The sequence below is a fragment of the Phyllobates terribilis genome, unplaced genomic scaffold (genome assembly GCF_046119375.1).
Source record: "Phyllobates terribilis strain yellow unplaced genomic scaffold, ASM4611937v1 Scaffold_8__6_contigs__length_399053987, whole genome shotgun sequence".
NCBI classification, from domain to species: domain Eukaryota; kingdom Metazoa; phylum Chordata; class Amphibia; order Anura; family Dendrobatidae; genus Phyllobates; species Phyllobates terribilis.
Window position 1 is genome coordinate 192,425,939 of NW_027362768.1, and position 72,089 is coordinate 192,498,027.

Below are 72,089 nucleotides of genomic sequence, written 5' to 3' on the forward strand. Positions count from 1 at the left end.
CTGGTTTGACCGCCCTGAGCCACGGAACCGGGTCGCCGCCACGAAGACTACAACCACCAGCATCCACCAAAAAGGGTCCGGCTCCGGGTGTCCCAAGGCCCAGGGGGCGCGTCAGAACATTTTCATCACCTTTCACAATCACCAATGGGACAAGGCAGGGATGTTCTCTGTCCCCTCTCTTATACATCCTAGTGACGGAGCACCTGCTCTCATCAATTCGCCATAACCCCAATATTAGGTGGATTGAGGTGGGAGGCACCGAGTACAAGTGCTCTCTATTTGCTGATGATGTCCTAGTATATATCACTCAATCACATATATCCATCCATGCTGTTATGGCTGAAATAGATTACTTTGTTACATGGTCAAATTTTAAAATCAATGCAGCGAAGTCTGAGGCCCTCGATGTCTCCCTCCCCAAATCCATATAGGATTCCATCCAGTCCAACTTTCCCTTTGCCTGGCCCTCACAGGGTATCAAATACTTAGGAATTCCTATTCATAGAGACCTCTCCCATCTATGTTATCTTAATTTTGGGCCCTTTATTGAACAACTCCATACAGACCACGGTTGGCAAGTTAGAACTGTAAGATTCACTACGTGAACCACTGGTGTTTTGTGGAAAAGCACATGTACACTGTGTTCCAAATTATTATGCAAAAAGTGTTTAGGAGTGATAAGGGAAGAATTTGTTTGTTTGTCAGTTAAACTCATTGATGGTGATGTGTGTCAGGGCTCTTTATATCACTGTAAGCAATTGCAGACACCTGTGCTAATTAGTTTGGCAGGTGTGTCCAATGAAAGGCAAGACTACTTAAGAAGGCTGTCTCACATTATTAAGCAGCCTACATTTTCTGCCAAAATGGGAAAGAAAAAGGATGTGTCGGCTGCTGAGAAGCAACAAATTGTGGAGTGTTTAGGTCAAGGCATGACTACAATCAACATTGTGCGATGATCAGGATGAAGTGTCTTGGCAATCAAGAAGTATGTAGCTGATTCACAGTACACACGTGTGCGTGCTGATAAGGGCAAATTGAGGACTCTTTCCTACAGGCAATTACGTCAGGTTGAAAGAGCAGCGGCAAAAAAGCCTTGTCATAGCAGCAGACAAGTTTTTGAAGCTGCTGGTGCCTCCAACGTCCCCCGAACAACAAGATGCAGGGTCCTTCAGAGGTTTGCAGCTGTGCATGCGCCATCCTGTCGACCTCCTCTATCCACTTCACACAAGCAGAAACGGCTCCAGTGGGCCAAACATTACATGAAGACTGATTTCAAAACTGTTTTGTTCACGGATGAGTGCCGTGCAGCGCTCGATGGTCCAGATGGATGGAGTGGAGGATGGCTGGTTGATGGACACCCCACGCAAACACGGCTACAGCGCCAACAAGGAGGAGGTGGAGTAATGTTTTGGGCTGGAATCATGGGGAGAGAGATTGTCGGCCCCTTTAGGATCCCTGAAGGCGCTAAAGATGAATTCCATAATGTATGTGGATTTTCTCAAACAGCACTTCCTGCCATGGTTCAAGAAGAAGAACCGTGTATTTCACAGCAAGATCATTTTTCTGCATGATAATGCACCATCTCATGCTGCACATAAAACATCTGCATCTCTGGCTGATATGGGCATAAAAGGGGACAAAATTATGGTGTGACCCCCATGCTCCCCTGACCTCTACCCCATTCAGAACCTTTGGAGCATCATTAAAAGGAGTGTCTATGATGGCGGGAGGCAGTTCACATCTAAGCAACAGCTCTGGGAGGGTATTCTGTCCTCATGCAAAACAATTGAAGCAGAAACCATCCAAAACCTTTCAAATTCAATGGACGAGAGAGTTCAGAAGCTCCTTTCGAACAAGGGGTCCTATGTGAAAATGTAACATCACCTAGAATAAAGTTTTGAGTTGAAAACTGTTTGATTTCAGTTTCTAACAACCTGCTAATGCTTATAATTTCAAAAATGACCATTTTTTTGGTCTTTATTAAAATGAAAAGGTTGATCGAAAAGTTTGGGGGATCTAAGAGTGTGGCAACCCAGTAGTCATGATTACTTCGAATTCTGACAATATGAGGGTCATGCTGCAGGTAGTGCAGCAAGAAGGCACTTATGTGTATTGCGCATCTCGGAGCCCCAAAATTATTTTCCGGGCTAGATACAGCTAAAAATTATTATTAATTTTAAATCTGGTGAAGCTTTAGTATAGATGGCCTAATAGGATCAGTGCTGCACACTGCTACAAAGCCCAAATTATTTTCCAGTCAAGATACAGATAAACATGATTAGTAATTTTAAATCTGGTGGAGTTTATTATAGATGGCCTAATAGAATCAGTGCTGCACACTGCTACAAAGCCCAAATTATTTTACAGCCAAGATACAGATAAACATGATTAGTAATTTGAAAGCTTAAAACGGTTGGTAGGGTGATTTTAACCAATCATCAAGCTTTTACTCTCCCCAGGATGACACAGGGGTAGAAAACTCGTTTCGGATCCATGATTTGTTCATCTTTATGAACGTGAGTCTGTCTACATTATCAGTGGAGAGCCGCGTGCGCTTATCTGTCAGCACACCACCAGCAGCGCTGAACACACGTTCAGACAGAACGCTGGCTGCGGGGCATGAAAAGATCTCCAAGGCGTAAGTGGCTAGCTCCGGCCATTTATCCAGATTGGAAGCCCAAAAAGAGCAAGGGTCCAGTGACACAGTCATGGCTTCAATGTTTACTTGGAGATACTCCTGTACCATCGTCTCTAGGCGTTGACTATGTGTCAGACTTCTTGTCTCCTGTGGCCTTGCAAAGGATGGGCTAAAAAAGTGGTGAAATGATTCCGCAAAATTGATGCTACCAGCAGATACTGTGGTTCTGTTACGGTTTGAGTGCTGAACACTTGACGGTCCCACGGTTGGGAAGTTGGAACTGTGAGATTCACTACGTGCACCACTGGTATTTTGTGGAAAAGCACATGTAAGATTCTGCAACAGTCTCTGCTGATACTCCTGCATGCGTGCATCCCTTTCTATGGCAGGAATAATTTCTGCAAATTTACTTTTGTACCGGGGATCTAACAGTGTGGCAACCCAGTAGTCAGGATTATTTCTAATTCTCACAATTCGAGGGTCATGTTGCAGGTAGTGCAGCAAGAAGGCACTCATGTGTGTTGCGCATCCAGGAGCACCAAGTCCCTGTTGTGTTGGTGGCGAGGTAACAATCATGCTTCCTTCCTCTGTCCTCTCCCCCCAACCTCGCACAACAGAAATGTGATCAAGGTCTCCCTCATCTGATGAGTCTTCCATCAGTTCGTCCTCCACTTCTTCCTGGGCTCCTGCACCTTCCTCACTAGTTTGGCTGCTACCATGCGCCCTGGTAAAACCATCTCCCCCACCCTCACATGCCTGCCGCCTTGGTGCTGCCGACCGTCTGGACCTTGCAGATGTTAGCCCTTCCGCATACAACTCCTCCTCCTCTACTTCCTCCACCTCCTCTTGTGCCACCACCTGACTCCGAATTCTGTTTAACATGTGCTCCAGCATGTAAATCACCGGAATAGTCATGCTGATAATGGCATCGTCAGCACTAAATATCTTCGTGGCCATTACAAAAATGTGCAGAAGGGTGCATAGGTCCCTGATCTGAGACCACTCCTCCAGCGTGATTTGCCCCACCTCTGGATCTCGTTGGCCCAGGCTATACGTCAGAACGTATTGCACCAGGGCTTGTCGGTGCTGCCACAGTCGCTGCAACATGTGCAGAGTTGAATTCCACCGTGTAGGCACATCGCATTTTAGCCGGTGAAGTGGCAGGCCCAACGACTTCTGTAGAGATGTAAGTCGCTGAGCTGCGGGATGCGAACGGCGGAAGTGAGCACACAGCGACCGTGCCCTCTGCAGAAGGCTATCTAGTCTGGGATAGTGGGCTAAAAATTGCTGGACAACCAGGTTCAACACGTGAGCCATACAAGGCACGTGTGTGACATTGCCCCGGCGAAGGGCCGCACCCAGGTTTGCAGCATTGTCGCACACGGCCTTCCCTGGTTTCAGGTCCAGTGGAGACAACCATTCATGAAATTGGTTCTCCAGAGCTGACCACAACTCCTCAGCTGTGTGACTCACATTTCCCAGACATTTCAATGTAAAAACCGCCTGATGACGTTGAGCCCTACTGCCAGCATAGTAAGGAGGTGTGCAGGATCCCTTCTGCGCAGTTAGAAAGCTTGTGGCATGACCAGACAGGCTTTGGGTGCAGGTGGAAGACCGAGAGGAGGTTGAGGAGGCAGAAGCAGTGGAGGAAAAATGACATAAAGAGGATTGACGCACAACTCGTGGGGACGGCAAGACTTGGACAGCAGCCCCTTGTCCTGCTGTCACCATAGTTACCCAGTGCCCAGTCAGCGACATGTAACGCCCCTGTCCATGCCTACTCGTCCAAGTGTCTGTGGTGAAATGCACCCTGTCACACACAGAGTTTCTCAAAGAAGCGGTGATGTTGTGTGCGACATGCTGGTGGAGCGCAGGCACACCTTTCTTTGAGAAGTAGTGCCGACTGGGCATCTGGTACTGGGGCACTGCGACGGACATAAGTTCTCGAAAATCCTCTGTGTCCACCAGGCAGAAAGGCAGCATTTCTGTAGCCAAGAGCTTGCAGATGGTGAAATTCAACCTCTTAGCTTTCTCATGGCTAGGAGGAAATGGTCTTTTACTTGTCCACATCTGAGGGACCGAGGGCTGGCTATTGTGCTTAGACGGGGTTGATAAGGGTGTCCCCGGCAAACTGCCGGTCTGTGAGGAAGATGCAGGCGGACATGTTAGGTTGCCTTGATCCAAAGGTGGTGCTATCGATGTCGGACAGCGCTCAACACCAGCTGGTGTTACCACCTCCAAAGAAAATGATGACCTGCCAATCACGCTGGCTGTTGCGGGTAAAGAGGTGGCAGGTCTGCGCCCCAAAACAGGTGTGACTGCTGTCCCCCCAGTCACAGAGGATGAAGAGGCCGCGGATGCACAAGATATGGCAGACGGTGGTTGGCCCGGCCGGCTAGGCCGCATTGTAGCACACTGAGCTTCCCACTGCAACTTATGCTTCATGTCCATGTGCCGGTTCATGCATGAAGTACTCAAACTATGTATTTTTTGGCCTCTACTTAGCTTTTGCTGACAAATGTTACAGATAACACGAGTTGGGTCATCTTTATCGATCTGAAAAAATGCCCAGGCTATGCAAGGCTTAGCACCCATGCGACCTGAAGAGCCACCACGACTTGTGGTGAGAGGCAGAGTTGTGTTTGAGGATGCAGTTGTTGACGTGCTTCCAGTACTACGTCTCTGTCCAGGAAGGCGCAACCTGACCTCGTCGTCACTAGCATCTTCCTCCACCTCCTCTGCTGACCTCATCTCTTGGCTGACTGTGGGTTGACAGTAAGTGGGATCTCCAACCTCATCATCATCACCCTGTGCGTTATCACACCCGTCGTCCTCAGAGCCAACCTGTTCCTGCCCTGACAAAAAACTAAAGTTGTCGCTCCAATCAGGTATTTGAGTCTTATCATCGTCTTCCTCATTGTCTCCACCAACAGGAGTTACAGTTTGGGAATAAGGGTCTACATTATGGTCAGAACCTTCTGCGTCTGGTCCTGGATCCGACTCATAAAGATTCTGGGCATCAGTGCAGATCATTTCCTCGTCTGGATTCACAGAAGCGCTGGAGTCGACCTCTGATTCCCAGGCTATAGTATGAGTAAACAGCTCTGCAGACTCAACCATCTGTTCTACCTCATACTCAGACGGGCAGCTGGAGATTTGGGAGCTGTGAGGAAGCAAGTGCGATTTGGGTGACACCTTTGAGGACTGGAGTATTTGTGATGTTGAAGTTGATGTGGAGGAGAGCCCACTTAAAGGAGCACTTGATATCCGTTGAAGCACCTGCTGTTTTTGTGCCTCATCTGGAATTTGTAGCGATTGGCGTGGCCGTAAGAAAGGGATCTTATCACATTGTCCGCTAAAAGAAGTAGACATTTTAGTTTGGCTGGAAGATGGTCTTTCTTCTGCAGATGTTACTGTTGTGTGGCACCCCAGGGGTCTGGTTTCCCACAGTAATGTAATGTTATGTCTGAGAGCAGGTGGGAGGTCCTTTGGTCAGGGATCCTGTGCATGCCACACCTCCTGCCCAGTCTTGGGAGGGGAAGACCTTCCCCTATATAAACCCGGGGCTGAAGCAGGGTTAGTCAGTCAAGGAGAGTAGAGACAAGAAACAGTCACAGGAAGAAACAGCAGAAGCTCAGTGGGAGCAATACTACTACAAGTCAGGGGCTGGCAGCTGCAGAGCTCGCCCTGACTGAGAAGCTTTCTTACCGGACCCGGCGTCCGAGGCTGTGGGGACTAACTCTTACCCAGCAGCAGAAGCCGACCGGCAGGGGATTTCAGGTCCTCAGGCCCAGAAACCCGAAGGCACGGTCACACGCGTGGGACCAGCACCGCCATCGTGGAGCGGAAGCCATTAGAAGGCCCCGAGTCACCGGCCATACGGGTGAGCACCACACGGTACACTCAGGGACGTGGGCTACTTATATCCGCTTCTAGCAAGGTAGCCAGAAGAGTACAGTCAGTTTGGGAGGCCTACAACTCCGCCTGGCCAGGGGAGATCCCATCTGCTCAAGGACTGACCAGGCCCCGTTCGCTAGCAAGTACTCCGGGAGGGTCTATCGTTGTTACCAGTAAAGACCCTGAATTACACCGCACCGTCTCTGAGTGGTTCCTGCTACCCTCATCTTCCACGTCGGCTGCCCTGAGGCCATACCCCTCCCGTTGGGGGTTATACTATCACGCTGCACAATTCTACACCGGCCCCAGCGGTCTGCCCTGCAGCGGCAGCTCCATAGCTGCAAATCAACGGGTGGCGTAGTCGACACTCAAATAACATCTATCAAGACTGCCACACACTGAGTTGACTCCCTGGGCACGGACCGGGTCCCCGCCACTCGGAGACTACAACCCTCATCTGATCCGGTTCCGGGTAAGCCCCCGTGCGCGAGATGCTGCGCGACACAGCAGGCCCAGGGGCGCGTCAGTTGCTTTAACACCTACCCCACGGACACAACCTTTTTTCCCCTTCCCAACACGCCTATTCCCCTTTCCACCAGCAGCAGGCCTTTTTCCACTCATTTTGGTGGTTAACTAATTCACAACTCTGGAGTTGTTTGCACAAAAAAACAATGGATGGGAGCCGAGCAGAGCTGAGTGGCCAAACTGTGGTATTAGGCCAAAACTATTGGCTGGGTTAGATGCAGAAAAAAATTATATTCAATTTGCAACCTGATGGAGGTCAGTATAGATGGACTAATAGAACAAGTCCCACACACAGCTAGAAGCCCAAATATTTTTTCAGAGGTAGATGCAGAAAAAATTTTTATTCAGTTTGCAACCTGATGGAGGTCTGTATAGATGGATTAATAGAACAAGTCCCACACACAGCTACAAGCCCAATATTTTTTCACAGGTAGATGCAGAAAAAAAATATATTCAGTTTGCAACCTGATGGAGGTCAGTATAGATGGACTAATAGAGAAAGTCCCACACAATGCTAGAAGGCCAAATATTTTTTCAGAGCTAGATGCAGATAAAAATTATATTCAATTTGCAACCTGATGGAGGTCAGTATAGATGGACTAATAGAGAAAGTCCCACACACTGCTAGAAGGCCAAATATTTTTTCAGAGCTAGATGCAGATAAAAATTATATTCAATTTGCAACCTGATGGAGGTCAGTATAGATGGACTAATAGAACAAGTCCCACACACAGCTAGAAGCCCAAATATTTTTTCAGAGGTACTGTAGATGCAGATAAAAATTATTTTTAATTTGCAACCTGATGGAGGTCAGTATAGATGGACTAATACAACAAGTCCCACACACAGCTAGAAGCCCAATATTTTTTCAGAGGTAGATGCAGAAAAAATATATTCAGTTTGCAACCTGATGGAGGTCAGTATAGATGGACTAATACAACAAGTCCCACACACAGCTAGAAGCCCAAATATTTTTTCAGAGGTAGATGCAGATAAAAATTATTTTTAATTTGCAACCTGATGGAGGTCAGTATAGATGGACTAATAGAGAAAGTCCCACACACTGCTAGAAGGCCAAATATTTTTTCAGAGCTAGATGCAGATAAAAATTATATTCAATTTGCAACCTGATGGAGGTCAGTATAGATGGACTAATAGAACAAGTCCCACACACAGCCAGAAGCCCAAATATTTTTTCAGAGGTAGATGCAGAAAAAAATATATTCAGTTTGCAACCTGATGGAGGTCTGTATAGATGGATTAATAGAACAAGTCCCACACACTGCTAGAAGCCCAAATATTTTTTCAGAGGTAGATGCAGAAAAAAATATATTCAGTTTGCAACCTGATGGAGGTCAGTATAGATGGACTAATACAACAAGTCCCACACACAGCTAGAAGCCCAAATATTTTTTCAGAGGTACTGTAGATGCAGATAAAAATTATTTTTAATTTGCAACCTGATGGAGGTCAGTATAGACGGACTAATAGAGAAAGTCCCACACACTGCTAGAAGGCCAAATATTTTTTCAGAGCTAGATGCAGATAAAAATTATTTTTAATTTGCAACCTGATGGAGGTCAGTATAGACGGACTAATAGAGAAAGTCCCACACACTGCTAGAAGGCCAAATATTTTTTCAGAGCTAGATGCAGATAAAAATTATTTTTAATTTGCAACCTGATGGAGGTCAGTATAGATGGACTAATAGAGAAAGTCCCACACACTGCTAGAAGGCCAAATATTTTTTCAGAGCTATATGCAAATAAAAATTATATTCAATTTGCAACCTGATGGAGGTCAGTATAGATGGACTAATAGAACAAGTCCCACACACAGCTAGAAGCCCAAATATTTTTTCAGAGGTACTGTAGATGCAGATAAAAATTATTTTTAATTTGCAACCTGATGGAGGTCAGTATAGAAGGACTAATACAACAAGTCCCACACACAGCTAGAAGCCCAATATTTTTTCAGAGGTAGATGCAGAAAAAAATATATTCAGTTTGCAACCTGATGGAGGTCAGTATAGATGGAGTAATAGAACAAGCCCCACACACAGCTAGAAGCCCAAATATTTTTTCAGAGGTAGATGCAGATAAAAATTATTTTTAATTTGCAACCTGATGGAGGTCAGTATAGATGGACTAATAGAGAAAGTCCCACACACTGCTAGAAGGCCAAATATTTTTTCAGAGCTAGATGCAGATAAAAATTATATTCAATTTGCAACCTGATGGAGGTCAGTATAGATGGACTAATAGAGAAAGTCCCACACACTGCTAGAAGGCCAAATATTTTTTCAGAGCTAGATGCAGAAAAAAATTATATTCAATTTGCAACCTGATGGAGGTCAGTATAGATGGACTAATAGAGAAAGTCCCACACACTGCTAGAAGGCCAAATATTTTTTCAGAGGTAGATGCAGATAAAAATTATATTCAATTTGCAACCTGATGGAGGTCAGTATAGATGGACTAATAGAACAAGTCCCACACACAGCTAGAAGCCCAAATATTTTTTCAGAGGTACTGTAGATGCAGATAAAAATTATTTTTAATTTGCAACCTGATGGAGGTCAGTATAGATGGACTAATAGAGAAAGTCCCACACACTGCTAGAAGGCCACATATTTTTTCAGAGGTAGATGCAGAAAAAAATATATTCAGTTTGCAACCTGATGGAGGTCAGTATAGATGGACTAATACAACAAGTCCCACACACAGCTAGAAGCCCAATATTTTTTCAGAGGTAGATGCAGAAAAAAATATATTCAGTTTGCAACCTGATGGAGGTCAGTATAGATGGACTAATACAACAAGTCCCACACACAGCTAGAAGCCCAATATTTTTTCAGAGGTAGATGCAGAAAAAAATATATTCAGTTTGCAACCTGATGGAGGTCTGTATAGATGGATTAATAGAACAAGTCCCACACACAGCTAGAAGCCCAATATTTTTACAGAGGTAGATGCAGAAAAAATTATATTCAATTTGCAACCTGATGGAGGTCAGTATAGATGGACTAATAGAATGATGCTATGCCCAAAAGATTTTACTTCACTAGGTGCAGTAAAAAAATTGGTATTCTATACACAGGTGGTATATCTTGCCTACACAGATAGGCTACTCCACTGACTAACACACTCTGCAATAGGCCAAAAAGGATTAGCTTTGCTAGATTCAGCCAAATGCTGTGAAAAAAACGTGCACAGCACTGGCACAGACCTGCCTGGCAAAAACTGATAGGAACTGATGTAACCTAGTCCTGAAAAGGACTGCAATTACAATTAGTCTTTACTCCCACAATCTATCTATTTAAGAGCACAGACCTGCCTGATAAAAGTCGTAGGAAATGCTGTAACCTAGTCCTTAAAAGGACTGCAATCACAACTATTCCCTACTCCCAAGCTATCTGTAGATTTGTGCGAAATTTGGCTTGAAATTAACAAGGTATAGCGCACACAGCAACAGCGGTACCGTCTAACACGCAGCTGCAGCAGTGAGAAAATGGTGGCGACGGGGAAAATGGCTTGGTCTTATAGGGCAAGGACATGTGACATACACTGCCAATGACACATGCCCTTGCTTGTGTGAAAAAAAGCACTTCGCTCCGTGTGTGTGACGCGCCCCCTGGGACATATTCCTTTTTGAGGGGAATACCCGGCACCGGATCAGATGGGGGGGTTTGTAGTCTCCGAGCGGCTGTGACCCGGCCCGTGCCCAGGGCGTCAAGCTCAGTGTTATGTGGCAGTCCTACAGATGTTATTAAGAGTTCTTTTGTGTCGACTACGCCACCCGTTGTGATGCGGTCACTGTGGCCGCCGCTGCAGCAGGGTCCGCTGAGGCTGATGGTGGGTGCGCAGCTTGGTGGGATAACCCCCAACGGGAGGGGTATAGCCTCAGAGGGGACAGGCGCAGAGGATGGGGGTTGTGGTGGTGTAGTGCAGACGGCAGTGAAGGGTGTTTACTTACTGCAGATGTTGTACTGGTCACTCCAGCTGCTAGTGACCACCCGAGCCGTGCTGCGTCCACCAGGTCCTGGATCCAGCCAACCCCCAAACAAGTCCGGAGCGTGGCCCTGAGCTCTCTTTCTGTCCCGTTCTCTGGCCGTCCCCACCAGTAATCCACCTAGGTCCAGCTCCCTCGGGCCTTCTGTTGGGACACCCTTGGCCCTGGGTTCCCTGACCCTTCATGTGGTGTGCCTTCGGGGTGGATGTGATGGGTGACCGTGGCAGACGCTGCCCACGGTCTCCGGTCTCTGGCTGGGGAATGTTTTTACCCCCACCAGCTTGGGTTCCGGTACCCTGATGCCGACTCTTCACCCGGTGCTTTGAGTTGGGATCTCAGAGTCCTTCTCTTCTGTGCTCTGGGTCTCTCTCTTTTCTCCTCTCTCACTCTGGGTCTTTGTCTTTCTTCTCTCCTCTGCTCCTGACTTGTTCTCTGCAGCTGACTGACTCTCTGCATCTGATCCTCTGCATCTGACCCTGATCTTAGTTGGTGCCCACCTTAAATACTCCCTCTATGTGTGAGCTCAGGTGACCAGCACCCAATGAGCTCCTAACTTTACCCAGGCTGCTCCCCCTATCTGCCCCTACACTACATGGGATGTACCACCCCCCTCCCACTCCAGCCAGGAACAGACTCGGTCGTACCTGCACATTTCTAAGTGGGAGTACCGTCGGCCTGTTCCTCGGAAATGGGATGTATGTAGTGCATGCAGCCTACCGAGCTCAGATCCACACTCCATCCTTACCCGGGAGTGGAATATCACACCTCTGGGTTGAGGTGCAATACCCCTGTAGCAGCCGAATCCTCAGGGTGCTACATTCCCCCCTGGTAAATCACAGCACGTCCTCGGGCTGTAAGACATAAAACATCACCAAAACATACAAATTTTTATAAACATATAAAACATTATATATATAAAACTTTTCATATAAACATTCTCGTCGTCTCTTGTTTCAGGTTCCTCCTCCGGACACTGTGTAACGTGTGTCCGGGTAAAGTGCGACAGTCTCTTAGAAAAACTGGTTTTCCTATAAAACCGGTAGGGGGCGCTTTAGGAAGCGCAACTATATACAGGGGAAGTTGGCCGCTCTCAGTCATCGGCCAGGTAGAGGGAAGGGAATGGCTGCTCACAGTCCTCAGCCTGTGGGATTAAGGGAAAAACGGGTAACAGTTCACACTTGCTGGTCCCAACGGGGACTATATTAGCAACAACAGTTTCAGTTTCAGTTTACGGTTTCAGTTTCAGTTTCAGTTTACGGTGCCCCGACGGGCAACTATATACAGCTTCTGCTTCGCTGTCCTTAGCGACGGCGTCCTCCTGCTCTTGCTTTTTGGTTACCTTTGGCTCTAGTTTCAGACCCGTCCGGGTCCTCTTGTTCTTCCTCCTCACACCGCAGCTCTTCCTCCGTCAGGCGATGCACATGGAGGGCGTAGGGACCTTTGGCACACTTGTGCCGGGTGAAGGTGACCTCGTCCCCGATGTAAAGGTCACGACCTCTGTGTCCCTCCGGTAGGTGGGACTCAACGTCTCTCCTGGTTACGAAGACGTCGCCTACGGTGTGGTGGTCTCGGATGAAGCCCCACCCATGCTGCAAGTTAAACTTTATCACAGTCCCGGTGGTGCGGGGACTATGCGCTGCACGGGGGTCTCTCCTGGCCCGGCTTTTCTGCTCCGCGCTCCTTATTTGAGCTTGCTGTTCCCGGACCCGCCTCTCTCTCCGCTCCCTCTCGAAGTCCTCGAGCTGTTGGCGGCAGCACTCAGCACGCTCCGCTGCAGCTGCCCGAGTTTCTTGAGTGAACCCCATAAGATCTTCTCCGGTGGGGTCCCACTCAAACTGCGCTTCCGCTAGCGGGGGCGAGATCCTCTTTACGGGCTTTGGAGCCGGGATGAGGGGTTCATCCAGGGGTCTCTCTCTCCGGAGTCGGGGATGGTGGAACTCCGGTGGCCATATAAATGGCTGCCCATCCGGGCACGTATGCTGGGCGTACAGGTCCTCTCCCAGATGCGGCACTTTAGGTCTTATGGGCGCGGTGGTGTTAGCGCCCGGGTTGCCCGGGCCTTGCGGCCAGGCCTGGGGTATCTGGAAGGTGAAGGGCACCGTAAGGACGGCGGCGCCCTGGGCTACTTGGCCCTGCGACCAGGCCGGGGGCTCCGCGGAGGTAGGGGGCGCTGTTGGTATTGCGGCGCCCGGGGGTACTAGGCCTTGCGACCAGGCTGGTGGTACTTCCTGCTTGGTCACGCCCGGGGTCGAGGCGTGTGACGTCACAGGGGTCGCGGCTCCCGTTTGAGGCCTAGTCTGCGGCGGTGACGTTGCAGCGACGGGCACGGCAGGATAGAATTCGGGCTCTGCGACGGGGAGCTGGGGCAGGTTCGCGGTTTCCCGGTTTGGGGTATAGACGTCCCCTTTACCTGCCTCCACTCGTTCGGCTCCCTTCTCGGCGCCGTCTCCGGCCTTCAGTCCTCCCGCGCCATCCTCAGAGGCGGTCGGTCTCCTCGTCTTGGGTGGCGTGCTCCGCTGACAGGTCTCGGTCTGCTGGGCCATCTCACGGCTCCACTCCGCCAACGTCTCTCGCTGCACCCGGGCCATCCTCCTTGCGAGGCCCTCCAGAGCGGTCTGCGCACACTCCCGGTCTCGGGGGAGCTGTGCTAGGACCTCCACTAGGCCTAGTGGGGTCGTTGTTTCCAGCAGGCTCCTGACCAACGGGTCGGTGCTGCTCTGCTCTCCCTCCTCTGTTTCTAGCAGGCTCCTGGCCAACGGGCCGGTGCTGCTCTGCTTTCTCGCCATCTCCGGGTAAGCTCCTCCGATATTCTTCTCCCGGCTTCTTGTCTCCGGGTGCGCTCGCTCTAGACTGCTCCAGGCGGCACCCATCTTTGTTCTCTCCTTTCGTCTCCTCCCACTTCGAGGGCGGTCCCGGGGCCACTTGGTGATTGTCAGCTCCAGGGGCTGTTCTTTCACGCTGACAGACACCTCTAGCATCACAGTCTCTGTTGGTGGGGGCGGTTTCCACTTTTGGCGCCATTTTCTGTCCTGGCCCACGATGGGAGGTGGCCTCTTGCCCTCCTTTGGCACGCCCATAATGGCGTCCGCTGCTCTTCCAAGGCGGGAAATCTGCGGTTTTGGCGGGAAGCGTCGCCCAGTGGCGGGAAACTCTGCAGATGGCGGGAACAAGTTGGAAATGGCGGACAATCGGCGGGAAACGACTGGTGATGGAGTCCGATGGCGTGGACCCTCCGGAACCGGCGGGAGACTTCTTTCTGAGGTAAACTTGCACTTTTCTTCAGGCACGCAGTACCCGGGTGTTGCGGGCACGTAATCCTGCCGACTACGCCAAAGTTGACGCGCCCCCTGGGACATATTCCTTTTTGAGGGGAATACCCGGCACCGGATCAGATGGGGGGGTTTGTAGTCTCCGAGCGGCTGTGACCCGGCCCGTGCCCAGGGCGTCAAGCTCAGTGTTATGTGGCAGTCCTACAGATGTTATTAAGAGTTCTTTTGTGTCGACTACGCCACCCGTTGTGATGCGGTCACTGTGGCCGCCGCTGCAGCAGGGTCCGCTGAGGCTGATGGTGGGTGCGCAGCTTGGTGGGATAACCCCCAACGGGAGGGGTATAGCCTCAGAGGGGACAGGCGCAGAGGATGGGGGTTGTGGTGGTGTAGTGCAGACGGCAGTGAAGACAGAGTCGGGTTGTGCAGTTAAGGGTGTTTACTTACTGCAGATGTTGTACTGGTCACTCCAGCTGCTAGTGACCACCCGAGCCGTGCTGCGTCCACCAGGTCCTGGATCCAGCCAACCCCCAAACAAGTCCGGAGCGTGGCCCTGAGCTCTCTTTCTGTCCCGTTCTCTGGCCGTCCCCACCAGTAATCCACCTAGGTCCAGCTCCCTCGGGCCTTCTGTTGGGACACCCTTGGCCCTGGGTTCCCTGACCCTTCATGTGGTGTGCCTTCGGGGTGGATGTGATGGGTGACCGTGGCAGACGCTGCCCACGGTCTCCGGTCTCTGGCTGGGGAATGTTTTTACCCCCACCAGCTTGGGTTCCGGTACCCTGATGCCGACTCTTCACCCGGTGCTTTGAGTTGGGATCTCAGAGTCCTTCTCTTCTGTGCTCTGGGTCTCTCTCTTTTCTCCTCTCTCACTCTGGGTCTTTGTCTTTCTTCTCTCCTCTGCTCCTGACTTGTTCTCTGCAGCTGACTGACTCTCTGCATCTGATCCTCTGCATCTGACCCTGATCTTAGTTGGTGCCCACCTTAAATACTCCCTCTATGTGTGAGCTCAGGTGACCAGCACCCAATGAGCTCCTAACTTTACCCAGGCTGCTCCCCCTATCTGCCCCTACACTACATGGGATGTACCACCCCCCTCCCACTCCAGCCAGGAACAGACTCGGTCGTACCTGCACATTTCTAAGTGGGAGTACCGTCGGCCTGTTCCTCGGAAATGGGATGTATGTAGTGCATGCAGCCTACCGAGCTCAGATCCACACTCCATCCTTACCCGGGAGTGGAATATCACACCTCTGGGTTGAGGTGCAATACCCCGGTAGCAGCCGAATCCTCAGGGTGCTACATGTGCGCTGCTGATAGGCTGACAGATTGCACCTCCCCACTGCAAATGCGGGAAAGAGAAAAAAAAAATGGAGATCTTCATTGTTCCTGCAGAGATCCATCCCCTGCCCCTCCCTCCACCCCGCTGTACACTCAAACTGCGTATTAACATTAATTTTCATCATTACTGAGAAAAAATCCAGTTATGATTTTGGTGCACGAACAGTTATCGAACATAACCTCGAACAGCCGAATTTTTCTCAAATTGTTCGTGTTCGCCGAACGGCTCGAACACCGCCCAAAACAGCTCGAATTTGAGATTGGCGAACAGTTCGAGTAGAACAACGCTCATCTCTAGTCATTACACACAGAGGGATCTATTATATAGAGTCATTACACGCAGAGGGATCTATTATATAGAGTCATTACACACAGAGGGATCTATTATATAGAGTCATTACACACAGAGTGATCTATTATATAGAGTCATTACACACAGAGGGATCTATTATATAGGGTCATTACACACAGAGGGATCTATTATATAGAGTCATTACACACAGAGGGATCTATTATATAGAGTCATTACACACAGAGGGATCTATTATATAGAGTCATTATGTGACACCCCAGGGGTCTGGTTGCCACAGTAATAGAGATATTATGTCTGAGAGCAAGTGGGAGGTTTCTCTGGTCAGGATCCCTAAACATGCAACACGGCCCACCCAGACCTGGGAGGGGAGGAATCTGCCCTTTTAAACTGGGTCTGGGGCGGGATTAGTCAGTTCAGTTCCAGACACAGGGAAAGCAAGAACAGGAGCTCTGTAGGAGCAGTAGCAGAAGTCCAGGGGCTGGAGCTGAGCAGAGTTCGCCCTGGATGAAGACACTAAAACCGGACACAGGAGTCCGAGGCTGTGGGGACTGATATACACCCAGCAGCAGAAACCAGCCGGCAGGGGATTCCAGGTCCTCTGGCCATAGAAGCCCAGAGGCTCAGTCACAGAGAAGGGACCAGCACCGCCATCCAGGAGCGGAGGCTAACAGAAGGCCCCAAGTCACCAGCCATACGGGTGAGCACCACACGGTATACTCAGGGACGTGGGCTACTTGTAACCGCTGACAGCAAGGTAGCCAGGAAGAGTGCAGATAAACGGGGAGGCCTACAACTCCACCTGGCCAGGGGAATTCCTGCTTGCTCGCAGACTGACCAGGCCCCTTATACTAGCCAGTACTCCCGGGAAGGTCTGCCTTGTACCATCAGTAAAGACCCTGAACTGCACCACATGTCTCTGTGATTCCTTGCCGCTCCTGCACCATTAGCACTGGGACCCTCACACCATCACTCCCATCATCTTTCACATTAGCTGCCCTGAGGCAATACTCCTCCCGTGGGGAGTTATCCCATACTCGGCTGCGCAACCAACATCAGCCTCAGCGGTCGGCAGCGCAGCGGCGGTCCCCACTGACCGCAATCCACGGGTGGCGTAGTCGGACACTTATTCCAATACAAATAGACTGCCACTGGTTTGACCACCCTGGGCACGGACCGGGTCACCGCCACACGGAGACTACAACCCCCAGCATTCTACAACAGGCCCGGTTCCGGGTTCCCCTGCAGACCACAGGCCCAGGGGGTGCGTCAACTTTGGCGTAGTCGGCAGGATTTCGTGCCCGCAACCACCGGGTACTGCGTGCCTGAAAAAGACTTTTATACTTACCTGTGGTGAAGTTTCCCGCCGTCCGAAGTCGTTTCCCGCTATCCGGAGCCGATTCCCGCCATCAGACGCCATCTTGGACCGTTTCCCGCCGTCTTCTGCCTTCTTCCCGCCATCCGCAGCTGCTTCCCGCGTTCGGACGCCATCTTCGGGACGCCAAGCAGGAAGAAGAGGGGCGTGGACGCCGAAAGCGCGCGAGATCCGAAGCTCCGCCCCACGCACCGCCCCACGCTCTGACGCTGCGCAAGGTCCTGGAAGGGAGGAAGAGCGACGCTGACGTCATCGGAGCGCGACGCCAGGTCCTCAACCACGACGATCGACTGCGAAGCCGCGGCCTACGGAAGAAGAGCATCGCAATGTAGGCCACGGTCCACTAGGGGGGAGGAGGATGCCGGACACCGATGGGAGCTCCACTGCCACAGCCACCGCCAGCGCAACCGCTGCAGCAGTCATGCCATTCACCATGCCCTATATCCCGGGGGCAACCTGGCTACCCCAGTACTCAGGGGAGTCACATACTCTAAATGACTTTAGAGAAAGACTGGATAGCCTCTTCCAGGTGTACCCCCTCACAGAAGAGCAAAAAGTGAGCATCCTGGTGGCCCAATTAATCGGGGCAGCCCAAAGGGAGGTAAAGTCCTGGCCACCTGGGAGGAAGAGGACTGTCAGAGACATACTAACCCGGCTGAAAGACACATTTGACACCCGCACCTCAGCCGAAATAAAACTAAGATTTTATGGGTGCAAACAACGGGCACATGAGAGTATAAGAGACTATGCTCTAAACCTACAAGAGGCCCTGAGAGCCATTAAGCAGGCAGACCCTGACAGCGTGGGAAATGAAGATAAGCTGTTGACTGAACAATTTATTGAGGGTCTACTGTGCAATGCCCATCGAACCCAGTTGCGGGCAATGGCCTTACAGGACAATGACCTGGACTTTGCACAGTTCAAGGACAGAGCCATCCGGGTGCTCCGAGAACCGGCACCAGGTGGCACTGTGACCCACAGGCGCCCTGCTATCACTTACCACCAGGAGACGGCGCCCTTGTCTGCAGGGCCTGTGGGAGCTGATGCGCAGGCTTTAAACAGTGACCCGGCTACAGAACTGCACCATCAGGTCCAAGAGCTGACTAAGAGCGTTGCCGCGCTAACCAGAACTGTGCAGTCTTTACAGGTCTCTTCTCCAGGAAAGATCCAGCTGGCATCCGGACCGGAGGACGTCCCGTGGCGCCGACTGAGGAGGACCCCACCGGCCAGAGGAAGACCCAGCGACAGATACAACGAGGACGGACGACCCATCTGCCGCCGCTGCAATCAACCCGGACATGTGGCAAGGTACTGTCATTTAAACGGGCACAACCTGCGGTAGAGGGCCAACCCCCAGGCATAAGACCATCAGGCCCATCAAACTGGCGTGATAAATATGTAGGGGGACGTCCAATCTTGCCTGTGGTACTGGATGGCATTCCTATGAGTGCCCTACTAGACACTGGGTCACAGGTCACCACCATCCCGTACGTGCTCTTTAAACAGTACTGGAATGACTCGGACATAACCCGCTACCCAGATGACGACCTGAGTATCATCGCCAGCAATGGTCAGCCCGTGCCGCAGGTGGGATTCAAAGAGGTGACCATTAAGATCGGTAAAGTCGAACTGGCGGCACAAGGACTGATAATAGTGGACATAGACCGTCATGAGAGTCACCCTAGAATAACCTTGGGAACTAATGTGATTGAAAATTGTCTTGCAGAGGTGATTCTCATTTTACAGCAGGTTGCCAAGAACGCCAGTTCCGGCCAGCAGCGTGTGCTCCAAAAAGAGGTCCGGGCACTGATGAAGCGGCAACAGGTGGAACTATCTGGTGGTGAGATAGGTAGCGTGAGAATGTGTGACCCATTCCCTATTGCCATGCCCCCAAAAAGTGAGATGATGATTTGGTGCCGGGCAGCTATTGGTCTAAGAGGTAGAGACTGCCAAGCAATGGTAGAACCCGTCTACTCAGACAGTAGGCCCACCATTTTGACAGCACGGGGGGTGGTCGATGTACGCCATGGGAGGGTGCCCGTTCGCATCATAAATATCGGGGAGAGAGAAGTACACCTGCCCCGGTATGCCACGCTAGCCAAATTGTTCACCATAAACCAGAATTCTGTACAGGCCGTGGAACCCTTGCCTCCATCTCAACCAGAGGAAGGTAACGGCTCTAAGAAACCAATGGAGGACTGGTGTCAGCAACTGCGTTTGGGTACTGACTCCACTCCCTCACACCAGAAACAGGGAGTCTATCGGGTGGTTCGAGAGTACGAGAGTGTTTAGTAAACACCCGCTAGACTTCGGGCGAGTAAAGGGGGTAGAACACCACATCCCCACGGGAGACCATCCTCCCATAAAGGAGAGATACCGACCCGTACCCCCGGCACACTACCAACACGCCAAGGGGATGCTTAGAGACATGAAGGAGGCTGGGGTAATCAGAGACAGCTGTAGCCCCTGGGCAGCTCCGCTAGTCTTAGTGAAAAAGAAAGACAACACCATGAGAATGTGTGTAGACTACAGGAAGGTCAACCGTATCACACACAAAGATGCGTACCCGTTACCAAGGATAGAAGAGTCCTTAGCTGCATTAAAATCTGCTAACTTCTTCTCTACTTTGGATCTCACTAGCGGGTACTGGCAGGTTCCTGTAGCAGAGGCGGACCGGGAGAAGACCGCATTCACCACCCCGATGGGTCTCAGCGAATTTAACTGTATGCCGTTCGGGCTCTGCAACGCACCAGGAACCTTCCAACGGTTGATGGAATGCTGTCTGGGACACTGGAACTTCGAGACGGTCCTGTTATACCTGGACGATGTCATCGTCTATTCCAAGACCTACGAGGACCACCTGAAACACCTGGCAGAAGTGTTCGAAGCTCTGGCAAACTACGGCCTAAAGGTGAAACCCTCCAAGTGTCACCTCCTGAAACCAAAGGTGCAATACCTAGGACACGTGGTGAGTGCTGACGGAGTGGCTCCTGACCCTGATAAGATCACCGTGATTAAGGACTGGCCAAGACCCTCCAGCATAAAGGAAGTTTGGCAGTTCCTCGGGTTGGTAGGCTACTACCGAAGATTCATTCCCGGTTTCACCAAAATGGCAGCCCCTATGCAGGACCTCCTGATAGGTCAATCTCGGAAAGCCAAAAACCAGAAGCCGCCCTTCAGGTGGGAAAAGCTGGAAGAGGAGTCCTTCTGCCAGCTGAAGATGGCCCTCACGGGGGATGAAATCCTGGCATATCCAGACTACAGCCAGCCCTTTATCCTCCACACGGACGCAAGCAACATCGGGCTAGGAGCCGTACTGTCCCAGATCCAGCAAGGGAAAGAACGGGTAATCGCTTACGCCAGCCGAAAACTACGGCCCACGGAGAGGAACCCTGAGAATTATAGCTCATTCAAGCTGGAGTTCCTGGCAGTAGTGTGGGCAGTGACCGAACGTTTCAAGCATTACCTTGCCTCCTCCAAATTCACCGTGTACACGGATAACAACCCGTTGACACACCTGGACACTGCAAGGCTCGGTGCCCTGGAACAAAGATGGATGGCCCGCCTGTCCAACTTTGAATTCACCATCAAATACCGGGCAGGACGATCAAATGCCAACGCGGATGCCCTGTCTAGAATGCCGAACTTACCGGACGTAGGGGAAGATCCAGAAGATCTGGAAGAAGTTGAGCTCCCTGCGTTCCACCGTCATGGGATTACCCTGTATTCCCACCGTGTGAAGGACAGGCGCTCCGTGACGTTCAATCCCTTGCCCCACTACAACTGGGCGGAGACGCAAGACAGTGATCCCGCAGTCCATTTGGTGAAGGAAATGCTGACCCAGGCCGATGCCCGTCTTGACCCAGATGCTACGGAGGAGACCAAGCAACTGTGGAAGGAGAAAAGTAAGCTGTTCCTCTACAGGGAGAAGCTGTGCCGGAGAATGGTTAACTCTCGAACGCATGAGTTGACCTGGCAGGTAGTGGTCCCAAGACGAGACGCGGCTATGGTTCTGGAGGCATACCACAACGGAGCAGGGCATTTCGGATGGAAGGAGCTGGAGTTCTTGTTGCGTGAACGGTTCTACTGGGTAGGCATGAGAGGAGCCATCGAGAGGTGGTGCAGAGACTGTGGCCCGTGCCACCTGAGAAGAAAGGACCGTGCCAGCCAGAACACTCCCTTGCAGCCCATCATCACCAGACAGCCACTGGAACTGGTAGCCCTGGACCATGTGAAACTGGCTCCAAGCAGATCTGGGTATGTCTACGCCCTCACAATCGTAGATCATTACTCCCGGTTCCTGGTGGTGGTCCCGGTCAAGGACTTAACGGCTCAAACAGCAGCTAGAGCCTTCCAGCAGCACTTCTGCCGTCCACACGGGTACCCGGACCAAGTGTTGACAGACCAAGGACCTGCCTTCGAAGCGGAGGTCTTCCAGGAGTTCTGCAACCTGTATGGCTGCAAAAAGATAAGAACAACGCCCTATCACCCTCAAACCAATGGACTCTGCGAGAAGATGAACCAGGTGGTGATAGATCTGCTAAAAACATTGCCCCTGGAAGAACGCAGTCTGTGGCCTGAGAAACTGCCCGATCTGGTGGACCTGTATAACCACATCCCTGTAGGTTCCACCAACTGTACCCAGGCTTACCTAATGAGAGCAAGACCTGGTAAGCTGCCTATTGACCTGGATATGGGAGTCCTGACGCCTGAGGACACCTCGCCAGAGGCAGACTGGGATACAGAACGGCAGCAGCAGTATCGGAAAGTACAGGAGAGCGTCGAGCGAAGTCTGTCTCAAGCTAGAGAAAGGCAAGAGAAGGCTTATAACCAGTATGCTCCCGCTGTTCCCCTGGTACCTGGAGAGCAGGTCTTGAAGAGGAAGAGGCGGCTCCACAAGTTGGACGACCAGTGGGAGAAGGACCCGTACACCGTACTGCCATCAAGCCATGAGAACCCAAAAATCTGCGTAATCAGTAAGGATGGAGGAGAAACCACAGCCATTGTCTCCAGAGACCACCTGAAGAAGTGTCCCGAGCAGCTGAAAAGCCCTGAAGAAGATCAAGAAAACCCTCAACCCGCAGAGGAAAGGGAAGAAATGATCAGTACCATACTCGGAGACTTCCCCCGGTCTTGGACTCAAGTAAACGGCGCTGTCGTGGTACCCGTCCTCACCTTTCTCCAGCCAGCCCCGCAAGTGCCTACAGAGGAACCGGTAGAGCTGGAAGAGCAGCCGGCCCAAGAGGCAGAAGAGTCCACACCAGCAGTACAGGAGGATCAACCCTCTGCTAGTAGTGAGCCTGCCGTGCCCCTAGTGAGCCAAAGAGTGCGCAGAAAGCTGCCCAGCTTGCCCATAACACCTCCTACACCCTGTAGTGCAGAACCAGTTAGTGAGCTCCGTAGGTCCACTAGAGTCACCAGAGGTCAGATGCCCGCTCGCTGGAGAATCTGCACTGTAAAGTTGACTGTTTATTGAAAAATGTTAATGGTTTATGTTTGTTGCCTGTTACTAATTATGTTTCTCAGTTACCCTGCAGATTTATTTGGACTAACAGGTTATGGACACTGGATAACCGGAACAGTTTTGTAGATAGTTGCACCTTGGTGCCTCTTGTGAAGACGGCCGCGGAAGAGAAAACCTGTCTGGCGTGGCCTACTTGCGGCCCAAAGTAGCTAGCTCCAGCCTTGCAGCCACGCCCAAGGACAACGCAAGGGGTTTGCTTTGGACAGGTCCCCTATTCTGTGCCAAGACTTCGCCTTGTTGGGTGACATGGACACCCCCTTTGTTTCATAAACTTCACCTTGGGTGATATGGACACCCGGTCACGGAAACGCCGTGACCTCTACAGACTAAAGCTTCTTGTAAATATGTTGTCTTGTTATTGTTATACCTTGTATTTATGTTTCTTTAAAAAATGTGTTTAGTCCCGGAGTACTAAAATTTACTAGGGGGGAATGTGACACTCCAGGGGTCTGGTTGCCACAGTAATAGAGATATTATGTCTGAGAGCAAGCGGGAGGTTTCTCTGGTCAGGATCCCTAAACATGCAACACGGCCCACCCAGACCTGGGAGGGGAGGAATCTGCCCTTTTAAACTGGGTCTGGGGCGGGATTAGTCAGTTCAGTTCCAGACACAGGGAAAGCAAGAACAGGAGCTCTGTAGGAGCAGTAGCAGAAGTCCAGGGGCTGGAGCTGAGCAGAGTTCGCCCTGGACGAAGACACTAAAACCGGACACAGGAGTCCGAGGCTGTGGGGACTGATATACACCCAGCAGCAGAAACCAGCCGGCAGGGGATTCCAGGTCCTCTGGCCATAGAAGCCCGGAGGCTCAGTCACAGAGAAGGGACCAGCGCCGCCATCCAGGAGCGGAGGCTAACAGAAGGCCCCAAGTCACCAGCCATACGGGTGAGCACCACACGGTATACTCAGGGACGTGGGCTACTTGTAACCGGTGACAGCAAGGTAGCCAGGAAGAGTACAGATAAACGGGGAGGCCTACAACTCCACCTGGCCAGGGGAACTCCTGCTTGCTCGCACACTGACCAGGCCCCTTATACTAGCCAGTACTCCCGGGAGGGTCTGCCTTGTACCATCAGTAAAGACCCTGAACTGCACCACATGTCTCTGTGATTCCTTGCCGCTCCTGCACCATTAGCACTGGGACCCTCACACCATCACTCCCATCATCTTTCACATTAGCTGCCCTGAGGCAATACTCCTCCCGTGGGGAGTTATCCCATAGTCGGCTGCGCAACCAACATCAGCCTCAGCGGTCGGCAGCGCAGCGGCGGTCCCCACTGACCGCAATCCACGGGTGGCGTAGTCGGACACTTATTCCAATACAAATAGACTGCCACTGGTTTGACCACCCTGGGCACGGACCGGGTCACCGCCACACGGAGACTACAACCCCCAGCATTCTACAACAGGCCCGGTTCTGGGTTCCCCTGCAGACCACAGGCCCAGGGGGTGCGTCAATTACACGCAGAGCGATCTATTATATAGAGTCATTACACGCAGAGGGATCTATTATATAGAGTCATTACACACAGAGGGATCTATTATATAGAGTCATTACACACAGAGGGATCTATTATATAGAGTCATTATACACAGAGGGATCTATTATATAGAGTCATTACACACAGAGGGATCTATTATATAGAGTCATTACACACAGAGGGATCTATTATATAGAGTCATTACACACAGAGGGATCTATTATATAGAGTCATTACACGCAGAGGGATCTATTATATAGAGTCATTACACACAGAGGGATCTATTATATAGAGTCATTACACACAGAGGGATCTATTATATAGAGTCATTATACACAGAGGGATCTATTATATAGAGTCATTACACACAGAGGGATCTATTATATAGAGTCATTACACACAGAGGGATCTATTATATAGAGTCATTACACACAGAGGGATCTATTATATAGAGTCATTACACGCAGAGGGATCTATTATATAGAGTCATTACACGCAGAGGGATCTATTATATACAGTCATTACACACAGAGGGATCTATTATATAGAGTCATTACACACAGAGGGATCTATTATATAGAGTCATTACACAGAGGGATCTATTATATAGAGTCATTACACACAGAGAGATCTATTATATAGAGTCATTACACACAGAGGGATCTATTATATAGACTCATTACACACAGAGGGATCTATTATATAGAGTCATTACACACAGAGGGATCTATTATATAGAGTCATTACACACAGAGGGATCTATTATATAGAGTCATTACACACAGAGGGATCTATTATATAGAGTCATTACACACAGAGGGATCTATTATATAGAGTCATTACACGCAGAGGGATCTATTATATAGAGTCATTACACGCAGAGGGATGTATTATATAGAGTCATTACACACGGAGGGATCTATTATATAGAGTCATTACACACAGAGGGATCTATTATATAGAGTCATTACACAGAGGGATCTATTATATAGAGTCATTACACACAGAGGGATCTATTATATAGAGTCATTACACACAGAGGGATCTATTATATAGAGTCATTACACACAGAGGGATCTATTATATAGAGTCATTACACACAGAGGGATCTATTATATAGAGTCATTACATACAGAGGGATGTATTATATAGAGTCATTACACATAGAGGGATCTATTATATAGAGTCATTACACGCAGAGGGATCTATTATATAGAGTCATTACACACAGAGGGATCTATTATATAGAGTCATTACACACAGAGGGATCTATTATATAGAGTCATTACACACAGAGGGATCTATTATATAGAGTCATTACACACAGAGGGATCTATTATATAGAGTCATTAAACACAGAGCGATCTATTATATAGAGTCATTACACACAGAGGGATCTATTATATAGAGTCATTACACACAGAGGGATCTATTATATAGAGACATTACACGCAGAGGGATCTATTATATAGAGTCATTACACACAGAGGGATCTATTATATAGAGTCATTACACGCAGAGGGATCTATTATATAGAGTCATTACACGCAGAGGGATGTATTATATAGAGTCATTACACACGGAGGGATCTATTATATAGAGTCATTACACACAGAGGGATCTATTATATAGAGTCATTACACAGAGGGATCTATTATATAGAGTCATTACACACAGAGGGATCTATTATATAGAGTCATTACACACAGAGGGATCTATTATATAGAGTCATTACACACAGAGGGATCTATTATATAGAGTCATTACACACAGAGGGATCTATTATATAGAGTCATTACATACAGAGGGATGTATTATATAGAGTCATTACACATAGAGGGATCTATTATATAGAGTCATTACACGCAGAGGGATCTATTATATAGAGTCATTACACACAGAGGGATCTATTATATAGAGTCATTACACACAGAGGGATCTATTATATAGAGTCATTACACACAGAGGGATCTATTATATAGAGTCATTACACACAGAGGGATCTATTATATAGAGTCATTAAACACAGAGCGATCTATTATATAGAGTCATTACACACAGAGGGATCTATTATATAGAGTCATTACACACAGAGGGATCTATTATATAGAGTCATTACACACAGAGGGATCTATTATGCAGAGTCATTACACACAGAGGGATCTATTATATAGAGTCATTACACACAGAGTGATCTATTTCACGTGTTTATTTCTGTTAATGTTGATGATTACGACTTACAGCCAATGAAAACACAAAAGTCATTATCTCAGTAAATTAGAAAACGTAACAAAAATTCTAATTTATTGAGATGCATCTGTATATTAATCATGACCTATCCTTAGAATAGGATCAATATCAGATCTGTGAGGATCTAACCCTTTGAGCTCCCAATGATTAGATGATTAGATAATGGTAGCTCCGTCAACTCACAGGTGTTGAAAATCACATGGAAATGAATGTGATTTGAGCTGCAGTACTTACGAACGGCCACTACGCAGTGTATGGAGCTGTGATGAACCGGTTCTGTATATCTGGGCACATTGGCAGCTGAAAACAGCTGATCATTTGGTGTGCTAAGTGCCTAATATTAATGAATTACAGAAATAAACAAGTCTTGGATAACCCCCTTAAAGGGGTTGTCAACCTTTTGGTATATATATATTTTTTTTGCTAAAAGGCATGTACACACGTGGACAAAATTGCTGGTACCCCCCGTTTAATGACAGAAAAACCCACAATGGTCACAGAAATAACTTGAATCTGACAAAAGTAATAATAAATTAAAAATCTATGAAAATGAACAAATGAAAGTCAGACATTGCTTTTCTGCTTCCACATGAAATCGGCCTGGACAGAAATGATGGTTCTTCTTCTTCTTAACTTAATATTTTGTTGAACCTTTTGAGGCGATCACTGCAATCAAAGGATTCCTGTAACTGTCAATGAGACTTCTGCACCTCTCCACAGGTATTTTGGCCACTCCTCATGAGCAAACTGCTCCAGTCGTCTCATGGTTGAAGGTTGCCTTTTCCAGACGCCATGTTTCAGCTCTTTCCAAAGATGCTCAATAGGATTTAGGTCAGGGCTAGTGTTGAGCATTCCGATACTTAATTCCGATACTTTTGCAATATCGTATACCGGAATCGGAAGTTCCCATAATGCAATGAGACATTTTCATTTTATTCAGCCAATGAGGATCCTAAGAAGTGTGGGCACATCCTGTTAGGCATGTAGGCATCTTAACTAATGGCATGGCTGTGATTGGCTGCTGAAATGATGTCATGATGCACTATAAAAGCCACCGCCGCCATTTTGAGCTCACTCTGCTGTGAATTCAGTTAGGGATAGGACGCTGTTGTTCTGAGGGACAGTTTTAGCTACCTATTTGCTCTATACTGCTTTACCCAATCTACTTTATAAATCGCTGTGCCTTGCAGCGCTAGTGCACAGTTCTCTGTGCTGTTCACCGCTGTCTGCAAGGTCTGTGTGTGTGAGTGCAGCTCACCCTGTAGTGTGTGCTTCAGCCACGTCTGGTTGTAGTGCGCTCAGCGTGCGTCACTGCCTCATACATTGTCCTTTTTTGCCAATTCATAATTTTTCCTAATTTCTCCTATTAGTGTGGTGGTTCCATCCGTATTCAGCTACATTGGTTCCAAACACACTATATAGGAGTAGATAGAGGAGCCTTTCTGCAGCATTGGGCCCTGCAGCCCCAGCCAGATTAGTATTAGCCTATTTTTTGCAGCCTCATCTATTGCATTGTAGGTTACCTTCCTACATTGTAATAGCTACAAAAAGTTTGTGATACCATCGTTATTACATATTTGGGCACATCCAGTGTCTTTTTGTGACAAAAAAAAACCTAAATAAAGTTCACCAAACACTCCACTTTACAGTTGTGTAGGCCACATTAGCTCATATTAAAGTCTAGTCCACACTTTATAAAATTAGTGTTTCTTATTAGAGATGAGCGGTGTTCTACTCGAACTGTTCGCCAATCTCAAATTCGAGCTGTTTTGGGCGGTGTTCGAGCCGGTCGGCGAACACGAACAATTTGAGAAAAATTCGGCTGTTCGAGGTTATGTTCGATAACTGTTCGTGCACCAAAATCATAACTGGATTTTTTCTCAGTAATGATGAAAATTAATGTTAATACGCAGTTTGAGTGTACAGCGGGGCGGGGGGAGGGGCAGGGGATGGATCTCTGCAGGAACAATGAAGATCTCCATTTTTTTTTCTCTTTCCCGCATTTACAGTGGGGAGGTGCAATCTGTCAGCCTATCAGCAGCGCACACACGGAGCGAAGTGCTTTTTTTCACACAAGCAAGGGCATGTGTGATTGGCAGTGTATGTCACATGTCCTTGCCCTATAAGACCAAGCCATTTTCCCCGTCGCCACCATTTTCTCACTGCTGCAGCTGCGTGTTAGACGGCACCGCTGTTGCTGTGTGCGCTATACCTTGTTAATTTCAAGCCAATTTTCGCACAAATATACAGATAGCTTGGGAGTAGGGAATAGTTGTGATTGCAGTCCTTTTAAGGACTAGGTTACAGCATTTCCTATGACTTTTATCAGGCAGGTCTGTGCTCTTAAATAGATAGGTTGTGGGAGTAAAGACTAATTGTAATTGGAGTCCTTTTCAGGACTAGGTTACATCAGTTCCTGTCAGTTTTTGCCAGGCAGGTCTGTGCCAGTGCTGTGCAAGTTTTTTTCACAGCATTTGGCTGAATCTAGCAAAGCTAATCCTTTTTGGCCTATTGCAGAGTGTGTTAATCAGTGGAGTAGCCTATCTGTGTTGCAAGATATACCACCTGTGTATAGAATACCAATTTTTTTACTGCACCTAGTGAAGTAAAATCTTTTGGGCATAGCATCATTCTATTAGTCCATCTATACTGACCTCCATCAGGTTGCAAATTGAATAAAAAAAATTTCTGCATCTACCTCTGAAAAAATATTTGGGCTTCTAGCAGTGTGTGGGACTTGTTGTATTAGTCCATCTATACTGACCTCCATCAGGTTGCAAATTCAAAATAATTTTTTTCTGTATCTAACCCAGCCAATAGTTTTGGCCTAATACCACAGTTTGGCCACTCAGCTCTGCTCGGTTACCATCCATTGTTTTTTTGTGCAAACAACTCCAGAGTTGTGAATTAGTTAACCACCAAAATGAGTGGAAAAAGGCCTGCTGCTGGTGGAAAGGGGAATAGGCGTGTTGGGAAGGGGAAAAAAGGTTGTGTCCGTGGGGTAGGTGCAGAAGAAAGACCATCTTCCAGCCAAACTAAAATGTCTACTTCTTTTAGCGGACAATGTGATAAGATCCCTTTCTTACGGCCACGCCAATCGCTACAAATTCCAGATGAGGCACAAAAACAGCAGGTGCTTCAACGGATATCAAGTGCTCCTTTAAGTGGGCTCTCCTCCACATCAACTTCAACATCACAAATACTCCAGTCCTCAAAGGTGTCACCCAAATCGCACTTGCTTCCTCACAGCTCCCAAATCTCCAGCTGCCCGTCTGAGTATGAGGTAGAACAGATGGTTGAGTCTGCAGAGCTGTTTACTCATACTATAGCCTGGGAATCAGAGGTCGACTCCAGCGCTTCTGTGAATCCAGACGAGGAAATGATCTGCACTGATGCCCAGAATCTTTATGAGTCGGATCCAGGACCAGACGCAGAAGGTTCTGACCATAATGTAGACCCTCATTCCCAAACTGTAACTCCTGTTGGTGGAGACAATGAGGAAGACGATGATAAGACTCAAATACCTGATTGGAGCGACAACTTTAGTTTTTTGTCAGGGCAGGAACAGGTTGGCTCTGAGGACGACGGGTGTGATAACGCACAGGGTGATGATGATGAGGTCGGAGATCCCACTTACTGTCAACCCACAGTCAGCCAAGAGATGAGGTCAGCAGAGGAGGTGGAGGAAGATGCTAGTGACGACGAGGTCAGGTTGCGCCTTCCTGGACAGAGACGTAGTACTGGAAGCACGTCAACAACTGCATCCTCAAACACAACTCTGCCTCTCACCACAAGTCGTGGTGGCTCTTCAGGTCGCATGGGTGCTAAGCCTTGCATAGCCTGGGCATTTTTTCAGATCGATAAAGATGACCCAACTCGTGTTATCTGTAACATTTGTCAGCAAAAGCTAAGTAGAGGCCAAAAAATACATAGTTTGAGTACTTCATGCATGAACCGGCACATGGACATGAAGCATAAGTTGCAGTGGGAAGCTCAGTGTGCTACAATGCGGTCTAGCCGGCCGGGCCAACCACCGTCTGCCATATCTTGTGCATCCGCGGCCTCTTCATCCTCTGTGACTGGGGGGACAGCAGTCACACCTGTTTTGGGGCGCAGACCTGCCACCTCTTTACCCGCAACAGCCAGCGTGATTGGCAGGTCATCATTTTCTTTGGAGGTGGTAACACCAGCTGGTGTTGAGCGCTGTCCGACATCGATAGCACCACCTTTGGATCAAGGCAACCTAACATGTCCGCCTGCATCTTCCTCACAGACCGGCAGTTTGCCGGGGACACCCTTATCAACCCCGTCTAAGCACAATAGCCAGCCCTCGGTCCCTCAGATGTGGACAAGTAAAAGACCATTTCCTCCTAGCCATGAGAAAGCTAAGAGGTTGAATTTCACCATCTGCAAGCTCTTGGCTACAGAAATGCTGCCTTTCCGCCTGGTGGACACAGAGGATTTTCGAGACCTTATGTCCGTCGCAGTGCCCCAGTACCAGATGCCCAGTCGGCACTACTTCTCAAAGAAAGGTGTGCCTGCGCTCCACCAGCATGTCGCACACAACATCACCGCTTCTTTGAGAAACTCTGTGTGTGACAGGGTGCATTTCACCACAGACACTTGGACGAGTAGGCATGGACAGGGGCGTTACATGTCGCTGACTGGGCAATGGGTAACTATGGTGACAGCAGGACAAGGGGCTGCTGTCCAAGTCTTGCCGTCCCCACGAGTTGTGCGTCAATCCTCTTTATGTCAAAGTTCCACCACTGCTTCTGCCTCCTCAACCTCCTCTCGGTCTTCCACCTGCACCCAAAGCCTGTCTGGTCATGCCACAAGCTTTCTAACTGCGCAGAAGGGATCCTGCACACCTCCTTACTATGCTGGCAGTAGGGCTCAACGTCATCAGGCGGTTTTTACATTGAAATGTCTGGGAAATGTGAGTCACACAGCTGAGGAGTTGTGGTCAGCTCTGGAGAACCAATTTCATGAATGGTTGTCTCCACTGGACCTGAAACCAGGGAAGGCCGTGTGCGACAATGCTGCAAACCTGGGTGCGGCCCTTCGCCGGGGCAATGTCACACACGTGCCTTGTATGGCTCACGTGTTGAACCTGGTTGTCCAGCAATTTTTAGCCCACTATCCCAGACTAGATGGCCTTCTGCAGAGGGCACGGTCGCTGTGTGCTCACTTCCGCCGTTCGCATCCCGCAGCTCAGCGACTTACATCTCTACAGAAGTCGTTGGGCCTGCCACTTCACCGGCTAAAATGCGATGTGCCTACCCGGTGGAATTCAACTCTGCACATGTTGCAGCGACTGTGGCAGCACCGACAAGCCCTGGTGCAATACGTTCTGACGTATAGCCTGGGCCAACGAGATTCAGAGGTGGGGCAAATCACGCTGGAGGAGTGGTCTCAGATCAGGGACCTATGCACCCTTCTGCACAGTTTTGAAATGGCGACGAAGATGTTTAGTGCTGACGATGCCATTATCAGCATGACTATTCCGGTGATTTACATGCTGGAGCACATGTTAAACAGAATTCGGAGTCAGGTGGTGGCACAAGAGGAGGTGGAGGAAGTAGAGGAGGAGGAGTTGTATGCGGAAGGGCTAACATCTGCAAGGTCCAGACGGTCGGCAGCACGAAGGCGGCAGGCATGTGAGGGTGGGGGAGATGGTTTTACCAGGGCGCATGGTAGCAGCCAAACTAGTGAGGAAGGTGCAGGAGCCCAGGAAGAAGTGGAGGACGAACTGATGGAAGACTCATCAGATGAGGGAGACCTTGATCACATTTCTGTTGTGCGAGGTTGGGGGGAGAGGACAGAGGAAGGAAGCATGATTGTTACCTCGCCACCAACACAACAGGGACTTGGTGCTCCTGGATGCGCAACACACATGAGTGCCTTCTTGCTGCACTACCTGCAACATGACCCTCGAATTGTGAGAATTAGAAATAATCCTGACTACTGGGTTGCCACACTGTTAGATCCCCGGTACAAAAGTAAATTTGCAGAAATTATTCCTGCCATAGAAAGGGATGCACGCATGCAGGAGTATCAGCAGAGACTGTTGCAGAATCTTACATGTGCTTTTCCACAAAATACCAGTGGTGCACGTAGTGAATCTCACAGTTCCAACTTGCCAACCGTGGGACCGTCAAGTGTTCAGCACTCAAACCGTAACAGAACCACAGTATCTGCTGGTAACATCAATTTTGCGGAATCATTTCACCACTTTTTTAGCCCATCCTTTGCAAGGCCACAGGAGACAAGAAGTCTGACACATAGTCAACGCCTAGAGACGATGGTACAGGAGTATCTCCAAGTAAACATTGAAGCCACGACTGTGTCACTGGACCCTTGCTCTTTTTGGGCTTCCAATCTGGATAAATGGCCGGAGCTAGCCACTTACGCCTTGGAGATCTTGTCATGCCCCGCAGCCAGCGTTCTGTCTGAACGTGTGTTCAGCGCTGCTGGTGGTGTGCTGACAGATAAGCGCACGCGGCTCTCCACTGATAATGTAGACAGACTCACGTTCATAAAGATGAACAAATCATGGATCCGAAACGACTTTTCTACCCCTGTGTCATCCTGGGGAGAGTAAAAGCTTGATGATTGGTTAAAATCACCCTACCAACCGTTTTAAGCTTTCAAATTACTAATCATGTTTATCTGTATCTTGACTGGAAAATAATTTGGGCTTTGTAGCAGTGTGCAGCACTGATCCTATTAGGCCATCTATACTAAAGCTTCACCAGATTTAAAATTAAAAATAATTTTTAGCTGCATCTAGCCCGGAAAATAATTTTGGGGCTCCGAGATGCGCAAGGCACATAAGTGCCTTCTTGCTGCACTACCTGCAGCATGACCCTCATATTGTCAGAATTCGAAGTAATCATGACTACTGGGTTGCCACACTCTTAGATCCCCCAAACTTTTCGATCAACCTTTTCATTTTAATAAAGACCAAAAAAATGGTCATTTTTGAAATTATAAGCATTAGCAGGTTGTTAGAAACTGAAATCAAACAGTTTTCAACTCAAAACTTTATTGTAGGTGATGTTACATTTTCACATAGGACCCCTTGTTCGAAAGGAGCTTCTGAACTCTCTCGTCCATTGAATTTGTCAGGTTTTGGATGGTTTCTGCTTCAATTGTTTTGCATGAGGACAGAATACCCTCCCAGAGCTGTTGCTTAGATGTGAACTGCCTATCGCCATCATAGACACTCCTTTTAATGATGCTCCAAAGGTTCTGAATGGGGTAGAGGTCAGGGGAGCATGGGGGTCACACCATAAGTTTGTCCCCTTTTATGCCCATATCAGCCAGAGCTGCAGATGTTTTATGTGCAGCATGAGATGGTGCATTATCATGCAGAAAAATGATCTTGCTGTGAAATACACGGTTCTTCTTCTTGAACCATGGCAGGAAGTGCTGTTTGAAAAAATCCACATACATTATGGAGTTCATCTTTAGCGCCTTCAGGGATCCTAAAGGGGCCGACAATCTCTCTCCCCATGATTCCAGCCCAAAACATTACTCCACCTCCTCCTTGTTGGCGCTGTAGCCGTGTTTGCGTGGGGTGTCCATCAACCAGCCATCCTCCACTCCATCCATCTGGACCATCGAGCGCTGCACGGCACTCATCCGTGAACAAAACAGTTTTGAAATCAGTCTTCATGTAATGTTTGGCCCACTGGAGCCGTTTCTGCTTGTGTGAAGTGGATAGAGGAGGTCGACAGGATGGCGCATGCACAGCTGCAAACCTCTGAAGGACCCTGCATCTTGTTGTTCGGGGGACGTTGGAGGCACAAGCAGCTTCAAAAACTTGTCTGCTGCTATGACAAGGCTTTTTTGCCGCTGCTCTTTCAACCTGACGTAATTGCCTGTAGGAAAGAGTCCTCAATTTGCCCTTATCAGCACGCACACGTGTGTACTGTGAATCAGCTACATACTTCTTGATTGCCAAGACACTTCATCCTGATCATCGCACAATGTTGATTGTAGTCATGCCTTGACCTAAACACTCCACAATTTGTTGCTTCTCAGCAGCCGACACATCCTTTTTCTTTCCCATTTTGGCAGAAAATGTAGGCTGCTTAATAATGTGAGAGAGCCTTCTTAAGTAGTCTTGCCTTTCATTGGACACACCTGCCAAACTAATTAGCACAGGTGTCTGCAATTGCTTACAGTGATATAAAGAGCCCTGACACACATCACCATCAATGAGTTTAACTGACAAACAAACAAATTCTTCCCTTATCACTCCTAAACACTTTTTGTATAATAATTTGGAACGCAGTGTACATGTGCTTTTCCACAAAACACCAGTGGTTCACGTAGTGAATCTTACAGTTCTAACTTGCCAACCGTGGTCTGTATGGAGTTGTTCAATAAAGGGCCCAAAATTAAGATAACATAGATGGGAGAGGTCTCTATGAATAGGAATTCCTAAGTATTTGATACCCTGTGAGGGCCAGGCAAAGGGAAAGTTGGACTGGATGGAATCCTATATGGATTTGGGGAGGGAGACATCGAGGGCCTCAGACTTCGCTGCATTGATTTTAAAATTTTACCATGTAACAAAGTGATCTATTTCAGCCATAACAGCATGGACATCATCAGCAAATAGAGAGCACTTGTACTCGGTGCCTCCCACCTCAATCCACCTAATATTGGGGTTATGGCGAATTGATGAGAGCAGGTGCTCCGTCACTAGGATGTATAAGAGAGGGGACAGAGGACATCACTGCCTTGTCCCATTGGTGATTGTGAAAGGTGATGAAAATGTTCTGACGCACCCCCTGGGCCTTGGGACACCCGGAGCCGGACCCTTTTTGGTGGATGCTGGTGGTTGTAGTCTTCGTGGCGGCGACCCAGTTCCGTGGCTCAGGGCGGTCAAACCAGTGGCGGAACTATTTATGTGGTTTTCATGTTTAAATGTCCGACTACGCCACCCGTGGATTGCGGTCAGAGTGAACCGCCGCTACAGGGCAGACCGCTGAGGCTGGTGTTGTGGGTGCAGCAGAGCGTAGCATAACTCCCCACGGGAGGAGTATAGCCTCAGGGCAGTGTATGCGGAGGATGGGGGTGATGGTGCAGGGCAGCAGCAGTAACGACACGGAGTCAGTGATGCAGTTCAGGGCCTTTACTCACAGTTCTTATTATCCAGACCACGTCTGCAGGTAACGGCTGCCCACGTCGTACTGTGCTCACCAGGTGAGGGGCTCAGACAACTCCCAGATAACTTTGGAGCACTTCACAGGACCCCCTTTGTGTGTCCTTTGTCTGGCCTTTCTTACCAACACTTCTGTCCGGTTGCCTCGGGCCTCCTCTTGGTAAACTTGGCGCCAGTTTCCCTGACCCTATGTGGTGCCTTCCTAGCGGGTGTAGCGAGGGGCTGCGCCACATAAAATGTCAGAGCCTCCGGTTTCTAGCTGAGGGTCGTTTCCTGCCTCCACTAGTTCGGGGACCGGTCTCCCCCTTTGGCCTGACCCCTCCACGCAGGTGGATTCGGGCGTGCGGTGGCGACTCGCCCGTCCGCACCCCTGGGATCCCTTCATTCCTCGTTCCTGGAGCCTTCTCCGCTCCTCTTCCTTCCTTCTCCCTCTTCCAGGCCTGGGCCTCTGTTACTAGGCCCGCCTCCGGAGCAGAGCTCATGCAGAGCCCCTGCTCCCTGCCACTTCTGCTCAGACTTCTCTGCACTGAACTAAGATGGTGCCCACCTTTTATACTCCCTTCTCAATGCACCCAGGAACTGCTTCCTCCCTGCTCCTGCACTACAGGGTTCCCCTTCCTCAGTGTTCCCCCCCCCCCACTCCAGCCAGGGACAGGGACTGTCGTGCCCATCTCAGGGGCATATTGGTCGCCCTGCCCCACGGCAATGTGGTGTAATGCATGCAGGTGTCGGGTCCTGATCCACACTCCATCCTTACCTAAGAGTGAGATATCACACCTCTGGGTGAGGTGCAATACGTCTTTAGCAACCGAGCCCTCAGGGTGCTACAGTTCCATTTATCTTCAGCCTAGGTGACGTATTGCGATACAGGGCCGTGATTTTGGCTATAAAAGGGTCCCCTAGACCCCCACCCCAAGCTTTTTAAGAGAATCATATATGGCGTGCCAGGAGACTCTATGGAATGCTTTCTCAGCATCCAACGAGAGTATCTAATTACAAATTTTTAACTGCATCTAGCCCAGGAAATACTTTGTGCCTAGTAGCAGTGTCTGCTAGTAAGCGGATTATCCCGGCTGTTAAGCAAGCTGCACCACCTGTAGTTTAGACACTTAATTTTTTCAAAGGAAATGCTTCGGGACCATGGGATACTTAGTGAAGAGCATCAGGAGGCACCCCAAGGCATAGGGGCTGGGACTGGCAGTAGGATGCCTTGCGGTGGACAGCCGAGCTCGATCCTTATAAAAGCTTTTTAACTGCAGCAGCTTTAGTGGACGCTACTGGAGCTGGAATTACCGCGGCTGCTGGTATGAGACTTGCCCTCCAATAGATCCTTGTAAATGGATTTAAAGTGTATTCATTCAAATTAGAGAGACAATTTAAATTAAAAAGCTTAGAGCTGCCTCCACCACAGGGGGGCTCGCTCGACCCACCAGCGGACAGGCACCAGTATTGGGAGAGGGGGGCTGGCCGTCAGGGTTCACCGCGGCTCTGGCACAAACCCGGCGACACGGAGGTGGCACGGGCAGGAGCGGACTGGCCGTGTCGGCTTCTCACTTTTTGGATTTTAGAAGGGCATGACATGCCTATATCTGTGTCTCCCCCTCCTTTTACTCCTCCACCTCTTTTATTTTCGCATGACTATATGTACTTGTCACTTTTCCATGTGTTAGTTATGTCTTCTGAGCAGTTTGTCAGCTTTTGGACACCTTTGAAGGTGTTTTCTATGTGTTTCTATGTGTTTTTGTTTGCCTGCCATTGGTTTTAACGGTGTTCGAAGGTGTTCGACGAACAGTTCGACGAACAGTTCGGCGAACACACGGGTGTTCGACGAACCGAACCGAACTCGAACATTACGGGGGTGGCTCAACACTATTTCTTATACCTGTTAGCAGCTGTTCAGGAATAAGCACACTAAGCCCTTAGTACTTTTCTGCCTATCTTTATCAGTCTACCAAGATGAAGAAGGCAGGGAGTAAGGCATGTGGTCGTGGGCGTGGGCGTGGGCGTGGAGTTTCTGCAGGGAGAGGACGTGAGGATTCTGTGCCTGCAGGGAGAGGACGTGGGGATTCTGTGCCTGCTGCGGGCACCAGTGACTCAGCATCCCCCTGTTTTACCAGGGAACAGTCCTTTATGCGCAGCTTTGTAGGAGCTAGCCGTACCCCACTGCTGCGCGAGGACCAAATTGAAGCCGTTGTCGGATGGATGGCAGCTAACGCATCGACTTCAATTAGTTCCAGATCCTCTCAGGTCCTGAGCACTGAAGAGCAACCATCTGTCTCTTCACCACCTGCCAAATTGCCCAGGCAGTCAGAGAGCCCTGGACAGGAGCCATCTCTACTTCTGTTCTCTGAATCTCTTGGCTTGGAAAGAGGGGGCCAGCCAAGCAGAATTCGAGAATTTGAAGAAGAGGTAGTATGCAGTGATGCGCAACCGTTTTGTCTCTCTGAATCTGAAGAGGCGGGTGGGCCAGTGCCTATGGTCAGCAGCACACCTCAGTACGCATCTGATGATGAGACTCAGGTGCCACTTTCTGGTGCGTACTGTGCTGTCGAGACTACCCAGGAGAAGCAGTTGTTTGAAGAGGGTGGTGTAGATGATGAGGTCCTTGACCCATCATGGCGTGAGGGACAGGAAGGTGGTGGGAGCAGCTCTGAGGAAGAGATTCCCCGAACGGCCCAAAAAGGAGGGAGAGGGAGGGGGCAGACTTGTTTGCCTGTAGCCTCCACTTCGGCACCCATTAGGAGCATGGCTCTTCCAAAATCCAAAGCGGGCGCTCCCAAGACTTGCAGTGCCTGGTCCTTTTTTGACACAGTTGCAGATGACATTTGCTTTGTCAAATGCAAGCTGTGTAATCAGAAGGTGAAAAGAGGGAAAAGTGTCAGCAACCTCAATACCACAAATATGTGGAAACATGTGCGGACCAAGCACGTGGTGGAGTTACACAAACACACTGAAGACCTAGGCCAACCTACAGCGCCACCTACCACCTCTTCAGCTCGTGTTGTAGCCTCTTCCTCCAGCTCACACACAGCTGGTTCGGCTTCCTCACAGGATCGCCATGAAAGAATCTCTGGCACTGTTGTACAGAGACACAGTGTAATTCCACCCAGAGCACCACTTTCCCAGTCATCCTCACACTCCCAGGCCAGTCTACAGCCATCGTTAGCACAGGCATGGGAGAAAAGGCGCCCATACTCGGCAAACCACCCCCGAGCACAGGCTCTGAATGCTGGCATTGCTAAACTACTGGCCCTTGAAATGCTATCATTCAGGCTGGTGGAGACTGACACATTCCGTAACTTTATGGCATTGGCAGTCCCACAATACAACGTGCCCAGCCACTTTTATTTCAGCAGGCAAGCCGTCCCTGCCCTGCAACATCATGTGGAGGGAAAAATTAAACATGCGCTACAAAACGCCGTCAGTAGCAAGGTCCACCTGACCACTGATGCGTGGACCAGTAAGCATGGACAGGGACGATACCTTTCCCTCACTGCCCATTGGGTAAATGTTGTGGAGCCGGGTACAGATCTTGAGAGTGGCACTGTACGTGTTCTGCCAACTCCAAGGATTGCAGGAATCCAGTCTGTACACATTGACTCCTCCTCATACTCCAGTTCCTCTGAATCAGCGCTGCAGGAGCCGTCACGGTCTACCTCCACATCGACCCGTGAACGGTAACCTGTTATGATGACCGATATGAGCACAGCCATGGCCAAACGTCAACAGGCCGTATTAAAATTAATTTCTTTGGGGAATCGAAGCCACACAGCGCAGGAGCTCTGGAATGCCATCAAGCAGCAGAGTGACGTGTGGTTTGTGCCAGCGAATCTCCAGCCAGGCATGGTAGTGTGTGACAATGGCCGAAATCTGGTGGCAGCTCTGGGCCTAGGCAACCTCACTCACATCCCATGTCTGGCACATGTGCTCAACTTGGTCGTGCAGAGTTTTTTGAGGGACTATCCGGATCTTGATGCACTGCTTCACAAGGTCCGCATAGAGTGCGCTCACTTGCGGCGTTCCAGCAATGCAAGATCACGCATTGCAGCTCTGCAGCGCCGATTATGTCTTCCGGAACATCGCATCATATGTGACCTACCCACCAGGTGGAATTCAACGTTACATATGTTGGAGAGGTTGTGTGAGCAGCAGGCAGCAGTAATGGAGTACCAGCTGCAGCAGGCGCAAACAAGTCGCAGTGCGCGCCGTTCACACTTCACCACCACTGAGTGGGCCTCTATGAAGGACATTTGCCACGTTTTGCGTGCCTTCGATTATTCCACGCGGATGGCGAGTGCAGATGATGCACTAGTCAGCATGACTATCCCCCTTATCTGCCTGCTTGAAAAAACACTGCAAGCACTAAGGGACGAGGTTTTGGAAGAGGTGGAGGATGAGGAGTCACAAATGCCATCTGCTTCTCTACAGTCTGCGCAACGTGGTTCCTCACAAAGGCCTAGGCAGGGGACACTTTGTGAGGAGGATGAGGAGGAGTCAATGGATGAGGAAGACATCTGTCCAGAGGAGGGAGGTACACAATGCTCTAGTAGTCAGTATCTAGAGCGAGGGTGGGGTGATGCAGAGCAGGCAGAGATCACGCCTCAAGCAGGGGACAGCGTTTCTTGGCCAGTTGGCAGTCTGCAGCACATGGTTGATTTCATGCTGCAGTGCCTGAGAAACGACCGCCGCATCGCCCACATTCTCAACACGGCTGATTATTGGGTGTCCACCCTCCTAGATCCTCGCTACCGGGACAACTTACAAAGCCTCATAACACCGTTGAACCGGGAGCGTAAAATGCGGGAGTACCAAGACGCACTGGTGCATTCCATCATGTTCTCCATTCCAACCGAGAGCAGTGCTGCTAGTGCTTTACAAAGCAGCTCAGTGCGTCGAGGCAGTGGAGGAAGCTCTGCACAAAGAGTGAGCAGAAGCAGCGCCTCAGCACAAGGCAAGACCAGTATGGCCGAAATGTGGCAAAGTTTTGTGTCCCCGCCGCCACAAATGTCTACACCATCACAGACGGCTCCAGTCAGCAGGAGGCAACGTTTCCGTCAGATGGTGACAGACTACATGTCTTGCCCTCTTAGTGTACTCCCAGACGGCTCTTCTCCCTTCAAGTTTTGGGTCTGTAAGCTGGATACATGGCCAGAGCTTAGTCAGTATGCACTGGAGGTGCTAGCTTGCCCTGCTGCTAGTGTATTATCGGAACGCGTCTTTAGTGCCGCAGGTGGTGTACTAACAGACCGTCGCATGCGACTATCCTCCGATAACGTTGACCGGCTTACTTTTCTCAAAATGAACAAGGCCTGGATCTCTCATGAATTTGCCAGTCCTCTTCCAGAATAAATAATTGGTTGGCAACAGTATCCAGATCTCCTGTTCTGTTCATGTTTCTACCACCTGAACTGTAATCCCTGAGCTCCAACACCGCCAGTTGGCGCTCGGAAGTGCCGTCTGCACAGTCAACACTTGCTGCCGTGTTATTGGGGTTCAGTAACGTCAGCTGTTCCCCTGCTGTGCGGACGGCAATTTCTCCTGCTTTGTCCACATCCACTGTACTACACATTTTAAAGTTGCTCCAATTACACCTCTGGCTCCTCTGTTTTCATTCTTATCCCTGGGCTCCAACACCGCCAGTTGGCGCTCGGAAGTGCCGTCTGCACAGTCAACACTTGCTGCGGTGTTATTGGGGTTCGGTAACGTCAGCTGTTCCCCTGCTGTGTTCACGGCAATTTCTCCTGCTCTGTCCATATTCACTGTGCTACTTATTTAAAACTTGCTCCAATTACACCTCTGGCTCCTCTCTATTTTTATTCTTATCCCTGGGCTCCAGCACCGCCAGTTGGCGCTCGGAAGTGCTGTCTGCACAGTCAACACTTGCTGCCGTGTTATTGGGGTTCGGTAACGTCAGCTGTTCCCCTGCTGTGTTCACGGCAATTTCTCCTGCTCTGTCCATATTCACTGTGCTACTTATTTAAAACTTGCTCCAATTACACCTCTGGCTCCTCTCTATTTTTATTCTTATCCCTGGACTCCAGCACCGCCAGTTGGCGCTCGGAAGTGCTGTCTGCACAGTCAACACTTGCTGCCGTGTTATTGGGGTTCGGTAACGTCAGCTGTTCCCCTGCTGTACGGACGGCAATTTCTCCTGCTTTGTCCACATCCACTGTACTACACATTTTAAAGTTGCTCCAATTACACCTCTGGCTCCTCTGTTTTCATTCTTATCCCTGGGCTCCAGCACCGCCAGTTGGCGCTCGGAAGTGCCGTCTGCACAGTCAACACTTGCTGCGGTGTTATTGGGGTTCGGTAACGTCAGCTGTTCCCCTGCTGTGTTCACGGCAATTTCTCCTGCTCTGTCCATATTCACTGTGCTACTTATTTAAAACTTGCTCCAATTACACCTCTGGCTCCTCCGTTTTTAGTATTTACCCTGGGCTCCAATACCGCTAGTTGCTGCTCAGAAGTGCCGTCTGCACAGTCAACGCTTGCTCCAGTGTTATTGGGGTTCAGTAACGTCAGCTGATCCCCAGCTGTGTGTCCGGCAAATTCTCCTGCTTTGTCCACATCCACTGTACTACGGATTTAAAACCTCCTCCAAATACACCTCTGGCTCCTCTGTTTTTAGTATTTACCCTGGGCTCCAGCACCGCCAGCTGGTTCTCGGCAGTTCCATTGGCTCTTGTACCTCCTGCTACCCATCTGGGTTCCAGTACCGTCAGCTGGTCCTCGGTAGTTCCATTTGCTCTTGTATCTTCTGCTACCCATCCGGGTTCCAGTACCGTCAGCTGGTTCTCGGCAGTGTCTTTGGCACGGGTACTCCCTCCTGCCCAGCCTGGTTCCAGCACGCCAGCTGTTTCCGGGTAGTGTCAACGTCACTTTGCCTCCAATGCGTTGTCCTGTCGTGTTGCGGTCGGGATAGCCGACTCTATGGTGCCTGCAGTTTAGGTGACTCCTATGTGGGCTGCGGGATCTGGCAATGAAGGCTGGTTCCATAGTGCCAATAGGACAAGTACCCCCTGTAGGACTGTGGGTTTTGGTAACTGCGGCCGGCTCGCGGCCTTGAACTTTTTTTTACATGGGTACCTTCTGCTACCCATCCGGGTTCCAGTACCGTCAGCTGGTTCTCGGCAGTGCCTTTGGATTAGGTGCCTCCTTCTCGGTATCCAAGTTCCACCAACGTCTGCTGGTCCTTGGTAGTGCTTTCTGGCACAGGTACCTCCTGCTTAGTAACCGAGTTCCAGTAACATCAGCTGGTCCTCGGTAGTTCCATTGGCTCTTGTACCTTCTGCTACCCATCCGGGTTCCAGTACCGTCAGCTGGTCCTCGGTAGTTCCATTTGCTCTTGTATCTTCTGCTACCCATCCGGGTTCCAGTACCGTCAGCTGGTTCTCGGCAGTGTCTTTGGCACGGGTACTCCCTCCTGCCCAGCCTGGTTCCAGCACGCCAGCTGTTTCCGGGTAGTGTCAACGTCACTTTGCCTCCAATGCGTTGTCCTGTCGTGTTGCGGTCGGGTTAGCCGACTCTATGGTGCCTGCAGTTTAGGTGACTCCTATGTGGGCTGCGGGATCTGGCAATGAAGGCTGGTTCCATAGTGCCAATAGGACAAGCACCCTCTGTAGGACTGTGGGTTTTGGTAACTGCGGCCGGCTCGCGGCCTTGAACTTTTTTTTACATGGGTACCTTCTGCTACCCATCCGGGTTCCAGTACCATCAGCTGGTTCTCGGCAGTGCCTTTGGATTAGGTGCCTCCTTCTCGGTATCCAAGTTCCACCAACGTCTGCTGGTCCTTGGTAGTGCTTTCTGGCACAGGTACCTCCTGCTTAGTAACCGAGTTCCAGTAACATCAGCTGGTCCTCGGTAGTTCCATTGGCTCTTGTACCTTCTGCTACCCATCCGGGTTCCAGTACCGTCAGCTGGTCCTCGGTAGTTCCATTTGCTCTTGTATCTTCTGCTACCCATCCGGGTTCCAGTACCGTCAGCTGGTTCTCGGCAGTGTCTTTGGCACGGGTACTCCCTCCTGCCCAGCCTGGTTCCAGCACGCCAGCTGTTTCCGGGTAGTGTCAACGTCACTTTGCCTCCAATGCGTTGTCTTGTCGTGTTGCGGTCGGGTTAGCCGACTCTATGGTGCCTGCAGTTTAGGTGACTCCTATGTGGGCTGCGGGATCTGGCAATGAAGGCTGGTTCCATAGTGCCAATAGGACAAGCACCCCCTGTAGGACTGTGGGTTTTGGTAACTGCGGCCGGCTCGCGGCCTTGAACTTTTTTTTACATGGGTACCTTCTGCTACCCATCCAGGTTCCAGTACCGTCAGCTGGTTCTCGGCAGTGCCTTTGGATTAGGTGCCTCCTTCTCGGTATCCAAGTTCCACCAACGTCTGCTGGTCCTTGGTAGTGCTTTCTGGCACAGGTACCTCCTGCTTAGTAACCGAGTTCCAGTAACATCAGCTGGTCCTCGGTAGTTCCATTGGCTCTTGTACCTTCTGCTACCCATCCGGGTTCCAGTACCGTCAGCTGGTCCTCGGTAGTTCCTCAGCTTTCTTGTACCTTCTGCTACATTTCCAAGTTCAAGCTTTTTGAAATGGTTCTTGGTAATCACTCTGGATCTCCCTGACGAGGACCCTGAAGACGAGGACCCTGAAGACCAACCCTAAGAAGACGAGGACCCCGAAGACAATGACACTGAAGACGAGGACCCTGAAGACCACCCCGAAGAAGACGAGGACCCTGAAGACCACCCCGAAGAAGACGAGGACCCTGAAGACCACCCCGAAGAAGACGAGGACCCCGAAGACGAGGACCCAGAAGACCAACCCGAAGAAGACGAGGACCCCGAAGACGAGGACCCCCGAAGACGACGACCCTGAAGACCACCCCGAAGAAGACCAAGAAGATGACCCTGAAGAAGTTGACCAAGAAGACAAAGAAGAGAAGACAAGCACCAAGATACAGAAGAACAAGAGACAGAAAACCAAGAAGCAGAAATACAAGAAGCTGCAGAACAAAAAGCGGAAGAACATTAAGCATAAGACTAAAAATCAGAGCAAAAGATAATATCTAAATTATAAGCAGAAGATGACTAAGCAGTGTATGGGGGTGAGTCCGTTCCTCCTCGTGGTGCCCCTGGAAAAGACCTGCTGCTGCAGGCCAAACTGAACGCGGACAAATCCTGTTGTAAATCTTTTGTGACGGGCAGAACGAAAGGTGTAATGTCCAACCTTTTATAGATAACAACTACAGGAATGCCTGTCACAAATAAGAATATGATGAAGAAGAAGAATATGAAGAAGATGAAGAAGTAGAATATGAAGAATGTAAAAAAAAGAATAATACGAAGAAGGTGAAGAAGAAGAAGGTGAAGAAGAAGTGGATGAAAAAGATGCTGAGGGTGATGAAGGAGAAAGTGTGGGAGAAGTAAAAAAGAAGGTGAAGAGCATGGAAGTAGTGAAACATAAATATCTGACAAAATATAAAAATACTTAACATAGTTAATATTTCCGTAACTCAGAACATAATAAAAAAATAGTAATTCCTGCTATTCCATTTGACTGGGCTAAACCTCTATGCCTTTATTGTCTCCCCCACCTCCCCCAATACATTCTACATTATTCTTAGTTGTTTTCCTTCATGTAGAAATAACCTACAAGGAAAGAAAGGGTTTATTTTAATTCCGATATTTATGTCCCATTGACTTGCATTGGTTTCCGGTATCGGAATCGGCGATATCCGATACTTTTTCGGTATCGGTCCGATCCAATCCGATCCGATATTTCCCGATATCGGAAGGTATCGCTCAACACTAGTCAGGGCTCATAGAAGCCACTTCAGAATAGTCCAATGTTTTCCTCGTAGCCATTCTTGGGTGTTTTTAGCTGTGTGTTGGGTCATTAGTCTGTTGCAAGACCCATGACCTGTGACTGAGACCAAGCTTTCTGACACTGGGCAGCACATTTCTCTCTAGAATCCCTTGATAGTCTTGAGATTTCATTGTACCCAGCAGATTCAAGACACCCTGTGCCAGATGCAGCAAAGCAGCCCCTGACATAAAAGAGCCTCCACCATGTTTCACAGTAGGGACAGTGTTCTTTTCTTGCTATGCTTCATTTTTTCATCTGTGAACATAGAGCTGATGTGCAGTGCAAAAACATCCATTTTTGTCTCATCTGCCCATAGGACATCCTCCCAGAAGCTTTGTGGCTTGTCAACATGTAGTTTGGCAAATTCCAGTCTGTTTTTTTAATGATTTTTTTTCAACAGAGGTGTTCTCCTTGGTAGTCTCCCATGAAGTCCACTTTGGATCAAATAATGACGGATGGTGTGATCTGACACTGATGTTCCTTGAGCTTGAAGTTCACCTTTAATCTCTTTAGAAGTTATCCTGGGCTCTTTTGTTACCATTCGTATTATCCGTCTCTTTGATTTGTCATCAATTTTCCTCCTGCAGCCACGTCCAGGGAGGTTGGCTACCGTCCCATGCATCTTAAATTTCTGAATAATATGTGCAACTGTAGTCACAGGAACATCAAGCTGCTTATAGATGGTCTTATAACTTTTACCTGTAACATGCTTGTCTATAATTTTCTTTCTAATCTCCTGAGACAACTCTTTCTTTTGCTTCCTCTGGTCCATGTTGAGTGTGGTACACACCATGTCACCAAACAGCACAGTGAGTATCTGCAGCCCTATATATAGGCCGACTGACTGATTACAAGATTGTAGACACCTGTGATGCTAATGGGGGTACCAACAATTTTGACCACATGTGTATTTGGGGCTAAAAGTACTTTTTATAAAAGGGTTTCATTAAAAATCTGTGCACGGTTTGGCTTTTGCAGACTCTTTGTTTTTCTGCACATTCAACTTTGATGTGGACTGTGATAAAATCAGCAGAGAGGAGCTCAGAAAAAGAGAGATAAGAGTTACAAACTTGTCAGGATGAGCTCACTGACAGATTCTCAGTTAGCTCATTCTGCAGCTAGCAAGACACAGTGCGACTCAGCAGCTATAGAGGACAAATGGTAAAAAAGGTTTAAATGAAATCCAATGATTCTTAATACCAAATGCATGCATTAAAGTAAAAAAAAAATAATAATGTTTTCAATGGTAGACAATCCCTTTAAGCACTCACTATTATTGCCCTATTGTTGGCAGTCCCATATCATGAGCTCTAAAATATTCTGAACGATGTACGGCCACCTGAACACCACATTGTACAACTGAGGGGCGACTTAATAAATTAGAAATCTTTTTTCTATCAAAGAATTTAACATAAGAAATTCTCAAAAAATGCAAGTGAAAGTGCAGATACCGTAGGAGAAATGTTACTGTTCATTGTTTATTCCATACCATGGCCGCTGTGTTTCCATCAGGGCAATAAACCAGCCTAGCCCTTTCCTTACCCACAATATCAGGTTAAAAAGATGTGACAAATCAGAGAAATCCTGCAGGATGGAATGAGCAGGTATCCGGCCGCAGTCATGTTTCCATCATTATACTGCATTACCGGCATGTCGTACATGGCGCGGCGCGGCTATAATGTAGCTACAATGTATCCTTTAACCAGGGCTTTTCCAATTACTGTTACAATTTCAGTAGCATAAACGGAGACGATCCCCCCGGACCTGCTACATACTGGAAAACACTTCAATAAGTGAGACCTCTGCTGAGGTCATTCAGAAGAGGAGGAGGAAGACATGTCCTCCTCCTTCTACGGGTCTCTGTCCTCGTCAAATACATCGGCGGGGTCATGCATATCATAAAGGATTCTGTGGGTTGCTCTTGTAAGACTTTTACATTTAGATGCAAATCGAAAAGCCGTTGTGCACAAACCGCACGTCCAGCATTTATTTTTAAGATGATAGTGAAGAAGAAACGATTGCAGTAGATTCTGATTCTTATTATGAGCTGATACATTGTTCTATCTGTAGACAAATAGATCGATAGTGTTACGGTCGTACCGGGAAGTGGCCTCTCCTAGCCGAAAACTATTTGCTGCAGACTAGACTGGGGTGTGGGGTCTGAAGAAACCCTCAAAACCCTGCAAGGAGGAGTGGACTTTACAGCTGGAGGATACTTCGGTCATGGTCAAGGATTGGTGGTTGAGCAGTGGTCAAGAATGGAGTCAACGCAGGACATTTAAGGTTTGACAAGACAAGATTCAAGACTGGCGCCTGAAATACAATTACCGGGCGGATAATTTATAGGACAAGGCTGGAGCGAGGTCAGGATCAAGTCAGAGTTTAGGATAAGCATTAACATTCATAATAATGACAAATAATCAGGAGACAAGGAAGTACGAACCTCAAACACTAGGTGGTTCTAGGATGAACGATGACCCTTTACATACAAGGCCTTCTGATACCGGTTACCTTTGCTGCTTTGTGCTGCCATCATTAGAGCTTGGAATAAGCCTCTGGCCTCCACTAGAGGAAACTTTCAGGAGATCTGTGGCCCCTGGAGCGAGGTGAGTACCTGGAGCTTGCAGATCCTAAAACCTGATGAGTCAAAAAAAGTTCTACTATCCCATATGAGGAAACCATTACTTTACATAATGCGACGTAGATAGGGGCCCTGCTGCAGGGGTCAAGGAATCCCAAGTTACTTCTAGGTAGATAGGTCTACAATATGTTAAAGCAGAAGGGTCTGAATAAAACCAAAACATGAAGCTTCTGGACCACCGTGGAGAATCTGTCAAAGGTCTACTCTCAACAGGGCCAGATGGACTTCTTGGGCTCCTCAGGCTCCAACCCCAGGTGTAAGTGCAACATCCGAACCCTCTATAGTTACAGCCCTGAAAATATATATTTTTTTGCTGTATATTGTGTCTCTCCTGATTAGGGATGAGCCAATCTGTGCTTGGAAATAGTCACTTCATTCAGCAAGAAGGTTCTATTCAGTCTGAACAAAATTGGTCCAAGAGGAAAGTGGCAAATTGCTATTTACGCTCTCTCCAAACCCCAAATTGTAAAAAAAAATGGAGGAAAGGAGTTAAAAAAACACATCATAATTACCAGTCTTTATGCCTTGACCACCACCACAGCTCTCCAATCCTTTGCTTCAGTGTTTAGCCAGTGATTGGCCGCATGTCATTGACATCAATGATGTATGTTGCCCCTTACATGACCACGTGAGGCAAAGCAGCCCCCAGCTGCAGTAGAGGCGGTGTAAGGACAGATGAGAGTCTACAATAGGTCAATATAATGTGTCTTATTATTTTAACCACTTCACACCCCTCAAACGAATCCAGCCGACCAGCTGACATTTTTCTAGATTTGTTTGAACCTAATCTCGAAAATCTTGAGTTCTTAGAATTTTAGAATTTGGGACCTTACCATCTTAAATTTATAGGAATAATTGATTCACTCATCTCTCTTCCTGACCCCTTATGTACCCATCACCCCATCATATTGTCCGCACCTTAACATGGTCAATAATGGGCACCCTCCATCTCTTGCTCATATTCTCTGTCCTCCCTGGAAACCTAATCTCCTGAAGATAAAAGAAAGCCAGAAAGCGTTCAGCAAGGAGAACTATTTTCTCTGAAAGAGTCATCATCCCTCCCTTTGAGACCAAAGGAAAGTTGTAAATGTGTCAATATTTTTATGACAATGTTCCCGGTCACAAGATGAAGAACAAAAAAACTCAAGTCTGCTTATTCCTCTTATTTGCTAAAGGAAGTCAATGAATAGATCACCTAAAACAGGATACAACTGGCCTGGCGAGTCACTGCGGCTACAAAGCCAAAGAAGCTCTTGTTTTATTAAGATCTTTTCGCCGAGCGCACGACAAGTGCGTTCCGTAAGAATGTAGCAATATATTATCTCAGGTTGGAGCACTCTGCATTGATTTGAAAGACTGTTAAGTATTTTCAGAGATAGCTGGAGATTGCAGCGGGACTACATCAGTTCTCTGTGCCCTCCAAATAACACTAACAAACAATCAGTGGAACACATCTGAAATAAACCCTCAGAAATTGTTCCGTCCGCTGCAGATGCGTAGATTGTGGTTAATCACTAAAAAAAACACTTTCGCATCAATACCAAATGCTAAACAGGAGCCGGGTAACCAGCGCTTGTAGATGGAAGCAAGGAGCAAATTTCATGGTCTGATAACTCTTCGGGTAATATAGAAAGTCTCGTTACATGGAAAAATATACCTCTTACAGATGTAATATTAATTCTCTGTCCACAAAACAGCAGAACTGGGGATTGTACACTCGAGCTAATCATTTCTCTGAAACACATCAGGTTCATGCGCGGCTTTCATCTGGAGAGGAGAGCGCAGAATATCAATGGTGGAAATTATTCACACTTCATTTCACCCAGGTTTGCGTTACTACCAAGGAAGAGGAAAGTGACCACAACCAAAAGGGAGCAAAAAATGGCTAATAATTAGCAGGCGAGATCAGAAACTCTCTGTTCTTATATTTATAATGAGCTGATGGTTGTACCGGTGCATGGACAATGTCCGCAGAGTTTACCGGTCTGAGACTAGAAGTAACATGAGGAGTTGTGCACAGATGGATTACGCCCAGAATTGGTCTAAAAAAGCACCGCAAAGGAGCCCGATAAAATGAGCACAATGCACAGCAATGTCAGAACGGCTCGCTGTGCAGGTGTCTTGTCACGTCTTGTAACCGCTTCAAGGTCCGAATACAGTTCAATGAAGTGATGTGCTCATTCTTCAAGCCGTTTCCGCTACAAAGCCACATGCTTTGTAAGAGTGTGGAGTAATAGATGCTGGACGAACAACGGCAAAATTCAGCGGGCGAGGCTAAAACACACCGTGTGAACGTACCCTAAGAATATGTGCACACAGAGTTTTTCTTAGGAGGGCTTGGAGCCAAAATTGAGCAGAAGTTGAATGGAAACTCTCCAAGGCTATGTGCACAAAACGTCTTTTTCAGGCGGAAGGTGCAGCGAAAACCTGAAAAAACTATCAGAAAATGTTCAAAAGAATGAACGCAAGTGAATCTATGTAAAATGACTTGCTGTGCACGTGGTCAAGCTTCAGAACATCTTTTAACCACTTCAGGTATCAGAAAACGCCAAATGATTAAAAGAAATGACCCGACCATTCTTCTGGCATTTTTCACTCTGAAAATGCTCTGAACTTTACAATACACGTCAATGAGAAAGCTCACAAAATGCCCGAAGATGTCCGGATGTATTTTGAGCTTTTTGCTATGATTTTTGCTTTAAAAAAAAGACTAGCGGTATCTTCATTATTCAATGGAGTGAAAACAAACAACACATTAGCCTCTTCTAGCCATCTGGGGGTATTTCGCCTAGAAAATGCCAGATGCTGTAATCACACCCCTTTGGGCATGATTGATGTCCTCCACACGGCCTCGTGTCATCCTGGCAGTGATAAAAAATTGGCAGGTGTATGCCGCCTGGCAAGCACATGTTCAACGCAATGTGCATGACTAAGAGGATGTAGAGAACCATGTCCCACCCAACCAACAGAGCGTACACTGGTCTATAATGCGCATGACTAGGAGGGTGTAGGGAACCATGTCCCACCCAACCAACACAGCATACACTGGTCTGTAATGTGCATGACTAGGAGGGTGTAGGGAACCATGTCCCACCCAACCAACACAGCATACACTGGTCTATAATGTGCATGACTAGGAAGGTGTAGGGAACCATGTCCCACCCAACCAACAGAGCACACACTGGTCTATAATGTGCATGACTAGGATGGTGTAGGGGACTATGTCCCACCCAACCAACAGAGCATACACTGGTCTATAATGTGCATGACTAGGAGGGTGTAGGGTACCATGTCCCCCCCAACCAACAGAGCGTACACTGGTCTATAATGTGCATGACTAGGAGGGTGTAGGGAACTATGTCCCACCCAACCAACAGAGCGTACACTGGTCTATAATGCGCAAGACTAGGAGGGTGTAGGGAACCATGTCCCACCCAACCAACAGAGCGTACATTGGTCTATAATGCGCATGACTATGAGAGTGTAGGGAACCATGTCCCACCCAACCTAGAGAGCGTACACTGGTATATAATGCGCATGACTAGGAGGGTGTAGGGAACCATGTCCCACCCAACCAACAGAGCGTACATTGGTCTATAATGCGCTTAACTATGAGAGTGTAGGGAACCATGTCCCACCCAACCAACAGAGCGTACATTGGTCTATAGTGAGCATGACTATGAGAGTGTAGGGAACCATGTCCCACCCAACCAACAGAGCGTACATTGGTCTATAATGTGCATGACTATGAGAGTGTAGGGAACCATGTCCCACCCAACCAACAGAGCGTACACTCGTCTATAAAGTGCGTGACTAGGAGGGTGTAGAGAACCATGTTCCACCCAACCAACAGAGCGTAAACTGGTCTATAATGCGCATGACTAGGAAAGTGTAGGGAACCATGTCCCACCCAACCAACGGAGCGTACACTGGCCTATAATGCTCATGACTAGGAGGGTGTAGGGAACCATGTCCCCCCCAACCAACAGAGAGTACACTGGTCTATAATGTGCATGACTAGGAGGGTGTAGGGAACCATGTCCCACCCAACCAACAGAGCATACACTGGTCTATAATGCGCATGACTAGGAGGGTGTAAGGAACCATGTCCCACCCAACCAACAGAGCGTACACTGGTCTATAATGTGCATGACTAGGAGCGTGTAGGGAACCATGTCCCACCCAACCAACAGAGCGTACACTGGTCTATAATGCGCATGACTAGGAGGGTGTAGGGAACCATGTCCCACCCAACCAACAGAGCGTACATTGGTCTATAATGCGCATGACTATGAGAGTGTAGGGAACCATGTCCCACCCAACCAACAGAGTGTACATTGGTCTATAATGTGCATGACTATGAGAGTGTAGGGAACCATGTCCCACCCAACCAACAGAGCGTACACTGGTCTATAATGTGCATGACTAGGAGGGTGTAGGGAACCATGTCCCACCCAACCAACAGAGCATACACTGGTCTATAATGCGCATGACGAGGAGGGTGTAGGGAACCATGTCTCAATCAACAGAGTGTACACTGGTCTATAATGCGCATGTCTATGAGAGTTTAGGGAACCATGTCCCACCCAACCAACAGAGCGTACATTGGTCTATAATGTGCATGACTATGAGAGTGTAGGGAACCATGTCCCACCCAACCAACAGAGCGTACACTGGTCTATAATGCGCATGACGAGGAGGGTGTAGGGAACCATGTCCCACCTAACCAACAGAGCGTACACTGGTCTATAATGCGCATGACTAGGAGGGTGTAGGGAACCATGTCCCACCCAACCAACAGAGCGTACATTGGTCTATAATGCGCATGACTATGAGAGTGTAGGGAACCATGTCCCACCCAACCAACAGAGCGTACATTGGTCTATAATGTGCATGACTATGAGAGTGTAGGGAACCATGTCCCACCCAACCAACAGAGCGTACACTGGTCTATAATGTGCATGACTAGGAGGGTGTAGGGAACCATGTCCCACCCAACCAACAGAGCATACACTGGTCTATAATGCGCATGACGAGGAGGGTGTAGGGAACCATGTCTCAATCAACAGAGTGTACACTGGTCTATAATGCGCATGTCTATGAGAGTTTAGGGAACCATGTCCCACCCAACCAACAGAGCGTACATTGGTCTATAATGTGCATGACTATGAGAGTGTAGGGAACCATGTCCCACCCAACCAACAGAGCGTACACTGGTCTATAAAGTGCATGACTAGGAGGGTGTAGGAAACCATGTCCCACCCAACCAACAGAGCGTACACTGTTCTATAATGTGCATGATTAGGAGGGTGTAGGGGACCATGTCCCACCCAACCAACAGAGCGTACACTGGTCTATAATGTGCATGACTAGGAGGGTGTAGGGAACCATGTCCCACCCAACCAACAGAGCATACACTGGTCTATAATGCGCATGACGAGGAGGGTGTAGGGAACCATGTCTCAATCAACAGAGTGTACACTGGTCTATAATGCGCATGTCTATGAGAGTTTAGGGAACCATGTCCCACCCAACCAACAGAGCGTACATTGGTCTATAATGTGCATGACTATGAGAGTGTAGGGAACCATGTCCCACCCAACCAACAGAGCGTACACTGGTCTATAAAGTGCATGACTAGGAGGGTGTAGGAAACCATGTCCCACCCAACCAACAGAGCGTACACTGTTCTATAATGTGCATGATTAGGAGGGTGTAGGGGACCATGTCCCACCCAACCAACGGAGCATACACTGGTCTATAATGCGCATGACGAGGAGGGTGTAGGGAACCATGTCCCACCCAACCAACAGAGCATACACTGGAATATAATGTGCATGACTAGGAGGGTGTAGGGAACCATGTTCCACCCTACCAAGAAGAGCGTACACTGGTCTATAATGTGCATGACTAGGAGGGTGTAGGGGACCATGTCCCACCCAACCAACAGAGCGTACACTGGTCTATAATGCACATGACTAGGAGGGTGTAGGGGACCATGTCCCACCCAACCAACACAGCATACACTGGTCTATAATGTGCATGACTATGAGAGTGTAGGGAACCATGTCCCACCCAACCAACAGAGCGTACATTGGTCTATAATGTGCATGACTATGAGAGTGTAGGGAACCATGTCCCACCCAACCAACACAGCATACACTGGTCTATAATGCGCATGACGAGGAGGGTGTAGGGAACCATGTCCCACCCAACCAACAGAGCGTACACTGGTCTATAATGCACATGACTAGGAGGGTGTAGGGGACCATGTCCCACCCAAACAACAGAGCGTACATTGGTCTATAATGCGCATGACTAGGAGGAAAAAAGTTGCACATATGTGCGAGATTCCAGCCCTGCCAATATGACACGTGGCTGACATAGCGCTGTGTAATGGGCGTCAATCACACCCATGGCGGTGTTATTATAAAGTCTTGACCTTTAAAAATGGAAGACGGTACTAATATAACATATGTTGCTTTTGGGCACAGTGTCTGGAATATGGTTGTGTTCGGGAGGCCTGGAGAAGTGACGGTTCCTTTACCTTCACAATATATGATGTTGCTGAGATAACATACATACGTCTTATTGATAAGCAGATGCACAATTGTATCACTAATTGCAAGTCCATTATAATAGTCTCTGCGTCAAGTGGTTCATTATAAAGAATTCTTCTCTGCGGAAACTTCAGGAAGCAGCCGGCAGCTTGTAGGTTTTGATCTATAACATACAATCCGCATATGTGAATTTCTGCCACATGATAACATTTTAATTTGCATAATGAGTATGTGAGCAAAATGCTGCTCTGTGTAATTTCCATAAACACGTACACAATGTATTCCACCTACACACAGCCACATAAAGGAACAATAAGCCACAAACACAATCTATAGAATATGGACGTTGGGAAGTCGTATAATATTAGAATTCTCTGTAGATTCTGGATATTATGACGACGTTCTGGGGATGCAGGAATAGATGTCCCTCCATTCTTTATACTGCGCTAAAACTATCAAGACAAACAAATATCCTGCTGAAAGGTGACATTTATTAGTGAGCAACGGAAGTGCGGAGACTGTCAAATTAAAGTGAGATTAACTGCGGGGAAAGGAGAGAACATTTAGTGTAAAACTTCAAAGCTCAACTGTTCAGAGTGAGAAAGGAAAGAGAAGAGAACAACTGAAGATAGAGAGATAGATAGATAGATAGATAGATAGATAGATAGATAGATAGATAGATAGATAACGGATAGATAATAGATAATGGATAGATAATAGATAGATAATAGAGAGATGATAGATAGATAGATAGATAGATAGATAGATAATAGATAATGGATAGATAATAGATAGATAATAGATAATGGATAGATAATAGATAGATAATAGATAATGAATAGATAATAGATAATAGATAGATAATATATAGATGGATAGATAATAGATAATAGATGATAGATAATAGACAGATAATAGATAGATTATAGATAGATAATAGATAGATAAATAGATAATAGATAGATGATAGATAATAGATAGATGATAGATAATAGATAGATAGATAGATAGATAGATAGATAACGGATAGATAATAGATAGATAATAGATAATGGATAGATAATAGATAGATAATAGATACATAATAGATAGATAATAAAAAATAGATAATATATAGAAAGATAGATAATAGATAGATAATAGATAGACAATAGATAGATAATAGACAGATAATAGATAGATAGGTAATGGATGATAGATAGATAATAGATAGATAGATAATATCTAATAGATAGATAAGAGATAGATAATAGATAGATAATAGATAGATGATAGATAATAGATAGATAATAGATAGCTAGGTAATAGATAATAGATAATAGATAGATAAGAGATAGATAATAGATGGATAATAGATAATAGATAGATGATAGATAATAGATAGATAATAGATAGATGATAGATAGATAGATGATATCTAATAGATAGATAAGAGATAGATAATAGATGGATAATAGATAATAGATAGATGATAGATAGATAATAGATAGATAGATAATAGATAGATAATAGATAGATAGATAATAGATAGATAATAGATAGATAGATAATAGATAGCCTTTCTAACTCTCCTCTCCCTCTTTCTGACCACAACTTACTCACATTCTCTCCCCACTCCTCTCCAGGTCCACAATCCCCCATCCAGAAACTTGCACTCTCTCGCAGAAATCTCAAACACATCGACCTACACTCACTCTCTGAATCCCTCCTCCCTCTTACAGACATAAATTCCTTACACTATACAAATGCTGCTGCCGCCTTATATAATACCACAACAGCTGCAGCTATTGAATCGGTCGCCCCCTCACACATACCAAAGCTCGCACAATCAACAGGCAACCCTGGCACACCAGCCTGACTAAAGAACTGAGACGGGCTTCCAGGGTTGGTGAACGTAGATGGAAATGGTCCCACTCCAACGAGCATTTCATCGCATTCAAATAAGCCCTCACTACTTTTAGGTCCACACTCAATGCAGCAAAACAAACCTACTTCTCATCTCTCATATTTTCCCTGTCTCACAACCCTAAACAGCTATTCAGTACTTTCAATCCTCTCCTCTGTCCCCCAGCTCCCCTTCCCTCTCCACTCATCTCAGCTGAAGACTTTGCCTCATTCTTCAAGCAGAAGATTGGCAACATAAGGTAAAGCTTTTGCCATAAGTCCCCACAGTCCCTCCTCACAACTACTCAGCTCTCCTCCTCCAAAACCAGCCTCTCCGCCATCATGGAAGATCAACTTTCCTCTTTACTCTCCAAGTCACATCTCACTACCTGTGAACTTGACCCAATCCCGTCCCACCTCAGCCCTAACGTTACCGCAGTCTTCATCCCAACTCTAACCCATCTCTTCAACATGTCACTAACAACTGGTGTCTTCCCCTCATACTTCAAACATGCCTCAATCACACCCATCCTCAAAAAGCCCTCCCTTGACCCACCCTCTCTCTCTAGCTATCGCCCCATATCACTTCTCCCGTATGCCTCAAAACTACTGGAACAACACGTCCATCTTGAGATGTCCTCCCACATCTCCTCCTGCTCCCTCTTTGACCACCTCCAATCTTGCTTCCGACTGCACCATTCTACTGAAACTGCCCTGACTAAAGTCATCAATGACCTTCTAAACACAAAATCCAAGCGATACTACTCTGTACTTCTCCTTCTGGACCTGTCATTTGCCTTTGATACAGTAGACCATTCTCTCTTACTACAGACTCTCTCATCTCTCGGCATCACAGACTTGGCCCTTTCTTGGATCTCCTCATACCTAACAGACGGGACATTCAGTGTTTCCCACTCACACACCACCTCCTCATCTCGCCCCCTATCTGTCGGTGTCCCCCAAGACTCAGCTCTAGGACCCCTGCTCTTCTCCATCTACACCTTCGGCCTGGGACAGCTCATAGAGTCTCACGGCTTTCTGTATTACCTCTATGCTGACGACACACAGATTTACCTCTCTGGACCAAATATCACCTCCCTACTAACCAAAATCCCACAATGTCTGTCCTCCATTTCATCTTTCTTCTCTGCTAGATTCCTAAAACTTAATATGGATAAAACTGAATTCATCCTCTTTCCACAATCTCGCTCAACCCCCCCATCTGGCCTATCTATCAAAGTCAATGGCTGTCCACTCCCCCCTGTACCACAAGCTCGCTGCCTCGGGGTAACCCTTGACTCTGATCTCTACTTCAAACCTCACATCCAAGCCCTTTCCACTTCCAACTGACTCCAACTCAAAAATTTCTCCTGGATCCGCACATTCCTCAACCATGAATCTCCAAAAACACTAGTGCACGCCCTCATCATCTCTCGCCTCGATAACTGCAACCTCCTGCTCTGTGGCCTCCCTTCCAACACTCTTGCACCCCTTCCACCACACTGCTTGTTCCTGCCTGTTGTGCTGCTATGCCTCCCTCCCCCTGTGTGCTGTTGTCCTCGCTCTACATGTCCCCTTGCCATGTTGTGTTAGTGACTTCATCGTCCACCGCTTCGTTTTCCACTTCCTCACCCTGGTCCTCCTCCTGACTTTCTATCCATTGTGTCTTATCATTATCCACCTCTTGCGACATTATTTGCACTTTCCCACCATGACTCCTCAAATCGCTACATGTGATTTTCTGTTGCCCTGCTCGAAGCTGGCCGGTCGAGAGGCTTTAATTTCTCGATGGAAAAGTGAACAGCTCTTGGGGTAACTGTGGACTCTAATCTCTTCTTCAAACCACATATCCAAGCTCTTTCCATTTCCAAGCGGATCGAGCGAGAAGCCAGAATCTATAAATGGAAAGATGAACAAAACAGCTCTTTGAAGTGTCCAAGTATGGGATCTGTTGACTCAGGGCACTCGGAATAGTGGGAGGAAGGAGGATCAGGGTGAGGAAGATGCCGACTCCAAGTAAAAAAAAATCTCCCATATCCGCACATTCCTTAACCACGAATCTACAAAACCACTAGTGCACGCGCTCATCATCTTCCTTCTCGACAACTGCAACCTCCTGCTCTGTAGCCTCCCTTCTTCCACTCTTGCATCCCTCCAATCTATCCTAAACTTTTCTGCCCGACTAATCCACCTGTCCCCGCGCTATTCCCCGGCCTCTCCTCTCTGTCAATCCCTTCACTGGCTCCCCATTGCCCAGAGACTCCAGTTCAAAACCCTAACCCTGGCATACAAAGCCATTCACAACCTGTCTCCTCCATACATCTGTGACCTAGTCTCCTGGTACATACCTGCACGCAACCTCCGATCCTCACAAGATCTCCTTCTCTACGCCCCTCTTATCTCCTCCTCCCACAATCGCATACAAGATTTCTCCCGTGCATCGCCCCTACTCTGGAACTCTCTACCCCAACACATCAGACTCTCGCCTACCGTGGAAACCTTCAAAAGGAACCTGAAGACCCACCTCTTCCGACAAGCCTACAACCTACAGTAACCACCGCTCCACCATACCGCTGCACGACCAGCTGTACCCTCACCTACTGTATCCTCACCCATCCCCTGTAGACTGTGAGCCCTCGCGGGCAGGGTCCTCGCTCCACCATACCGCTGCACGACCAGCTCTGCCCTCACCTACTGTATCCTCACCCATCCCCTGTAGACTGTGAGCCCTCGCGGGCAGAGTCCTCGCTCCACCATACCGCTGTACGACCAGCTCTACCCCCACCTACTGTATCCTCACCCATCCCCTGTAGACTGTGAGCCCTCGCGGGCAGAGTCCTCGCTCCACCATACCGCTGCACGACCAGCTGTACCCTCACCTACTGTATCCTCACCCATCCCCTGTAGACTGTGAGCCCTCGCGGGCAGGGTTCTCGCTCCTCCTGGACCAGTCGCCGTCACGTTTTTGTTCAAATTATTGAACTTGTTGCTTGCTATGTATACCCCTTTTCACATGTAAAGCGCCATGGAATAAATGCCGCTATAATAATAAATAATAATAGATGACAGATAGATAATAGATAATAGATAGATAGATAATAGATAGATGATAAATAGATAATAGATGCTAGATAATAGATTGATAATAGATAGATGATAGATAAATAGATAGATAATAGATAGATAATACATAATAAATAGATAGATAACAGATAGATAGATATATAATAGATAGATATTAGATAATATATAATAGATATATCATAGATAGATAATAGATAGATAATAGATAGATAGATGATAGATAGATAACAGATATATCATAGATAGATAATAGATAGATAATAGATAGATAGATGATAGATAGATAGATAATAGATAGATGATAGATAATAGATAGATAATAGATAATAGATAGATAATAGATAGATAGATAATAGATAGATTATAGATAGATGATAGATAATAGATAGATAATAGATAGATAGATAATAGCTATATCATAGATAGATAATAGATAGATAATAGATAGATAGATAATAGGTAGATAGATAATCAATAGATAATAGATAGATGATAGATAAAAGATAATATATAGATAGATAATAGATAGATAATAGATAGATAGATAATAGATAGATAATAGATAATAAATAGATAGATAATAGATAGATATCTATAATATAACCGGGGATGCGTCCCTCTGTCTGACGCCTCGATAGACTGCTCATGTGTGACGCGCAGTCTGGCTCCAGACAGAATCAGGCATCCAGCCGTTACAGGTAAGAGGAGTGTATGGAGCCGGAGATCCCGCTATGTGTAGACAATGAACGCATACCACGATCTCCGGCGCCATACTTACATACTTACCTGACCGGGAGGAGCGTTGCCGCGGCGCCTCTCTTCACCGAAGACCGGGGCAGAAGTGAGGCGTCAGATCGGTGCATGCACATAGCGCTATCCGGTGCCATATTACTGAAGACACATTTGCAGTGTGTCTTCAGCAAAATGGCGCCGGACAGCGCGGTGCTCCGGCACCGCACTGCTCCCCCGGCCTCCGGCAGAACAGGACGCAGTAGCGCTGGAGCACAGAGAAGAAAGGTGAGTATAACTGTTTAGATTTTTGTATGTGTGTGCAGGGTGAAAGGGATGAGGGGGCCACATACACCAGGATTGGGGGATGAGGGGGCCACACATACCAGGATTAGGGGTGAGGGGGCCACATATACCAGGATTGGGGGGTGAGGGGGCCACACATACCAGGATTAGGGGGTGAGGGGTACCACACATACCAGGATTGTGGGGTGAGGGGACCATGCATACCAGGATGAGGGGTAGCACACATACCATTATTGGGGGATGAAGGGACCATGCATACCAGGATTGGGGGGTGAGGGGACCATGCATACCAGGATTGGGGGATGAGGGACCATGCATACCAGGATTGGAGGATGAGGGGTGCCATGCATACCTGGATTGGGGATGAGGGGTGCCATGCATACCAGGATTGGGATGAGGGGTGCCATGCATACCAGGATTGGGGGGTGAGGGGACCATGCATACCAGGATTGGGGGTGAGGGGTGCCATGCATACCAGAATAGGGATGAGGGGTACCATACATACCAGAATAGGGATAAGGGGTGCCATGCATACCAGGATGAGGGGTACCATGCATACCAGAATAGGGATGAGGGGTGCCATGCATACTAGGATGAGGGATTGGGTGCCATACATACCAGAATTGGGATGAGGGGTGCCATGCATACCAGGATGGAGGTAAGGGGTGCAATGCATACCAGGATAGGATGGTGGGGACAGGATGGGGCCATCACAAATACCAGGAGGGGGGCAGCACATACCAGCATGGGAGACCATTTACCAATAAAAATGCTCGCCCCCCGGCCGTAGAACGGGTTAAATAGCTAGTATATAATAGATAGATAGATGTTAGATAATAGATAATAGATAGATAATAGATAGATAATAGATAGATAATAGATAGATGATAGATAGATAATAGATAGATGATAGATAATAGATAGATGATAGATGATAGATAATAGATGATAGATAATAGATAGATAATAGATAATAGATAGATAATAGATAGATGATAGATAATAGATAGATAATAGATGATAGATAAAAGATAGATAGATGATAGATAATAGATAGATGATAGATAATAGATGATAGATAGATGATAGATAATAGATAGATGATAGATAATAGATGATAGATAGATAATAGGTAGATAATAGATAGATGATAGATAGATAGATAATAGATAGATGATAGATAGATAATAGATAGATAACATATAGATGTTAGATAATAGATAGTGGAGATAAGTGAATCAAATTCATGTTGTTTGTTAGGAAATTTTATCGACCAGGCAAGTTTGCACAATTTGCAATTTGATTTGCTTGTTTCACCTATAAAATGTCCCCTACCATTTTATACAGACCAAAACAATGCATGATGAGTGGGCTTCCCCGCAATATCTTGCAGCTATCACATCACTTGGCATAGCATAGCCAATCAGCAGGGATTATCATAGCCTGTATAAAAACCAAGGCAGAGAATGCAGCAGCCATGTTGTGGTGAATCTGGATAGTGAGAGAACATCACAGCTCAGCCAAAGAGATAGGGAGAGAAAGTTATAAAACACTGAATACACTGTACAGATAGTGTGCGACAGCTCAGTGGTGAAGGATAGTTACCATCTGGTTACCCACAGCCAGATATGTGGAGGTCACAAGGACATTATTAAGACTAGGTTTGAGTTAAAGGGAACCTGTCACCAGAAATAACAGTATTAACCTGCAGATATGTGGTTAATCTTCAGGTTAACAGAGTTATCCTGCCTGGCGCTTGTACGCAGCCGAATGCAGCAGGGAGAAATGAACTTTATTCTCCCCGCCAGCATTCAATTTCAGTCATGGAGATGGAAGCAGTGCTGGTGCAGTCACCGGCCTGAGTGTACCCCCAGGGCCCCCAACCCTGAATGACAGCCGACCTCAATGTAGAGGGAGTGTCACTCAGGGCTGGGGTCGCACTTACAGTGGCCGCTCTGTATTGTCAGGCCGTTGACTGAACCAGTGCCGACCCCAACCCCATGACTGAATCCGAATGGTGGAGGGGAGAACAAAGTTAATTTTCTCCCCACTGCTTTCGGCTGCATGCAGGCGTCGGGCAGCATAATAACGCTGTTAACCTGCAGACTAAAGGCATACAGTGCTGGCCAAAAGTATTGGCACCCCTGCAATTCTGTAAGATAATAGTCAGTTTCCTCCTGAAAATGATTGCAATCACAAATTCTTTGGTATTATTATCTTCATTTAATTTGTCTTCAATGAAAAAACACAAAAAGAATTGTCCTAAAGCCAAATTGGATATAATTCCACACCAAACCTAAAAAAGGGGGTGGACAAAAGTATTGGCACCCTTTGAAAAATCATGTGATGCTTCTGTAATTGGTGTAATTAACAGCACCTGTAACTTACCTGTGGCACCTAACAGGTGTTGGCAATAACTAAATCACACTTGCAGCCAGTTAACATGGATTAAAGTTGACTCAACCTCTGTCCTGTGTCCTTGTGTGACCACATTGAGCATGGAGAAAAGAAAGAAGACCAAAGAGCTGTCTGAGGACTTGAGAAACCAAATTGTGAGGAAGCATGAGCAATCTCAAGGCTACAAGTCCATCTCCAAAGACCTGAATGTTCCTGTGTCTTCCGTGCGCAGTGTCATCAAGAAGTGTAAAGCCCATGGCACTGTGGCTAACCTCCCTAGATGTGGACGGAAAAGAAAAATTGACGAGAGATTTCAACGCAAAATTGTGCGGATGGTGGATAAAGAACCTCGACTAACATCCAAACAAGTTCAAGCTGCCCTGCAGTCCGAGGGTACAACAGTGTCAACCCGTACTATCCGTCGGCGTCTGAATGAAAAGGGACTGTATGGTAGGATACCCAGGAAGACCCCACTTCTTACCCCGAGACATAAAAAAGCCAGGCTGGAGTTTGCCAAACCGTACCTGAGAAAGCCTAAAACGTTTTGGAAGAATGTTCTCTGGTCAGATGAGACAAAAGTAGATGGGAAAAAGCATCAACATAGAGTGTACAGGAAAAAAAAGAGACATTCAAAGAAAAGAACACGGTCCCTACAGTCAAACATGGCGGAGGTTCCCTGATGTTTTGGGGTTGCTTAGCTGTCTCTGGCACTGGACTGCTTGACCGTGTGCATGGCATTATGAAGTCTGAAGACTACCAACAAATTTTGCAGCATAATGTAGGGCCCAGTGTGAGAAAGCTGGGTCTCCCTCAGAGGTCATGGGTCTTCCAGCAGGACAATGACCCAAAACACACTTCCAAAAGCACTATAAAATGGTTTGAGAGAAAGCACTGGAGACTTCTAAGGTGGCCAGCAACGAGTCCAGACCTGAATCCCGTAGAACACCTGTGGAGAGATCTCAAAATGGCAGTTTGGAGAAGGCACCCTTCAAATATCAGGGACCTGGAGCAGTTTGCCAAAGAAGAATGGTCTACAATTCCAGCAGAGCATTGTAAGAAACTCATTGATGGTTACCGGAAGCGGTTGTCCGCAGTTATTTTGGCTAAAGGTTGTGCAACCAAGTATTAGGCTGAGGGTGCCAATACTTTTGTCTGGCCCATTTTTGGAGTTTTGTGTGAAATGATCAATGATTTGATTTTTGCTTCATTCTCTTTTGTGTTTTTTCCTTACAAGCAAATTAAATGAAGATAATAAGACCAAAGAATTTGTGATTGCAATCATTTTCAGGAAGAAACTGAGTATTATCTGACAGAATTGCAGGGGTGCCAATACTTTTGGCCACCACTGTATATAGAAGTTAATAGCGTTATTTCTGGTGACCGATTCCCTTTAAAGAGCTTGAAAATCTTTGGATACAGTCCTAGGAGACCTCAGAGTGTTACACGAGTCTGTTCAGGGTATTTGGAGGCTTGTGACTTGTGCTGCATCAATTTGCTGTCAATGGAATTTTTGGCAATATGTAACAAAGCTGTGAGTTTGAATTTCCAAAGATTCTCTCATCTGTAACAGTTGGATAGTCTCGGGGATCTGCACCTTTCTTCTGATGCCTTATCTGAGGGATCCGGTCGCACCCCTTCTCAGTTACCGCTTGCGGTGCACTACAGCACTGAGACCTATTTTCTGCACCCGTGTAAGACAAGTTATCATAAAACTCTGCAAGGTCTGAATAGCTCAGCGATTTTTTGGCTATCCTGCACTGTCCATCTGGCGACCCGGACACCAATCCTCCCCGCTGCTTAGCAGACATGGTCCTCGTCCTGGACGCACTCGTGCACATGTTCCATGGGGGTCTGTGAGTTTCCGCTCACAGCTGCCCTCCTGACAGCTGTTCTGGTGCACGGGTTAAACAAAGACCATTGATTATGACGCTGACCCCCAGGACGGAGATTTTATGAAACTTTCAAATTGATTTTTTTCTATTTAATTATTCAACATTTGGCCAAAGATAGAAAGTGAATTATTTTATTGAATGGCCACTCTTCTGCATGTGATTGTCCTCTGCTTCTTCCATCTCGTCCCTCGTACTATTTGCACCGGAAATTAGCGAAAAGTGATTTTTTTTTTTTCCACTTATTTTCCTGATGTAAAAAGAAAAATGACCAGTTAATGAAATTGCCTCGTCTCACCTTGTCAGCGAGCGTCTAATGAGCGTTTTACCGAAGATGTTGCTTTCTTTCTTTCCCGAATTTTGGCTCCTATTTACAGAAGTCTTCGGCGTGGTATGACAGTGTCTGGAGCCGGCGGGATCACTATCCATTAACTCCTGCAGCCGGTTCAATGCCCTTTAGGGCTTGAAAGCACTTTGCAGCTAAGCACTTCTTGGCAACTGGTGCCCATCTCACTAATGTCATCCATTGTCGGATGCTCGGCTTCGGTTAACCATTTCTATTCTGGACGTAGATTGCTAATTAATTCCCGGAGACGTGAGGCTCATTTACACTGCACGATTATCGTCAGCGAGCTTCCCCAAGTTTTGCTTTAGTTTCTGTCTGAGTAAAATTATAAAGTTACACAAAATCCTCTTGGGGGGAAAGATACACGACAATCGCGAGTCGCTTGCAACTGTTTGTATTTAGGCTTCATGCAACTTTACAGAATGTTTTTCCCCATTGAACATTGCCTGTAAATAAGTCTCCATACCCAGCTGGGACCCCTTTAGGTTGGAATCGCACAAGGCATTTTTTTGGTGCAGTTTTTCCCAACAAGTGTCCTACATGTATAACGTACGACGTATGCGGTTCTTTGGAACGTGCTCCGGAGCTGCGCTCACACCACACTGGTGCACACCTGTTCCAGGTCCGGGCTTTGCTCCCTTCACCTCTGCCTCCTGCCCTCTGTTGTGCTCCACGTCGGGCTTTGCAGGTTACCCGGCGTGTGACACCATCTCCCTCAGGCCAATTAGGACACACACCTATGTATTCGAATCGCCATTGAAGACTCTAGTTCTGTGCACCTCGTGCTGAACAGCCTCCATTCCGGTATACGTCACTTCATCCGTCCTGCTGCTCTAAAAACTCCTGTGTGTGCCACGTCCTCACTCTCCACGTGCCATCCTGCCAGCTGCACCAATGCCCAGGGTTCGTATACCAACCTGATCTGGGGCGTAGCGGGTCCACGTCACAAGGGGAGCCTAACAGATACATGATGGGTGTCGGGCGTGTTGTACAGCCAGCACTTCACTTGCCTCTGACATCAACAATAATAGCTATTCAAAAAAAATCAATAGATAAATATGCCAGAATTTTTCCATCACTGCATATCCCCTAAAATATGTAACATAAAAGTGATCAAAAAGTTATGTAGCCCAAAATGGTACCAAAAAAAAGGAAAAAATATAACGCAGTCTTCATGTGGTCATTAAATGGGAATAGAAGAGCTGGAATGAACAAATATAAGATTTATAAACTCTCCATACAGAATGAGCTCACTGACAGATTCTCAGCGATCTCATTCTGCTGCCAGCAACACAGAGACTATAGATATATAATTTTTAAAGAGTAATTAAGCTTTCTTTTTTTCTTTTATAAAAGTTTACGAAACAATTAAAAATTCTAAAACTTTTCAAATCACTTTAAAACCTGCATGTGAACATCTTCCAAACCTGAGCTTTTCTCCAGTCTGTTTGCTTGACTTCAGCTGCTTTTTGCATGAGGGCAAGCAAATATCTAGGTTCGAAGACATTAAAGCAATTTTGCCAAAATTCTGGTGTAAGTTACTTTGAAAAGCCACAACACTTTGGTGCAACTCAGACTTGTGCAAAAAAAAAAAAATTGCAACTTTTGGAGTTTCTCCCAACTCCACCAGAATTGGTGGAGCTTGGGCTGGATGGGAGTGCAGTGGGGTGTTACACAATAGCTTGTCATGATGAGCTGTGGTGTTTCCTATGTTATAAATCTTACTCTAGTCAGAGACTGGAGTAAGATTTCTAGCGTGGTATATGTAGGAGCTTGCCACTAGTGAGACGCTCCAGATTCATTAAGAGGCATGCACATCTTCATGAATCCAAAGCGTTTGACTCCACCACACTCTCTCCTCAAGACCTGCAAGAAATCGCCGATCTTGAAGAATTGGGACTTTAGAGTATTGATTTGGGTCCGGTCAAGGGTCAGCACAGATCCTGTACCTGCCTCTGCTGAAAGCAGGAGATTGTACCGATAAATAAAGCTCTCAGAAGAAGACACAGGTGCTGACCCATCACTGCCAGCATCAGTACTCCAAAGAGTACGTTCTGAAGGCAGCAAATAGACCGAGGAGAAGCAACAAAGACAAATCTCCTAATGAAATGATCTGCAAAGCTTCATAACTTTCCTTACTGGGCAAAGTTTGAAAAAAACATGAAAGTTCAGTTATTGTTTAATGAAATCTAATTGCAAAAAATAGTTTTTAGCCAAAAATGCACGAAGTAAAGTAAAAAAAAATGCCATTGATTCCATACACTGTAAATGGAGAGTCTCCACTTCTCTAATACGCCTCGAAGCCTTCAGTATCTGATGTTCTGCCCCATGTCAGACCCCATTCATTCAAGAGAACTGATGAGTCACGATTATCGGGGGCATTTATAAAGTTGCTTCTCTTTGTAGCTGCATTTCCATTATTTACAAAATGTATCAAAGTGTTGCACGATGTCTGACATATTTGGTGCATCTAGATTTCTGTGTAGAGATGTTGGTCCACGTTTTACCCCGTCCTCTTCCTGCAGCGTGACCGACACTTTTTTTTATAAAAAAAAAACATGGATTCGTTTTGTCACAATCAGTTTCTGTTTTGAGCCTTTTTCTCCCACGTGGCTTCCGTTTTTCTGCTGTTTTCTCTTTGTTTTGTGGCTATTTCTGATGTTGGATTGTGTCCCCCCTTCTCCGCCCTCTCACAGTAAGAAGCTGCAGCTGCATCCTCCTCCTCCCTCTCCTCCTTGTACTGTTACACATTAGATGTATTTTACAGCCGCTGAGGACATTTCTGAACATCAAGAGAATCCTACAGCATGAAGATAAAACAGTATACATATATACAGCAGAGACATACATTATACATGGACCTTTAACTACATTTAGGAGGTATATGATCCGCAATGACTTTGGAATAAGGGGATGTTACAACTAATATCAATCACTTCTAGGAAATTGGAAGGGACTTTCTATTAAGCTGCGGCTATAAGACATACAGCACAATGAAATCTATTGCACTCGTCTTCAATGCCATTACATTAAAAGTAAGGGGAAAAAATCAATCTCCATGCAAATAGCGTCGATGTTTTTTTCATTTATATAGAAAAAATGTCAGTAATGAAAAAATGAAGAGAAAGTGCATTGTGTGGCTGATCCGGCTGAGCGAGCAGAGAGACGAATCTGTGTAATGCAGGAACATACATGGGACCATACAGTCACAGAGCAGGGAGCGCAGCACAGGGAGCACCGGGCAGGAAGAGCAGGGAGCGCCGCACAGGGAGCACCGGGCAGGAAGAGCAGGGAGCGTCGCACAAAGAGAGCAGGGAGTGCCTCACAGTGAGCACCGCACAGGGAATGCAAGAAGCGTCACACAGGGAGAGCAGGGAGCATTGCACTGAGAGAGCAGGGAGCGCCGCACAGGGAGCACCAGGCAGGGAGAGCAGGGAGCGCTGCACAGGGAGCACCGGGCAGGAAGAGCAGGGAGCGCCGCACAGGGAGCGCCGCACAGGGAATGCAGGGAGCGTCACATAGGGAGAGCAGGGAGCGTCGCACAGAGAAAGCAGGGAGCACCGCACAGGGAGCACCAGGCAGGGAGAGCACGGAGCGCTGCACAGGGAGAGCAGGGAGCGCCGCACAGGGAGCACCGGGCAGGGAGCGCCGCACAGGGAGCACCGGGCAGGAAGAGCAGGGACCGCCGCACAGGGAGTGCCGCACAGGGAATGCAGGGAGCGTCACACAGGGAGAGCAGGGAGCGTCACACAGAGAGAGCAGGGAGCACCGCACAGGGAGCGCCGCACAGGGAATGCAGGAAGCGTCGCACAGGGAGAGCAGGGAGCATTGCACTGAGAGAGCAGGGAGCGCCGCACAGGGAGCACCAGGCAGGGAGAGCAGGGAGCGCTGCACAGGGAGCACCGGGCAGGAAGAGCAGGGAGCGCCGCACAGGGAGCGCCGCACAGGGAATGCAGGGAGCGTCACATAGGGAGAGCAGGGAGCGTCGCACAGAGAAAGCAGGGAGCACCGCACAGGGAGCACCAGGCAGCGAGAGCAGGGAGCGCTGCACAGGGAGAGCAGGGAGCGCCGCACAGGGAGCACCGGGCAGGGAGCGCCGCACAGGGAGCACTGCGCCACCACCAGTCGTCATTGTCAGCTTTCTCCGTCCTGTTTTATAAAGATTTATTCTTTAATCCATGTAGAAGTGCGTTGTATATGGACGGGTGATACATAGCAGCAGCTCTGACGCTCGCTGGACAAAACTGTCAGCATATATTTACCCCGAGTGTGAGGATTCTACATAGAAAGACCCATCGCTATTATTATTATTGTTATTATTATTGATGCTATTATTAGAATTCACATCGTGTGACCCATCTGTAATAATATTTATAAAGACAATATTGGGATCGCCGAACCTGATGAATATACGGAGACAAGCGGCGCTACACAGGCGCCACTTATCTTCTCATCCAAGAATCATTTTTGTAGGAAATTTCTTCTCCAAGTGTTAATCACTAATTAACATTTGGTACTTTGGTTTTACAAAAGAGGTTCTTCAGCAGCTGTAGTGTCTGTTATACAATGTTGTGACCTAGCTACTGCAGAACCTCATAATACACCTCAGCTGCTTCAGAACCTCATAGTACACCTCAGCTGCTTCAGACAGTGATCGGTCCATTTATGCACATGTTGTTGAGAGCAAGCTTGTATGGTGAAATATGGATGAGAATGAACACACAAACAAAACTCCACGCAGGAATCTCCAGAACAACTCTCCAACCGCCAACCTCCAAATAATTCTTCTAACTCCTAACCAGGTAGAATGAAGTATCACTGGCAATTCCCAAATGCTAGTGATAAGCATATATACCAAAGGGGAGTGTCTAACACAGAACAGCTGAGGTAATCCAGGATGGAGAGCTCCAGGAGATCAACTGAACTGATTAACCCTAGCAATGCCAGAGCAAAGGAAACCTGCACTGTTTAGTAAGATGGTGAAGCAGTTCTAAGCAGTGCAGGAGTTCAGGTGACCAGACTCCGCAATCTTCTGTCCCCTGTCTGCTGCGGTATCCCTGTGATAAGTGACACTCCTCCAGTCGAGCCGCTCACCTGTGATGCCCAAGCAGTCCAGCGGCTCACCTGTGACGCCACTGCAGTCCAGCCGCTCACCTATGATGTGCCTGCAATTTATCCACTCACCTATGATGCCCCTGCAGTCCAGCCGCTTACCGGTGACGCCCCTGCAGTCCAGCCACTCACAAATGATGTTCCTGCAGTCCAGCCGCTCACCTGTGACGCCCCTGCAGTCCAGCCGCTCACCTGTGACGCCCCTGCAGTCCAGCCACTCACCTGTGACGCCCCTGCAGTCCAGCCACTCACCTGTGATGCCCCTGCAGTCCAGCCACTCACCTGTGATGCCCCTGCAGTCCAGCCACTCACCTGTGACGCCCCTGCTGTCCAGCCACTCACCTGTGACAACCCTGCAGTCCAGCCACTCACCTGTGACGCCCCTGCAGTCCAGCCACTCACCTGTGATGCCCCTGCAGTCCAGCCACTCACCTGTGATGCCCCTGCAGTCCAGCCACTCACCTGTGACACCCCTGCTGTCCAGCCACTCACCTGTGATGACCCTGCAGTCCAGCCGCTCACCTGTGACACTCCTGCAGTCCAGCCACTCACCTGTGACGCCCCTGCTGTCCAGCCACTCATCTGTGACGACCCTGCAGTCCAGCCGCTCACCTGTGACATCTCTGCAGTCCAGCCACTCACCTGTGACGCCCCTGCAGTCCAGCCACTCACCTGTGACACCCCTGCTGTCCAGCCACTCACCTGTGACAACCCTGCAGTCCAGCCGCTAACCTATGATGCCTCTGCAGTCCAGCCGCTCACCTGTGACGCCCCTGCAGTCCAGCCACTCACCTGTGACACCCCTGCTGTCCAGCCACTCACCTGTGACAACCCTGCAGTCCAGCCACTCACCTGTGACGCCCCTGCTGTCCAGCCACTCACCTGTGACAACCCTGCAGTCCAGCCGCTAACCTATGATGCCCCTGCAGTCCAGCCGCTCACCTGTGACGCCCCTGCAGTCCAGCCACTCACCTGTGATGCCCCTGCAGTCCAGCCACTCACCTGTGATGCCCCTGCAGTCCAGCCACTCACCTGTGATGCCCCTGCAGTCCAGCCACTCACCTGTGACGCCCCTGCTGTCCAGCCACTCACCTGTGACAACCCTGCAGTCCAGCCGCTAACCTATGATGCCCCTGCAGTCCAGCCGCTCACCTGTGACGCCCCTGCAGTCCAGCCACTCACCTGTGATGCCCCTGCAGTCCAGCCACTCACCTGTGATGCCCCTGCAGTCCAGCCACTCACCTGTGACGCCCCTGCTGTCCAGCCACTCACCTGTGACGATCCTGCAGTCCAGCCGCTCACCTGTGACACTCCTGCAGTCCAGCCACTCACCTGTGACGCCCCTGCTGTCCAGCCGCTCATCTGTGACGACCCTGCAGTCCAGCCGCTCACCTGTGACATCTCTGCAGTCCAGCCACTCACCTGTGACGCCCCTGCAGTCCAGCCACTCACCTGTGACACCCCTGCAGTCCAGCCACTCACCTGTGACGCC